Genomic DNA, 68,431 nt, shown 5'->3' with positions numbered 1-68,431 from the left:
AAGGTATAGGTGTGAACTCAGGATTTCTAAGATAGAGAAATAGATATTGTGCGTGTGTGTGTGCTGTAAAGATGACGTGAGTGGAGCCATATTAAAACAGAGCCGGAGCCGTTTCAGAGGAATTGCCTTGCAAGTCTTGTTTTCTTTATCTTCCAAACTGGACCAAACCGCCAACACTCCAAGAAGGCAGTAAGGACGAGAATAGCCTGTTTGTAAGGACGGATGAAACTGGACTTGGCCGATGACTGAATCGCTAACCAATAAATGAAGGACAAGTCTAGCCTCACCCCATCTAGCACCAACGAACTCTTCTTAAATATGACTTACCTCATCTTCCTCCCTTTCTCCCACTAAAACCCTGAGCCCCTCTCCTGTAATCAGGACATAATTTGGGTTTCTGTCTGAATCTGTGCTCCCTTAATTGCAATTCTCTGATCCCAAATAAACACTTTGCCTCTTAAACTGGTTTCTGTTTTTGTGGGTTGACAGTACACATGCACGCATGTTTCCTACCTCTAGCTCGGTTCCCTGAGGCCTGGAAGGAACGATACCCTAGTGCAGTGAACCTACCTAGGGCTCAGGTCTTGGCTCTGAATACCATTATCCATCAAAAGGAACTGAGCTGCAGGGACCAGGAAAGTACCACGTGAGCCTGGATCATTTTGCTGGGCCAGACACTAAGGAAGTGCTCCAAGAGTGATGGGGACGTATCAAAGGGATACAGGAGCCAGGGGAGGGAGGAATGGGAAGTTATTATTTGATGGATACAGATTTCAGTTTTCAAGATGAAAAGGGATGGCGGTGATGGTTGCACAGCAATGTGAACGCACTTAATGCCACTGAACTGTACACTTAAAATGGTTAAGATGGTATAGAGGAAAATCTTGTCCTCTACTCTCTTAGGTTTGTGCTTGGAGGCCTGTGAATTAAACTGACAAAAAACAGATTAGCAAAAGAAAAGACAGATTTTAATCACATACATACCTACAGGAATTCACAAAGAAATGTGACTCAAGGAGGGAATTTGGGGCTTATACTCCATCTTACTAAGGGAAAGGGAGGGGGAGAGGGGCACTTAGAGGAAAACAAATGACTTCTTAATAGGGGAAGGGAGAAGGCGCACTTATGGGAAAACGTATTACTTTTAGGAAAGATAAATGGATCCTTAGGAGAATAGATTGGAGATGTGATAGTTTTGTGACAATGTCTGTTTAGGTGTGGTGTGGACTTCCAGTCTCCAGCGGTAAGAGTCAGTCTTCCCTGCTTGCTCCTGGAGAGGGTACTTATGACAATTAAGTTCTTTTCAGTACTTTTAAGAGTCGCTGCTCTTAGGCTGATAAAGGAGTTCGGAAAAAAGCCTATTCTCAAATGCCTTCGGCTCAAAATACTTCTGATGCCACAGTGGCGTATTCTGGACCTCTTCAATGGTAACTTTTATGTTAAGTGTATTTTACCACAATTTTAAAAAAAGATGAAGTGTTTTTATTTAAGAACCTGTTTTAAAAAAGGGATACGGGAGCCAGCTTGGAGGGGTTTCCCATTGACCAAATCTTAGACAACTTGAGCAATAAAATACATAATAATAGTAACAGATTATAACCCGTAGAATAAAATAAGAATCCAAGAGTTCATTCTGATATAAATGAATGAATGAATGAGGGAGAAGGGAAATATCTCCCTTACAAGAGAATGCCACCTAATAAATGTAGAGGGGATGATGGAATTAGAAGCATCACGATTTGGCAATCATCATAGTTATAATTATAGCAAGAATCATCAATGAATACTAAAATGAGTGATGAGATAAATTAATTGGATGGAAAACGGGATATTGACCTAGTCTCAGTGTATCTCCCCCCAAGATACTGATTAATTCAAAGGGACGAAGAGTACAGATCAGCTGACACCACCCTAACAAAACGATCCAAGTTAACCTCCAGTGATGGCAGAAACTGACACGTGCACCTCCTGATTAGGATGCCCCGGGAAGAACAGCATCACTGCTGGGAATTCCTGCCCAAAATGCACTCAGTGAATCTAATCATGAGGAAAAATCGGACAAATCCAAATTGAGAGCCGTTCTACAAAATAAACAGACTATACTCTTCAAAAATGGAAGACAAAGACAGAGGAGCTGTTCCACGTTAGAAGGAGACTAAAGAGACACAATAAGTGAATGCAATGCATTCCGGATTGGATTTTAATTTTTTTTCTTTTGCTATAAAGGAAATTAGTGGGACAAATGGAGATTTGAAGAAATCTGTAGAGAAGTTAATGGTATTGTGTCAATGTTAATTTCCTGACTTTGATCATTGGACTGCGGTTGTGTAAAAGAACCTCCTTACTTTTAGACCACACTAAAGAGTTTAGGAGTGAAAGGTCATTAACTCTGCAATTTACTCTCAAAGGGTTCAGAAAAACAAGGAAGGAGTTAGAGAGAGAATGAAAAAGCAAATGTAGTAAAATGTTAACATTCGGTGAATCTGGGTAAAGGCTCTACCAGAATTCTTTGTATTATTTTTTGCACCTTTTCTCTAAGTCTGAAATTACTTCAAAATAAAAAGCTATTTTTGAAACGCAGGTTTTCCTGATTCCGTTTCAGCCAGGGCTGCTAGCTGCACCCACGTTCTAAAACAACGTGCTAGACCATCTAAAGCAGTTCTTTCAACCCAGATGGTTGAGAACTGGTTTGAGAAACCTTAGGAGACCCCACCTCCTGCCTACAGCAGAGAGAGGAGAGATGCCAGCGGGAGCGGGTGGAAGGCAGAGGGAGGCTTTCTCCAGAGGCAGATGCTGGGGTGTCTGCTCCACATTACTTCTCCTACCCCTCCGGGGGAGGTGTATGGGGCACCTCCCCTCTCTGCAGGCTGAGTGAGAGGGCCTTGGAGGAGGCCATTTGCAGAGTTGGACCTGTGTGTCCTGCATCCTGGGGGCGGGACCCATGCCTGGAAAAGCCTGTAGGCGAGATGCTGGCCTGGCTGGCTGCTTGGTTCTGGAATCAGGAGATGCAGCTGTGCAGGGTGAGCCTTGTCAGGGCAGAGCATGGCTGTGGCTTCCCAGGGACCAGCTGAGGACCTGGGTGAAGAGAGATGGCTTGGAGCTGTCCAGAAGGGACTTTGTGGGAGGAGGCCCTGCCCAGGAAGGAAACAGCAGTGTGAGCCACTTCTAAAAACGGGGGTGCCAAAGAACCCCCAGAACAATCCACCAGAAAGAAACAAGCCACCTTGAATCATTGCTCTGGCCAGAGCAAAGCCACACCAGAGGACATGGGGGCCAGGCAAGGAAAATCTCCTTTCTTTTCCCACTCCACCCTACGCTGGCTGTGGAAGAGGCGAGATGGTGGGGAGTGGAGGAGCAGGAGGAGAATCGGGGGGGCCTGGACGGCGCACAGAACACCTCTAGGGTCCCTCCTCTGTAAAAGGCCATTAAAGTCACATTTCCCTGTTGGGTTAGGATTTAAAGAGATAATCCACTCAAGTGGCTGGCGCAGAGCTGGGCCCAGGGAAGTGCTCATAAATGTCCCTCTGGCCGCAGGGTCGGGGGTCCAAGGGGCCCAGAGGGATGGGCAGTAGATTGCTGGTTCTGTGCAATTCCTGATTCCAGCTTTATCACCAGATTCCGGACTCAAGCTGTGGAATGACATCCACAGGAGCCCGAGGGACGTCTGCGGGGAAGAGTCGGGTCCCTGGAGGAGGCTGGTGAGAGTGAGCCACCGTCAGGGCCTCAGTCCCCAGCAGCTTAGCTTCTGAGAAGGGACCGATAGGAGCAGACGGACCGCGTGGGCGGGGTGAGCAGGGCACCACGCAGGAGGCTCTCCGAGGCCGCGGGCAGGCTGGTGCGCCCCCTGCTGGTGAGGCCGAATCGCCGGCCACACTCCCGCCGGGTCAGGACAGGCCGGGGGCCCGCTGTCGAGGAGCAGCGCCCAGGCTGAGCTGGTCCAGCAGGGCCCGGACCGGGCAGCGTCACGGCCAGCCCCAGCTGGACTTCTGTGCAAGCTGGAGAAAGGCACCCTCCCTCCAGACACTTGCCTGCCCTTTCGCAATGCGAATGGCGCCCCCTGGAGTCTGAAAACAGTACGAGCTCTGTCTGTGAGCTCTTCAAGAGGAGGGGCCGCCATCTCCATTTCTTAAACTGTAAAGCCCAGTAATTGGGGGAGGCTTGGTGAATGCCTGTTGACAATTACAGCAAGTTCTAGGTAAAAGCATCACAGCGTTATCTTATAAATATTCCAGTCTGTGGCTCTCTCTGAGCCCCATCTGTAAAATGGGCATAGTAATACTGAAGGATACTTCTAGTGTGGCTTGGCACACAGTAGGTGCTCAGTTATAATAGCTAACATTTACTGCACGTAATAACACTAAGAAGTACGAATAACACTACGATGTAAATATTGCAAACGGTGTGAAGTGAGGGTTGAAGAGGTTACGTAACTCACCAGCCACAGGTCTCACAGCCAGGGAGCCAGAGATTCAAAGCCTGGACCCTGGGCCTCTGAAAGCCTGTTCGAATATTTCTGGCTGGTCAGGACACAGTCTCTTTGACTGGACATGCCTGTTTCTCTCCTCAAGTGACCCGAAAAGGTGCCAACTCAGAACCAACAACCAAGGTAAGAGGCGGAACCACCAACCAGGCAGTGATAGGACTGGATTTGATATAAAGAGCAACAACCGAAAGAAAGTGTCGAGACTCATCAGATGTCAGAACATTCTGAACTTGGGGAGGAGGAGGACTGGATCCAAAACCCCCAGCAGGGAGGAATGACATCTTAGTCAGGGGACTGACAGCGGATGTGAAATGAGCCACTCAGATGTGGGGGATGCTGCTGAGAAGACAGGAAGGTTCAAAACAGGACGCACCGAGGAGCTCGGGCGAGAACTCCGGGACGCGTTTATGCTCCTTCAGCTGTGTCTGGTGTAGAGAGACTCCGGGTCACTTTTGGTCTTGGGGGTTTACGTGAGGACATGGCAGCCGCTTGGCTCTGGAGCCTGCATCATCTGGGGTGGCCTTTCTCTCTGCCTGTTCTCCAAGCCCAGCAGGGATGAGCTGGTCAGGCTAGTTCATCCCTGGTCCGTGGGAACGGACCCTCAGGGGCAGCCTTTGGCTCAGGCACAGATCTGGGGTCCAGACAACAATAGACAAGGTGGCCGTTTTCAGGAAAGCCAATATCCACTGACGCCTGGCTCAGGTGGTGTGCTGAGTGCTCTTCGCGTGTTAGCTCACTGACTCCTCACAACAACTGCCTGAGCTAGATGCTATTATTATTCCCAATTTAGAAATGGGGAAACTGAGGTTCAGAGAGGTTAAGTGACTTTCCCAAGGTCACCCAGCTAGCAAGCTGAAAAGCTTGGGCTGGCATCCTTGTCTGGGAGCCTGTGCCCCTTAACCACCTCTGTCCTGTCTCCCTTAGAGGTTAAATTCAGAGCCATATTAAAGGACACCTGAAAGCTGCTCTTCCCAGAAGGGGACAGCAGGGGGCAGTGTAACCAGCAGGCATTTGAAGCTTGGCCCTCCCCCAGGGTAACCATCACCCCAGAAAACATCCAAGGAATGTTCGGTTTTATCCTCTAAACGGGGAAGACATGTGAAAACCTATGAAGAGTGCCAGTCCGTGGTTACACACAGGACTGTCTGGGATTCTATGTTTAGTTAAAGCCTCTTGCACCCAGCTCCCCACACGGAAGCCCCGTCTAGGCCAGGGACCACCTCTGACGTCTTCATCACTGTGTTTCAATATCAGCCGCATAGTTGGCGCTCAACAAATAGTGATGGCGCTGAATGATGGTTGGTGGGAGGGAGGGGCTAAGAGTCACTTTCCAGGGGTGGGAGTACCCTCCCCACCCATCAGTGCTCTGCCACCCAAACATGGCCTCCTCCAGACAAAGCCCAGACGCGGGCGGGGATGTGGTAGCATCTATCAGCTCTATTTAAGGGCCTCGGGTCCTGCCACCTGGTTCTTGGCTGTGTCCCTCATCGGTGAGGTTGTTGCTTCAGGTGGGGACATTTTACGTGCTCACTGACGAGATGCTGGTTTCCAGGGACAGGTGGGGCCCTCTGAGGAAGGAGGTGGTGAGACTGGCTCAGTCAAAGCCTCTCCCTCCCCTCTGGGACCAAAAGTGCTGGCCCAGCCTCCCCCACACTTCCAGGGCCCCGGCCCCTGGGACCCCTCCTGTGGCACCACAGTGACGAGCCCCCCGCACTGGGCTCAGACCCCAGAGTGACCTAAATTGCAGTCTGACCAGTCACTCCCTGCCTACAACCCTTCAGTGGATAAAGAATTATTCCCTGCTCTAGTTCTGTTTTAGCAAACAATGGCTGAGGGCTCCCTAAGTTCCTGGAGTGCAGCTGATCTTTCAAGACCAGTTCACATCCCACTTCATTCATTCATTCATTCATTCATTCAATATCTTAAATGCCAGGGACTATACTGGGTGTTCCACAGACGTTATGGAATTTAATCTTCCCAACAACGCTCTCGAGTAGCATTCTATTATAATTCCCATTTTGCAAAAGAGAACACTGAGGCTCAGAGAGGAAGTGGCTCCAGATCACACTGGTGAGTTCTCAGCTGCAGGGTTCTAGCAGCTTCCACCCATTCCCTGTCAAGGGGCAAGGCTTCATGCAGAAAGCAAAGCTTTAGGAGGTCACAGAACTTCCCCCCAGCACAGGGCCAGGCTGCGCAGTGTGCAGGGCCTGTGTGTGTGACACTGGGATCCATGAGGGGAGCCTCAGACCCCTCCCCCTTAATCCAGGCCCAGGACTGCAACATGGGGAGGAAGTTAAGGAGGACAGCTTCCCTTCAGCCCTTGTCCCTCCCTCCCCCCTCCTACAGTACCTAGGACAGGGTCAGTCCCACCTCCCAGGTATCTGGCTTAGAAGGGGACCCAATCCCTCCTCACCCTGCCGAATTATGGATGGAAAACTGAGACCTATCCCAACACCTCAGCCTCCAAAAGCTGGGTTGAAAACCCAGTTCTCCTGACTTTGAGCCAGTGCCCTCTCCACTCTGTCTCCCTAGAAATCTCTCCCAGGGAGTGCTGACAATGGTAGGGGAGCAGGGAAGGGGCTTGGTGGTGCAAATGCACTGGGAACCCACCTGGGTTCGTGCCGGTCACTTCACTGCTACGTCCCCATCTGTAAAATGGGTACAGTAACACCAACCTCACAGGGCTGCTGAGAGCTTCAGTGAATAATATAGACCCACAGAGCATCTGGAATAGAGAAGGTGCTCAGCCAGCCTTAAGCCCAACTGTGTTGTCAGAAAGAACTTATGTGGGGAAAGGACCAGCTCCCCTTCCCCACTCCCTCCCACACTAAGGGCAGAATGAAAGAATACTGGAAGACAGACACGGATAAACAGCATGGCAATTCCAGGAGGGAAAAGTCTCTTCCCATATCGCCTGTTTGATAACCCAGACCGGACAAAGGGAGAACAATCATGTGGAGAACAAATCGGAGGATGGCTCATTTGGGGCATCACTCACTATCTTCCCAGTGACCGCGAACTTGACCTTCCCCAAACACACAGTCATTTGGCCAAAGGGCTTCTTCAAGAAACCAGGGTTTGTGGGCCTCCCGGGAAGGGCAAAGCGGGTGGGGCTGGAGAAGGCAGGCTGCGGGCACCCGCGGACCCTCGCCCCCGGCCGCACGAGCCCGGGCGGCGCGGACTACAGCTCCCGGCATGCCCGGCGCGCGGTACCTGCCCGCCCCCCGCCGCCTGGAGCGCGAGGATGCAGACGGCGGGGCGAGCGCTGAGGATGGAGGCCGCAGAGGCAGCACCGCCGGCGGGGGCGGGCGGCTGGGGCAAGTGGGTGCGGCTCAACGTGGGGGGCACGGTGTTCCTCACCACCCGGCAGACGCTGTGCCGGGAGCAGAAGTCCTTCCTCAGCCGCCTGTGCCGGGGGGAGGAGCTGCAGTCGGACCGGGTGAGGCCCGCGGGGTGGGCGGCGGGGGTCCTCTGCGCGCGGGATCGGGGCCGTCCGGCCTGGCCTGCCCGCCGGGCTGGGAACCCGGCTGGGTTTTCCCAAGAGCGGGAGACGGGAAGAACTGGCCGGAGGAGAGGGGAGGAAGCGGATCCGAGTGAGGGATGTGCCCATTGCCCTGGCAACGGGACAACGCCAGGCCGCGGCCATTTGGAGCTTCTGAGCTCTGCCCTGGGCGCCCACCCTAGGAAGCTAGTGGATGGGGACTTTCCTCTTCTTTGGGACCGTGGAGACGGACGGACAGACACGTAGGGCCTCGCCTCCTTCCCAAATGGGACTCCCGCACTGGGGAAGGAGTTGCTGAGGCTGCTTCTCCCTGCCCTCTGGGGTGTGGGTGGCCTAGGGGTGCAGGGAGCTGGCTGAAGTCCTGGGGTGCCTTCTGAGCTGGGCTTCATCAGGGAGGAGCGTTGGCCTGGTGGGCACCATTTCTGATTTCCCATCCTGGCTCTGCTGCAGACTGCCTGCATGGCCTTGGTGGCGACCCTTCCCTGCTCCAGGCGCAGCCTCCTGTCTGTAACCAGAGGAGGCTGCACCTGGAGATGACCTCTAAGGCCCCCTGTCTCCTGTTTCCTGACCCTCTGATGCTGTGACCTTGGACAAGTCCCCTCACCTCTTGCTGTCTCCTGTCTCTGTGTAGAGTTGCACTGATGTCTGCCCTGCCTCCCTGCAGGCTGAGGGTGTCCAATGAGATAGCGGCTCCTTTGGAAACTTGTAAACATCCCCAGAATGACTGGGGATCTGGCGGAGACCGTGTAAGGCTGGCTTCAGGGGAACAACCTCTAAGAGGGAAAATCACTGAGTCCTGCTCTGGGTCAGGTGCCACTCAGACCTCCCTGGTTGCTCACAACCACCCCTAGTTATGGGGGAGAGGAGTGAGGGTCAGAGAGGCCGGATCACTGGCCCAAGGTCACACAGTCGGGAAAAGGCAGAGGCAGGATTTGGACCTAGGTGTATCTGACCCCAAAGCCTTTTTGCTCCATCATGCCACTTGGTTTCAGGGAAGAGCAGACTCTACGCTTGCTCCCTCCGTCCCTCCAGTCCTTTATGGGCCTGAAGTGGGGGGGTATGTGCGGGTCGGGCAGGGGGAGGCCTCACTCGTCTCTCACTGCCCGTGCCCCTCACCTCCGCAGGATGAGACCGGGGCCTACCTCATTGACCGTGACCCCACCTACTTCGGGCCCATCCTGAACTTCCTCCGTCACGGCAAGCTGGTGTTGGACAAGGACATGGCTGAGGAGGGTGAGTTGGTCCCGGGACTGGCCAGGGCTCGCTTCCTAGCCCTGCCCTCTGCAGCCTGCCAGGGCCTTCTGAGGAGGCCCAAGATGTGTCTCCCAGCAGGGAGGAACATCTCCTTTCTTCCGTGTTTCCCACGTCTTCTCACCCCTGACAGGGCTGAATCCCAGAGCCTCTGCTGGGGCTGGGCCCAGGGGCTCTGCCAAGCTGACTCCCCAGCTTTCTCTGGGTGCTGCTGGGGAGGTGATGGAACACACAGGCAGAGCATAGAGGGAGCCAGTGAGGCCGGCAGCCTCCCTTGCGGGCAGGGATGCTCTTTCTCCCGGCCTCCCGGGAAGCCAGGTGGGAAGCCAAGTGTGAACGGGGTGGAGATGGGAAGAGGTGTGACAGTCTTTCTCTGGGTGATCCAGTAGCTCAGATGCCTGGTGAGGGCTTGCAGTCTGCAGGTGGGTGGAGCTGGTGACTTCCCCAAATCTGGCGGCCTCTGCAGCACAGTGCTGGTTGTGGGTGGAGGCGGGGGAGGAGGGAGCCTGCTCCCCAGTTGGAGTTTGGTGTCCAAACTCAGGCCTGGGTGGCTGAGGCCCTGCAGATGCCCACTGCTGGGCCCAGCAGCGAGTGGGGAAGCTGTGCCTGGGAGGAGGGCCTCTTGGCAGAGTCCCAGCCAGAGGCAGGGACTACAGTGGGTGCCAGGTCAACTCTTCCTTGGGGCACAGGGTGTGGCTGACCCGGCCAGGCCGGCTTGGACGTGTCATTTCTCCTTTCTGAGACTCCACTCGTTTATATAAAGTGGTGGCGAGGATCTACACTGGGGAGAGCGTGTTTTGGGACAACAGATGTCATGAGTCTGGGCGCTTGTACCCTGTGGGTGTGTAGCACAGCCCATCCCAACTCACTCGGTCCCACGGTCGCCCCTCCTGACCCCTGTAGGACACAGTGACCTAGAAGCCCAGTGGCTCCCCAGGGGCCAGGGCTGCTGTAGGCACCGGCTCTGCAGAGCCCATGGCTCCCCTGGCAGCCCCTCGGGAGCACAGATGCCATGGGTGTGGCCCGGGCCCGGGAGCAGGTTCCTCGGGGAGGGACAGTGAACACTCCAGCTGCGTCACAGCCAACACCTGGTTACAGGTTTTGGGTCCTCAAAGTCCTGCCACTCCCGGCACCTTCAAACGGGGCTGGGCACCACCCAGGGGGCGGGGGCACCTGGGGGAGAGACTTCCTAGCCGTGTGACACTGGGAAAGCCACTTACCCCTCTGTGCCTCCGTGCCCACATCTGTGAAATGGGGTGACAGTAGCACCTGCCTTGCTGAGCTGCTGTGAGGATACGAGGAGCTGACACAAGCATGTCACTTGGCGCAGTGCCCAGCACCGGGGACCAGTGACAAGAGGTCAGTTGTCTGTCTTCTGCAGGGCCCCATGAGGGGCGCTCAGACAACAGCACTCACTGACCGGCTACTCTGTGTTAGGGGCTGTGTGGGCACTGGGGACACCAGGGTAGATCAGACATGGGCCCTGTCCCCAGGGAGCCCAGAGGCCAGACATGGAAAGGACCAGAAGGATTCTTGCCCTGCAGGAGCCCAGGGGAGTCCAGGCCTAGGGCCATTCCACCTCACTGGAGCAGTGACTCAGTCTCTCAGCCTCTCAGTTCCCTTAACTGTATGGGGACAGTAATGCCTGCTTCCCCCATGTCCCCGAGGCTTGTGATGAGCACATGAGGGGCTTTACAAACTGTAATGTGCGGCAGGTGGGGAGATGCACGTGCACAAGGATTATGCATTTGTAGTGGGCTCTTAAGTCAGGGGAGCTTGAGTTTGAATGTCAGCTGTGCTGCGTACTGGCTGTGTGGGCTCGGACAAGCTGCTTCTCTTTCCGGCCCTCAGTTTCCCCGTTTGTTCACTTGGGGCGATGAAAGTACGTACTTCTAGTTCTGAGAATTAACTGCAGTAAAGAATGTGAAATGCCTGGCACTTAGCATGTGCCTCCTAAATGGGAGCACCTGATGGGGCAAGCTGAGGCCCTTCTCATTGTGGCGTTCTAGGGTCCAGTGCCAACGCGCCTGCTGCCTCTTGAGAGAGCAGCCCCCCGATTAGGGGACTGGGTCACCACGCTCAGCACAGCACAGACGTAGGGCCGGCCGAGTGGCTGCACCTCGCCCCTTCCACAGAGAGTGTGGGATCCAGGGAAGGAAATGTTCCCTCTTGCTTGACCCCTGAACTCGGAGATGCTCGTCACCCTTGAGTGACTGGAGCGGGAGGTGGGTTTGGAGGCGGAGGGGACAAGGGGAGAACGGGGCATGGGGCAGTGGGAGTGACCTGGGGGCTGCTCTCTCTGCACCAGGGGTCCTGGAGGAGGCGGAGTTCTACAACATCGGCCCGCTGATCCGCATCATCAAAGACCGGATGGAGGAGAAGGACTATACCGTCACGCAGGTCGGGAGCAGCGGAGCGGCATCCGTGGCCAGGGCAGGGGGTGGTGGGGAGAGGGAGGTGGGGAGAGAGAGAGGGAGGCGGGGGAGGGGGAACTAGTGTTTTCCTTGGGGAGGCCGAGCTAGCCTGTAAGGGGAGGGGCGGCTGTCTAGCTCCCAGACTGCCAGCAAAGCCCCAGACTGGGAGACGGACGCTGGGTTCTGTCCCTGTCTCGGCTCTGTTTGCTGTGTGACCTTGGGCCAATCATACCCCTCTCTGGACCTTGATTTCCTCTTGTGGAGTACAGAGGTGCTGAGAACTGCCCACCCTTCCCTTCCTCACAGGCAAAATGAGGTCGTAGTGGAGATACAGGGGCCCTCGGGGGGGCAGTGCAGGATTAGTAAACTGTCCATGTCGAGGGATCAGGCAGTCCCCTGGTGGGCACGGGACAAGCGGCAGGAGCTGGCATTTCTGAGCCTGGACCCTGGGCCTAAGGGACCAGTCGCTGGGAGGAGCTGGAGAGATTCTCTGCCTGCCTGGGGGAGACGTGGGGGGTGGGGGCCAGGTAGTGAGGTACCGTCTCCCAGCCCAGGAGATCGAAGGGGGAGACTCCATGTCTCCTGGGGGGCCTGCCTCAGTTAGTGACCCAGAACGTCCCCCCAGCCCCTCCTGCCTTCCCTCTTGTATCACCCGTGTTCCCGTTCTGGCTCTGCCACTCTTTAGCTGGGTGACCTGGGGCAAGCAGCTGAGCTTCTGCCCCTGAGCTTCTGTGAAAATCCCACAACTCATAGGGAAGGATTAAGTGAGAGCATGCGTGTCGAGCACCTGGCACATAGTAGGTACTCAGAACGTGGCTCCGACTTCCCTCCCTGCTCCCTGCCCTCCCCTCCTTCTAGGGGTACGTGGTGGGGAGGAGAAGAAGCTGGGGGCCGACAGGTGCCCGCCACGTCACCCTCTGCCCGCAGGTCCCGCCTAAGCACGTGTACCGCGTGCTACAGTGCCAGGAGGAGGAGCTCACGCAGATGGTCTCCACTATGTCCGACGGCTGGCGCTTCGAGCAGGTAGCCCGGGACCTGGGGCCACAGCTGGGACGCGCCAGCCTCCAGGCAGAGCAGGCCCTCCCTTCTGGCAGCCCCCACCCGGGGGTCTTCTCAAGTCCAACTAAACAAGACTAGGAGAGGCCACGCTGCCAGCAGAGTGACCAGGAAGGAGAGAGGCTGGAGGCCGCGCTTGCCACAGGATGTTCCAGGCATCCTCTTGGGTGGGAGTTCTCCCAGCAACCGGGCAGTGGTCTACACAGCAGTGTGAGCGAGTCTCTGGCCCCCAGGAAGCTCAGGGGCAAGGAGACGAGATCCACATAGGGGAGCGCACCGCCCACCGTGGGTCAACACTTCTTGTAACAATTCCACTGGCACAGCTTCCAGGGTCCCCGCAAGGGACGCGCCCAGTTACAATGTTGCCACATTCCAGGAAGGCCAGAGCAGTGACTTCCCGTGAGGTATTTATAGTGACCGCAACTTCCTCCCAATCAGGAGCACTTTTTCTCGGAAGCAGGGTTGCCCCAGTCATACAGCTGAGGTCCCACCTCTCTCAGGTGCCCAGAGGACACGAGCCAGCAGGTTCACTCGAGGTCAGATTGCCCTTAGAGGAGACAGGTTTGGCTAACCCTTTATCCGCACCCACCCACAAGCTCCCTTGCACGTGGAGGTCCAGAAGGGAGAAGGCCGGGGCCCCCAGGACGGCCAGGCAGTACGGACGAAGCTCACCACTGACGTGCCGGGAGACCTGGGGCAAGTCACGTCTCCTCTCTGGGCCTCAGTCTACTAATCTGTGTTGTGGGCCAATAGTGCTTCCTTTGCAGGACTGTTGTGAAGATGAGAAGGACCACCGATAACGTCCCTAGCCCAGGGTAGGACTCTAGACATTGGAGCTGGCTAGCATCATGCAAATTACTAGAAGGATTTAAGTCGACAAGACCCCTGAGAGGACTCGAGATCCCGGATTCTAATCCCCACTCCCCTCTTCCTGGCTGTGGGACTTCAGCAAGTCACCACCTCGCCAAGCCTTGTCCACCCAAGGGGCTGATGTTTCTCTCTGCCTGCTGGATGAGGGCCCCTGAGGGCTGAGGGGACCCGTCATGTGCACGGCCTTTATCCATCAGAAGGGGCCTTGTGGCTGTGGTTATTTCTAGGGACCCCAGAACCCAGGTGGGGCCACTCTTGAGAGCCTACAGGGGTCTCTGGCAATTGCACGGGTTGTCAGGGGCCAAACAGGCAGGTCGGGGGCCGCTGGTCATTTGCCCTCTGGCCTAAGAAATGGACAACCTATTCTACCTCTGCTTCCAAGAGTGAACAGAATATTCTGTGAGGCTCCACCATGCCAACCCCCGCCCTGCAACCTGGTTCTGGGGCTGCTTCAGCCGCATCTGAGACAGCGGGGGCAGCCTGCTCATTACAGGTCTCTGCCTGGCTTCAGAAGGTGGCCTGTGGGATCCGGGGCTGGAGCAGCAGTGATACTGCCACCCTCCTCTGGGGATCAGGCCCAGCCAGGTGGGGAGGCTGGTCCTGCAGACAGACCAGATGCATAGGTGGGGGTGGGGGAGGAGACTGACTTCCGGCCCAAAGTGTCCTCTGGAAACCCAGGGATGGGCCTGAAGGGAAGTCCAAGATCAGGACATGTTGGTATCGCGCCAGTGCCGCTGTCCACCCCCCTCCCCACTGCCCCCCATCCCGACCTGTCGTCCTTCTCCCCACGCTCTTCCCCTCCAGCTGGTGAACATCGGCTCCTCCTATAACTACGGCAGCGAGGACCAGGCCGAGTTCCTGTGCGTCGTGTCCAAGGAGCTGTACAGCTCCCCGCACGGGCTGAGCTCCGAGTCCAGCCGCAAGACCAAGGTGAGCCCCCCAACCTCCTCCTCCCCCTCCCCCTCCCGCCCTCCACCTAGCCATCCCTGCTGCTGCTCTCTCCCTCCTGCTGCACACGCATAACCCCCATCACAGCCACGCCATCCATCCCACGCCCCCCAGGGTCCTGTCTGCTCATGCCGGTGCCCAGGCCCAGGCTGGGGACCATCCCGAGGGCGCGGCAGAGGGGACGTAGATGCCACTTGAATTGTGGCCACATGGTGGCCACAGGGTGGCGTGGCATGAGGGAGAGTGCACTGAACTAGGGGTCTGGGCATGATGGGCCCTGCTCTGTGTCCCCTCTGGGCACCTTGGTTGTGTTCTCTGAGAAGGGAGAGGGGTGGACCATGTCCCCTCTGTGGTGTCATCAAGCTTGGAACTTCTGGGATCCAAATGGCCAGTTTACTTGCCGGGGGCAGGTAGATGTCCCCTGCTGGCCTGTTAATCCTGCCCCTGTCCCATGCTCCCTTCTCAGGCACTCTGCAGGAGAGGGGTCGGGAACCCTGTGGGGTTGGCCCTGTGTTTCTGCCCTGGCCTTTGAGGCAGCACCAGCCAGCTGTGGGGTGGGGCCCGAGCGGAGGTCCTGCCACCCTGGACCCAGAGCTGGTCGGACGCCTCGAGGGCCTTTGGTAGGGCCAGTGGGGCAGGCAGCAAGCTTCCCAGCCGGGCTGGGAAGAAGGGAGACCACTCCTTCTGGGGGCCTGCCCCTGTGTGATGGAGACTCATGAACTGCAGCTTCCTGTCCGGCTGTCTGCCTCCCCGTCCTGTGACTTGCCCTGCCCACCCCACCCCCATCGGGGCCAGTGGCTGGTGCTGCCTCTAAGGATGCCGAATGAGCCTGCTTTTCCTGCCTCTCTGGGCCAAAGCCTCAGGACCTGGGCGGCCAGAGCCTGTTGCTGGCATCCCAGATCTGGGTGCTGTCTGCCCTGGGCCCTCCCTGGCTTCCTGTCTGCTCTGGATCAGCCCTCCTAAAATGAAGCCTTCCCAGGCGCCCCTCACGGATACCCCAGCCACACACACCCTGTCCCTCTTCCTCTTCCACTCGTCCCTCAGCCCTGCTGCACGTCACAGCAGCCACACTGCTCCAGGAGCCTCCCCTGCAGGGCCCCGTCCTCTCCTGGTTTCTCCAGTCCCTTCCCAGGGGACTGGACAAGACGCCCCAGACTCTTTGGCTGTAGCCCTCCCCCTCCTTGAGGTCCCCCTTCATCTTGCCTACCCGCCCTCCCTGAGACGGGGGCCGGAGGGGACAGCCGCCAGCAGGCCCTGCCCTGGCGTTAGTTCTCCACTCTTTCTTCCCTGGGTCCGCCGGCTGGTCCACAGAGCACGGAGGAGCAGCGGGAGGAGCAGCGGCAGGAGGAGGAGGTGCAGGTGCAGGTGGAGGCAGGTACACAGGAGAAAGGTGCAGCCAACCCCCGAGGAGAGTGATTGCTAACCAGCCGGAGCCTCCTGCCCGCCCCCTGCTGGAGCCAGCTGCAGAACCCGGGGGGCCGGGCCTGCGGGGGGCGGGCCCACCAGGGTAGCTCAGCCGGTGCCTGGCGCCTCACCTACATAACCGTCCCTTCTCTCACTTTCTCTCTGCAGCCCGGTCATCTCAGGATCCCGCTAACCCTTCCTCCCTCCCACCACCGCCTCCTCCTCCGCTTCCCGCTGGAGGGCCTGCCTCATCTTCATCCTCCTCCTCCTCCTCCTGGATCTCATCTGCACCCTGCCTCTTCCCTCTCTGCTCCTGCCCCGGTCTCCTCTCCGCCTGCTCCCACCTCCATCCCGGGGCTGCCCTGGTCCCAGCCTCCCGCGCCCTCCACCCAGGTGCCCTGGTCCTGCACCCCAGAGCATCCTGCCTGCTGCCTCCCGCACCCCCTCTGGCACCTCCCGCCTCCCAGCCTGGGGAGGAAGGGCGCAGCTGCACCTCCTCTGTGCCTGCCCACCCCGCCGGGCGCCTCTGAGGCCGGGCCGCTCTGCCCTGGTGGGCGCCTCACCTCCTCGCCGCCTCCTCACGTTTCCTCCTTACAGGCTCCTGTCTGCACCCCCTCAGACCTGAGGCTGCACTTGCAGGGGGTGCTTCTCCTGGCCCCTCGCCCGCCCCCAGAGCTGCCGTCCCTGGTTTGTAGCCGAGTGGAGCTGGAGGGAGGGCTGGAAGCCAGGAGGGTGCTCATCTCCCGTTCCTTGGACTCAGCCCAACTTCCGGCAGCTCCTGCATCGCAGCCTCATGGCACTGGGTTCCCTGCTTCTGGGGGTGGGAAGGACAGGCCACACTTGGACTCCCTTGGCCTACGAGGAGTCAGCCAGAGCCGGCTGAGGATCGGGGTGTGGCAGAAAAAGGCCTGGCCAGTTGCCCACAAGCCCCCACTCAATCTTATCCACGTGCTGTGTGACCTTGGGCAAGTCACTGTCCCTCTCTGGGCCATAGTTGCCTCTAAAGTGAGAACAGACAGCTGCTCTCTCTGACCTTTCACCTGAGACAGCAGCGGTGACCTGCCTCTCTTGGCTTTGACCCCCTGGCCAGAGTCTTGGCAGGATCTGGCCTCCTAGTTGGCCACCACCCAGCGCAGGCATGGGGCTCCCAGATGGGCGAGCTGGGTCCCCTTCCTGCTCCCCCTCTTCCTTAGCTCTGAATCCACCTGCTCTGGGCCTCAGCCCCACTCCCGCCTCCCAGAAGGGACCCTGTGACTCACCTACCTCTTTCTCTCTCCCTCTCTCTCCCCCCCCATTTCAATCTCCTCTCTGCCCCCCTCTTGGCTCTGCACCACCCCCTCCTCACTGGCCCCACCCTCTCACCCCCTCCCTGTGTTCTGACCACCCCACCCCGACCCCCTGCCCCTCCCCTCTTATTTTCTAGCTGTTACAAACCAGAGGCGCCCGGATGTGAGGCCCCAGATCACCTCCAGGGACTTGGGGTTCCGATCTGAAATCCTCTATTTTTGTACCGCGGGGTGGGCCCCCAGCCCGAGGCGGAGGAAGCGCTCTCCCCGCTGCCACCTCTGTCTGCACCTGCGGGGCTGTGATGTCCCCCTGAGGTGGGCCCTAGGACCCCTGGGCAGAGCCGCCTGCCTGTGGCCAAAGTGTGGCGCTGTCTAGCTGTGTCTCCCAGGCCCCTGTGTCCCTCCCCCGGTTCCCCAGTTGCATGGTAGATACACTCCCTCCAGGGCCAATCACCTCACCTCCTGAGCCTTAGTCTCCCCGTCTGTCAAATGGGTTCACTCTTCCACCCCACCTACCTCGCAGGGTTGTTGTGAGGCTACAAAGAGGACCAAGGTCCCCGAAAGCCCTTGGGGAGCCTATAAAGGGCCAGACACAGGGCAGGCCCCCTCACCGTTCCCTGGGAGGGGGAAGGCCCTGCTTAGCCCTCAATGGCGATTGAGGTATTGGTGGGAGATGGAGGCCGTGCGGCTTGGCCCTGTCGGAAGGAGGGGTGGTGACTTGGCCTTCCCCTTGACTGCTCCCACCCCCATTGTCTTCTGGGGTGCGGAGTGCCCTGGCCAGGAGGGGCAGGCAGTGGCTCAGCAGGGGCAGTGGGGCCACCCAGGAACTTATGATCAGGGAAAGGGCGACACTCCTCCCTCTGCCCAGGGGACAGTCGGGCGGCAGGGGCTGAGCGCGGGGCCCTCCTGCGCTTATGACTCCCCGGGCTCGGTTCTTTCTTCTCAGCTGTGTCCGACCCGCCGTGTAATAAAACCTGGAGACTCGGCCGCCCTGGCTGCCTCCCTCTCTTTCTCTGGGCCACTTCTGGGGACAGGGCTGAACTCAAGGTGGGGTAGACAACCCAGAGGTAATGGGGCTTTCTCCTAAAGCCGGGGGCCCTGCCCCGTTGTCACTCTCCTGTGTATGTCGGGGGCAGGTTACCATGGCTGGATCCGCTGCCTAGTGGCTGAACATGGGCACCAACTCCGCCTTGCTAGGGGAACTTGGGCAAGTGCCTGCCCCTCTCTGGGCCTCAGTTTCCTCATCTGTAAAGTGGGAGGTTGGACCAGATAACTTCTAAGGCCCAGCCCCCTGCAGTCAGGCAGGTCCCTTCCTCCAGGCAGCCCTAGGCCAGTTGAGGGCACTGAGGGAGTAGGGAATTGGGCTCCTGGAATCAGGAGTCCAGGTCCTCCAAGCCAGGCTCCCTGTCCCCCCACTTCCCAGCCTCACCCCATGCCCGATGGCTCTCTGCTCACTGGCTTCACTCTGCACTGCCCGAGGCTGCCTGTGCTCCATCCTAGCCTCCCAGGATGCCCCCTCTTCCTGCCATGACTCCTGTTCCTCACCTCCACCCCTCCCTACCCCACCCTCTGCCCCAAGGCCTAGGAAATACAACACCCAGGCCCTGGCTCCAGCCAGGCCCCCCCCACGGCCCCCAACACGTCCCTCACCTCCTTCCTCCTGCTGGTCCCCACCTTGCTCCCTCTGCCCCCAGCAACTCAGCGCTGCTGGGACATCCCTGCAGAGCAGCGGTCCCCCAGGATGAGGTCCTCCTCAGGGCCGGGTGAGGCTCCTCCCGCCCCCCTCAGAGTCTGGGGGCCTCGCCGCCTCCCCGTGGACACTGTGCTCGCTGAAGCTGACCTCACTTTTTGTGTCCACCTTCAGAGAGTGTCCAGCCTGCAGAGAGTCACCAGGAGGCTTGTTATAGGAACAGGTTACCCGCCCCCGCCCCCAACTCTAATTAAGACTGGGGTGGGGCCATGAATTTGCATTTTAGCAAGGCCCCCAATGCTGTGTTCTGCTGCCCCTCTGAGAACCCCCTCTGAGGACCGTGAAAGGCTACTGGGGTGGAACTTTAACATCCCGTCCCCACCCCAAAGGCATCCCCCACAGCGGCGGCTCCCTCTGCTCCGTCTCCCGCAGGCGGGACCCAGCAGGCGGGGGAGCTTGAAGCCCAGCAGGCTCGGCTCCCCTCTGCCAGCCCCAGGCCTGCTCATCCACCCAAGGACTCGTAGCTGCTCCCTGTCTTTGAAATCCCCTCGAGTCTAGGTCCCCTCTGAGGCTCCCCCTTCCTTCTCCCGGCTGGGCTTCAAGAAAGTCTTGTCCACACCTGACTCCCCCATTCCTCACCTCCACCGCTGTGCCGAGAGGGCACCAGCCACCCCAGGGCCGGCCCAGCGGCCCTCCCTGACCACCCCCACTCGGCCACAGCCTTGGTTGCTAAGACTCCTCTCAGATCCCCTCCAGCCTCTGGCCACACCCTTCAGCTCCCACTCAGGGCCCCCATGTCTGCAGTCTGAGTCCCCCACTCCTCAGTCTTCCCTGGACCACCTTCCATGGTTGGTGGCTCTGAAATCCCCCCTCCAGACCTCTCCCTCAAACTCCACCTGCCTCCTGGACATCTCCCTCCCAGAGGCACCCCGAGTTCATGACACCTTCCCAGAGCCTTTCCCTCCCCAGTGCCCCAGGGCAGGCAGTGGGTCCTCCACTGGCCCAGCTGCTCAGGCCAGACCCCTGGGAGTGGACCCGGGTGACTCCTTCCTCAGCCCAGCCTCATCTACTGAGGTGACCCTAAACAACCCCCCAGTCCATCCCTACTGCCCCGCTCGGTCCAGGCCCCATCCTCTCCTTCCTGGAGTTCTGCAGTGGCCTCCTCCCCAGGCTGCTGCCCCCTCCACACTGGTGCCAGTGGTGGCTCTAAAATGTGAGTCCCCTCATGTGTCACTCCTCTGCTATAGAGCCTTCCATGGCTCCCCAGAGCACTCAGGGTCAAGTCCTTAGCTCAACTCCAAGCTCTTTGTCATCTAGATCTCAGTTCGCCCCTCCAAATTCCTCTTCAGTCCTCCCCCTCTGAACTTCTGTTCTAACTAATGGCTTCCTGTTCCCTCATATGCCACGTTCTTTGGGGACTTTATGCCTTTGCACATGCTGTTCTCCTTCCCGGAATGCCCTTCCCCATCTTGGCCACCTTTGAGCCCCAACTCAAGACTCACCTCCACCAGGCAGCCTTCCCTGACTTCCCGAGTTACAGGCTGCCCCAAAGCCCCTTCATGCTGGATCGTCATCCCCACCCCTCCTGAGATCGGGAGCCAGGTTCTGTGCATCCCTGTGGCCCCAGCACAGTACTCAGCACACAGCAGGAGCCTGTGAGCTGCCTGCTGACTAAATGACTCAGAGAATCAAAGGGAGTGTGGTGCTGGAGGGAAGTGGTGGACTGGGAACCAGGGGCAGGGCTTCCAACCGGACTCCACTCCCAACCCCTCGTGCGATCTGGAGGCCGTCTCTGCCTCTCTCTCAGCCTCAGTTTCCTCCCAGGGTTCCAGAAAGAGCCCATCACTTGTCCCATCCCTCACTCTGACGTGAGGGCCACCAAACCATTGCCTTCCCAGGGTTGCTCCTGGGACCTGGGCAGCTGCCCTGGAGGCCACGGCTGCCCCCGCTGACCCCACCTTGGCCTTCTGGACACTTGGCCAAGAGGCTGCGCAGGAAGCAGAATCTGCTTGGTCAAGGGCGTGAGGCTGGTGCCCGGGCCCCATTCACACCCCCGACAGGGCCTTGGGTCAGACGGCTTTATTCCACAGGGCAGCTGAGCTCACCGCCAGCTGAGAGCCGGCAGTGAAGGCAGGAGCAGGGCGGGGCAGGTGGGGGTGGGCGAGGACCCTGGACCCTGGACCGGGGCCCCCCACCCTTTGGCTTACGGTGGCAGCTGGCCCACTTGGCTGTCTCCAGGGCTCTGAGGGCCCCTCCTCGGGGGCTCCTTCCATCCCCACCCCTCCAGTGAGGCCAGGGCTTCACAGGATGGAATAGAGCGGATGCTGCCCTGGGAGGCAGGTGTGATCAGCCACTCCTACCGGGACCTGGAAGCCGCATTATCACCACTGAACTGTTTCCCCCCAAAGTCAGCGGTGGAGGATGGGGAAGGGAGAGAGAGAATTGGGAGGCGACAGGCCTGGATGTGAAGCCCCCCGCCGGGCCTGGTGTCTTGATGGCCAGCTGATGGCCCTCCCCGCTCCTCTGCCCTCCCTGGGGCAGATGCCAGGGAGCAGGCTGGGCGGGGGGGGGGGGGATACTCCTTCCTGCCCCCGCAGGGCCCTGCCGTCCCCAGAACACTCACCCCCCCACCTAGCTGGTGCCGTGGGCCCTCTGAGTTCCAGAGGTGGGCCCCAGCTCTGCCGCGGGCAGCACCTCACGTCAGCACCTGCTGGATCCAGCCAATTACGCCCGTGATGCGGGTGTAGACGCCGAAGTAGTTGGGCCGGCCGCAGCCCAGGCCCCAGCTGACCAGCCCCGCCAGGAACCAGCGACCACTGGGCTCCCTGCACACCAGCGGACCGCCTGAGTCGCCCTGAAGCGGGGAGAGGAGAGACAGGGCCTCATCAGGGTAAGGGCAACCCCCTCCAGGCGAGTGTCCTCACGGCGGGAATTTTCTGAGCGACAGCAAGAAAGTCACATCCCCTTTTGAGGCGTCTGCTTCCCCCACACCTGAGAAATGGAGAGAGCCCAAACCAGCCCAGCCTGGCCTCTAGCGGGTCCTGGCTGCCGTGGAACTGTGGATAGGTGTCCCCACGCCCCACGCACCTCTGCCTGCCTCCTGTGGGCTCCTTCTAGTCCTCTCTACCACGTGGCCTTGCAAGGAGCAGAACTGGGTTTGAGAACGGGTCTCTTTCTGCAACCTGGGGTAAGTCCCTCCCCATCCCCGAGCCTCAGTGTCCTCATCTGTAAAGTGGGGAAAGCCATCCCCAGCTGGCTGGGAGGTGATGTGCAGACTGATGTGAGCAGAGGGCCAGGCCCTGGTGGTGTGAGCGTCGCCCGCCCGCCCTCCCCTCGCCCCCCGGGGACTCACCTGGCAGGCGTCCTTCTTGCCCTTGCGGTAGCCGGCACACAGCATGCGGGGCGTCACCCGGTAGCGATAGGCCTCGCTGCACAGGTCCTGCGGGATCAGCTGCACGTCCACCTTCTGCAGACCGTTGCTGGTGGGGCCTGCCCGGTGCGGGGAGAGGGCAGAGGTGAGAAGATCTGAGGGGCCCGGGGGCCCCCGCCCCCCATTCCCCTTGCATCTCAGGAGCCCCCCTCTACCTCTCCTGCTCTGCCCACCCTCTGCCCCTCCGCCTCACCGTCACTCTGTTCTGGCTCCTCCTCTGCTCCTGGGGACAAAGCCCCCACCCAAAGCCTATTGTGACTACTGTCCCCTCCAGCTTCTCTCCCCCTCCCTCCTCCTGCTTGAGGCCCCTTGGCCACCTCCCCTCTGCTGGGACAGCCCTGGGGGCATTTTTCCAGAGCACACGTCTGACCCCTCCACTCTCTGCCTAAAAGTCATCAGCATCTCCCCATTGTCCAGCCCAGTACTTCTCCACGGGGGCTGCGTGTTAGAACCCCGGGGAGCTTCAACATGTGCTGTGCCTGGTCCCATCCGGAGATCTAGTCTGTTCCGCTGGGGGCGGGCAGTGTTTTTCTCGAAGCCCCCCAAGGGGTTCTAAAGTGCAGGGCAAGAGGAGAACTCCTTGGCTCAAGATCCTCAGGGTGGCCTGCGAGGCCCTGCCTGTCCGTCCCGCCGATCCTCACCCAGATCCACCTGTTCTCGGGCTCCCTGGGTTGTCATCTGTGCCCTCACCAGGAACACCTTTCCCCTCCGCTGGACACTGCCCACATCCTCCAAGCCTCAGCTAGCCCGCCCCTCCTCTGGACACCTCCCAGATCCGTCTGTGTGGGTCCCTCCTCTGGGCTGCCACTGCCCCCTGTACCTCCCCATCTGTGTCGGCTCTTAGCACTGTCTGTCTTCCCCCAGAATGGTCTCTTTCCATCTCTGTATCCCCTTTGCCCAACTCTATGCCTGGTATAGAGTAGGTGCTCATAAATGTGTTGTTGAATGAATGAATGAATGAATGAATGAATGAACCAACCCTTGCTTTACCTCTATTCTCCACCCTTCTCTTGGACAAGTCGCTCTTCATCTGAGCCTCAGTTTCCCCAATCTTTAAACTATCTCCACGGCCCTGCCTGCCTCCAGATTGTAAATCACTGTACACAGTTTTAAAGCAGCCACCACGAGCGGTGCCAGGCATGGCTGAGGTTAGGCCAGCCCGGCCTGTGTTCACAGAACTGAGACGTGGCCTCAAGGGACAGTCAATTTAGGTGGGAAGGGGAGAAATTCCCTGTTTCTGAGAGGCAGGAACTGGAACAGCGGGGGTCTGGGGTCAGGCAGTCCTAGGTTCTAGTCTCTGCTCCCTCTCTCTCTGGCTGTGTGACTTTGAGCAGTTGCTACATGTCTCTGAACCTTGGTTTTCCCATCCATACAGTGGGGCCATAATGCCCACCAGTAGGGTTATTGGGTGGATTAAATGAAGTGATGTTCTCCTAAAATCCAACTTCGATATAGAAAGTATTAATAACTAAGAGCCACACACATACACACACACACTGAACAAGGAGCAGAGGGTTGGAGCTTTCCTGTGGGCTGTGGGGTCCCTGGCCTGACCCTTCATCCCACACATATCCCCCAAGATTACCTCCCATAACCTCTGTTCTCCTTAAATGCCCTTCCAGAAGGAACGGAAGGTCCAGGAGGGAGGGGCCCACAGCCGTAGTAAAAGGTGGTTTTCTTCTGTGACTTAGATCCGGCCCAATTTAACCCCAGGACCAGAGGGCCCGGGAGGTGGAGCCTGGGGCCCCCGTGCCCCGCCCTCTCCGGACCCGGATGTCCCGTAGTGCGGGCCGCACCCTTCTCCCCGCTCACCGCCCTCGCGCAGGGCGCCCCAGCCGGTGATCCAGCAGTGCAGGCCCGGCTCGAAGAAGTGGGAGCGCGCGGGCAGGCAGACGGGGTGCACGGCGGCCGAGCGCACCACCGGGTGGTCGAGCTGCAGCAGGGCGACATCGTAGTCGTGGCTGTCCTCCTCGTGGTACGGGTGCAGAAGCAGGCGGCTCACCTTGAAGGACACCTCGCCGGGCCAGCGCGAGCTCTGCCACACCTTGCCCAGGAACACGGTCCACAGCGCCGGGGAGGCCATGCTGGGGGCGGGGAGGGTGAACTCGCTCAGCGGCTGCCTCTCCTGCCCCAGACCCTTAGGAGAACCAGCTTCCCACCTGGGACAGCATCCTCCACACCCATCCCTTCCCTGCTCTGGAAGGCCGCGTAGCTGGTTGGTGGTACAGTGTTCAGTGTCCACCCTGGAGTCGGCCTGCCTGGGTTCCAGCCCAAGCTTCATCCCTCCCCAGATATGAGTGCACCTCTCCAGGCCTCAGTCTCCTCATCTGTGAAATGAGCAGAGACTGGGCAGCGTAAACCCCTGGATGCCAGATCAGCGTCCAGGTCTTTCTTTACCTCGTGGGCAGTGGGGAGCCAGGGATGGAGTGAAAGGGTGAGGTGGTCAGACGGCACCCAGAGAGAGCACCCCGGAACCAGAGCAGAGGCTACAAAAGGGAGCTGAGCTCTGGGCTGCCCCGGGGGGCCCAGGGGTGATGGGGGCAGTGTGGACGGGCAGTGGCTGAGGGCTCGTCTGGAGCACTGAGAGGACTTGCTGCCTGGCTCTGGATGTAAGGGGAGGAGGGGATGCCCTGGTGGCTCCTTCGGCTGGGGACCGTGTAGACCCGGGATGGAGGAAGAGGTGAGAGGAGAGGAGTCCAGAGCAGGCTGTGCTGGGGTGGGGTCTGGGGCCCCAGAAGGTGGGGCTGGGGGTGGAGAGCGGATGTTATCAGCCCACCGTGCAGATGGGCAGGATGTCTTTGGGGCTGGGCAAGATGTCCCCTCTTGGAGGCTCCTCAGGCCCCACCCACCAGGTCACAGGCACACCTGGGGAGGGGTCATGGCCTGTGACAAGATCGGGCAGTTCTCTGCTCTGTCATACCCCCTGGCATGTAGCAGGAACACAACAAATATTGCTGAATGGATGAATGAGTGAGTGAATGAATGAGTAAATGAATGAATGAATGACCCAGCTTAAAGCAACATATCAAAAGTAAAGCACAGAGAAGTTGAGCAACCTGTCCCTGGGCACAGAGTATGTTCATGGAGGAGCCAGGACTGAACCCAAGTGTTGGAACAGCCAGTCTGGGGGCCTCTCCCACCCTTCCCTCTGTCTGCTTAGATCTCAGACACACGGCCTTCCCTCCCCCATCTCCCAGGGTCTCCGTCCCCACGCCCTCCCCCTCACCTGTCCTCCTGGAAGCAGTGGGCAGCTGTTATCACCCAGCGGTCAGCGATGAGGGCCCCCCCACAGATGTGTCGGCCCCGAACCTGGAGGCTGGCCTGCCACGGCCACTCCCCCTCCGAGGACACTGCCCCGCCCACGATGCGGCCGGAGGGGCCCTGGAGGCCACAGTCTGGGGTTGGGGAGGCAGGGATGAACAGAGGGAGGGGGGCAGGGGCAAGGCCAGTGAGAACCAGAGACAGAGGGAGACAGAGAAGGGGGAGGGGGCATAGAGGAAGAGCAAAGGAAAGAGACGGTGAGACAGGGAAAGAGAGTGAAGGAGAGAGGGAGGAAGAGAGGCAGCATCATCGAGATGAGGGGGCAGAGGCGGGATAGAGACAGACAGAGGGACAAACGGTGAGATCTCCCTCCAGCTGCCTGGTGTGGGCACCTCCCTCCCTCCCACGCTCTGGGGACCAGCAGGTGGAGAGGGTCTTCTGCCCACCGCACTCTGTCAGAGACCCCTGGGCAGCTGGACAGGGCAGGCTCACCACAGTGCTGCTCGTCTGAGCCGTCCCTGCAGTCGGGCAGCCCGTCACACTGCGGGTTGGGCTTCTTCACGCAGCTGCGGTCCTCACACTGGAAGGTGAATGTCCCACAAGGCACCCCTGGGATAGAGGGGGTGAGGGCGGGGCACAGAGGGTGAGTCTCTGAGCCCAAGGGAGCCTCCAAAACAAGACTCAGGGAACACGGAGCCTGGAGGAGGCCAGGAGGTGGCAGGGGAGGGGTCTCTTGATCACACTGAAGGGTCCCCTGGGCCTCCTTTAGGGTCTTCTAAAGGCAGGCCATGCCCCTCCCCACCCCCCGGCCCCCCACAGACTGGTCTGTTGAGAGCAAGGCTGTGTCTCCCCTCTCAGACTGGGGCTCCCGATCACAGGGTCATGCCACCCCCACAGGTGTGGTATCTGAAGGCAGAACTGTGCCTCCGTTTTCAGACTAGGCTCCTCACCTAGCCTGGCAGTCCTCCAGGCCCTGCTCCCCCCAGCCGCCCGGCTGCTCCTCACTGTCTTCACCATGAAGAACTTTCTCTTCCACCTCCCAGTCTTCGCCTGGTCTCCTTTCCTCCTGCCTATTTAAATTTTACCTCTTCAAGGCCCTGTTCCAAGCCTGCCTCCTCTAGGAAGCTTTCCCTGCCTGATCTCCTCCCTGCCGTCCAGTCTTCCCATGCTACTGGGCATGATGTCCAGAAGGCGTTGGGCCAGAGAGTTGCCCATCCATGTCTTTCTGCTAACAGATAATCCCCGGAGGGCAGGGACCACATCTCTCGTGTCTTTTATTCCCACTTCCTCACTCTGCATCACCTATCACTGGGCAGTCTGCAAGTGCTGGTTGGTTGGTCATTTGGAAGGATGATGGAGGGATGGATGGATAAAACAATGGACACAGGCAGGAGATTGGGTGGATTGATGGTCCCCTAGGGAGACTGACAAACAGCTAGAATGATGGATAAATGAGTGGATGTAAGGACCAATGGACTAACAGGTAGTTAGAGAGGTCAGTGGATGGATGCACGTGTACCCGCATTCATGGGTGCATGAATGGAGGATGGAACAATGGACACACAGACAGGTAGTTGGGTAAACCAATAAATGGGTAGATGGACAGTTCAGTGGATAGGGAGATGGGTGATTGGACAGGCTGATGGATGGATGAATGAGTGGATGTATGAATCAATGGACAGACAGGCTGGTTGGGGAGACAAGAAGATGGATGGATGGGTGGGTGGGTGGGTGGACGGACGGACGGACATATAGTCGTACATACAAATGGGTTGGTGTTTGAACAAGATGGCAGAAACCTTTGCCAAAGAAGCATGCAGAAGAGCTGGGCTGTCTGGCTAAACCCATTCTTAGGTTTCCCTCTAGATACCTGGTCTGACCCCGTCCTACCTTCCTGGCACTGCTCTTCGTCACTCCCGTTGAGACAGTCAGGTTGCCGATCACAGACCCGGGACAGGGAGATGCATGTGCTGTCCTCTTGGCACTGGAATGTGGCTCTGCACACTGTGTGGGGACACAGAGAGGGGACAGGTAGGAGGAAGGCAGAGGAACCAGGCTGGGACTTGGCGCTGCCTGTAGAACATGCATTGTATTGCATGTCACGGTCACAGATCTCTTTCTCAGCTGTTTTACACCTGAGTTTCACAGCAACCCTATGAGACACCCCATTTCATTGGTGGAGACAGGAATGAAGTGACTTATCCAAGGTCACCTGGCTGGGCCAGAACTTGAAGCCAGATGTTCTGGTTCCAAATATGAGGCACCTTCCCCAGCGCGAGGGCAGGATCATCACAGAGGCAGACACATCTCCCTTCCCTCCTGCTTCTCTCCCCACATGTTTAAAACTGATGGGATGGGAGAGGGGAGAGGGCTGGGGAGATCAGACTGGAACAGCCTGCCCTGATGGCGACTTAGGGGCCAGAAGCCAGGATGCAGAGGAAGAGGTATTATTCCGAGAGATCCCTGGCCTGGGGACCACCAGCTCCCTGAGCCCATTCTGCCAGGGCTGGGCAGTGGTGGGCACAACTCCAGTAAGAGTTGACAGCTCCAGTCTGAACTCCTGAAGTGGAGGGGTGAGGACCCCACCCAAGGGAGGGACACAAAGGATTCTCTCCTTGACCACCCAGGGCCTGCCTGTCCCTGCTTAACAGCTCCCCTTCCTGGTGCTACCCTCAGCCTTCTTGGATGTTCCTCCTTGGGTGGCTGGCCAGGACAGATGGCTGGGAGTGATGGCCTGATGGGGAGAAGCCCTGAGCTGGGAGTCCAGAGACCTGGGTCCCAGCTTGTCCCTGCCACTGCCCCACGGGGTGGCCCTAGGAGGCCAGTTTCCCACTCTGGGCTTCCATCTCACCATCTCAGCACAGCGAGAGAGCCCTACTTCCTGGATGCTGATAACGGGAACCGCTTGTGGGGGGCCTCTACTTGAAAGGGTGGGCCCAGCACAGCGCAGGGAAGGAGAGGAGAGAGGAGGGACCAGACAGGCAGGCTGCTCACCGCAGTTTCTCTCATCCAGGCCGTTGGGGCAGTCCTTGACACCGTCGCACACGGGCACGCAGAGTCCGTTCACAGAGCAGAGGAACTCTCCAGGGCAGGCTGGACGGGGAGGGCGCCGTTAGGACACGCATCATCATGGAGGCACATGCAGACGCACCCCACCTGTGCTCACACGTGGACCCCCATGTACATGTGCCTGTATACATGGTCCACAGGGACATACATGTCTAGGCACATGTGCAGCACACATGCAGCTATGTATGAGTATGTATACCCAGTAACACATGTGACTGCCTTGCACATGTGGACACACACAAAGCTGCATACGTTTGTGCCCATGTGTGCATACACACATGCACACACATGTACACACACATTCCTTTTGTCCAGCCTCTTGGTGCTTCCAGGGTTGGCAAAGAGACAGGGAGGGGCTGCGGGGGCTCCGGGGGCGCCGCCCTGCCTCCCCACCTGCCCATACTCACGGTCCGACTGGTTGTACAGGCTGTAGTGCACCTGCACGCCGGGGCCGGTGAGGGAGATCTGGGAGGTGAAGTTGATCGTGATGCCAGCGGTGGCCACCACCGGGATCCTCTCGGCGTAGGGCTGCAGCGTGCGCAGGCCACACAACCTGGGGGAGAGCAGAGACAGACTCAGGGCCACATGGGCTGGTCCGGGGGAAGGGACAGCCTGGGTCCTCGTGCACGGACAGGGCAGCTGGAGAGGAAGGGGGAGACGCACCCCTACCCGCACCTGCTCTGTCTTGATTTCTCCCTTAGGTGACCGCTCACCCCCAGAGTCATCTTCTAGAAAGCAGCCTGGCTGTGTCACTCCCCTACCCCAAAACCTTCAATGGCTCCCCATTGCCTCCAACATAAAATTCAAAGTCTGGATTCTCGTTGCAGTCACCCAGGAGCTGTGAGATTCTAGCTAGTCAGGGTCTTCCTCTGAGCCTCACTTTCCTCCCTTATAAAAGAAGGGAAATTATCATTTCTGTTGACCTGAGATCTGACAAAAGGCTTTCATGTGTCAGTAGAGGCAAAAATCCTTGACTGGCCTCCTCTCTGTAGCCAGGAGAAGACGATCCCCTTGTGCTCCGTATGGGGTGAGAAGGCAGCCGTGCGCCCCGTCCAGGCACGGTCCCTCCCATGGAGAAGCCTCCACAGCCCTGTTTGTCCCTGTGACTCTCTGCGCAAGATGGAGGCCCCAGTCCTGCTCCCAGGACCAGTAGTGTAGTACGGATGGGCAGCACCTTCTCCATGTGTGGCCACAGTGGGCGGACCATCCCCCAACCATAGGAGGACCCTCACATCCCTGGTGGACCCCGCCTCCCCCATGATGATGCAGAGCAGGTGGAAAAGCCTCCACAGAGAGGCAGAGTTCTCCCCAGAGAGCAGGTGGGAATCTTCCCATTCCCAGGGTTGGGGGCACAGGGGGCTCCTCCCACAGGGTGTCTGGGCATCCCTCAGCTCACAGAGCAAGTGGGCGTGATTCCACGGAGCGGGAGCAACCGCTCCCTTAGAGTGGCAGGACCCTCCCCAGAGAGCAGCTGGGGCCCCCTCCCTTCCCAGGTGGGACACCCTCACAGAACCCATCAGCTCGTAGGAATGTCCCACACAGGAAAGGGCGTACCCCCACAGAACAAATAGGAATGCCTGTACAGATGAGGGAAACACACCCAGAACATGGGTTGAAAGATCTCCAGAGAGAGGCGAAAATGCCCCAGCAGAGAAGGTAGAAGGAAACAGATGGGGATGCCCCAAAGCACGATAGGAACAGCCCACAGAGCAAGTCGCCTAATTCCCAGGGACCAGGTCCTTCCTCAGAACTTCTAGAACATGGCAAGCACTTATACTTCAATTAATTAATCAAAGAGTTAATCAATGAACATCTAAGGAAGAGCATCGGAGTTGTTTTAACATCTCACGGTGTGGGGCTGGGGCTGGGCACAGCTGGACATTCCCGTCCGGCCCCTCCCTCATCGGCATCGGCAGCAGCATCATCGCAAGGCCTCGTTGTACAGGGGTTTCGAGGTTCTCACAGCAGCTCCACTCCGCGAGGGAGGAATGGTTCTCATCCCATTTTCCAGATGAGGCTTCTGAAGGCAAGTGCCACGCTGGGCCAGAATCCAGCCTCCTCAGGACCCAGGGGAACCCACCCAGCCTGCTCTGGGGGGAGGTGGGCCCCTGACTCTCACTGCAACATGAGCTCCAGGGGCTGAGCCCTCACGTCCCCCATGTCCCCCACAGACCTGGCCTACGGTACAGCCTCCCTATAGGTACTGTCTGGCCACAATGACCGTGTTCTTGCCCACTTACCCATGAACAGTTCTCAAAGCGCGGTCTGGAGACCCTGGGGTCCAAAGTAAAAATCACGTTCATAATAATGCTCAGATCTCATTTGCCCTTTTCACTCTCATTCTCTCATAAAGGTACAGTGGAATTTTCCAGAGACTGTGGTATGTGCTATATAACTGACTGAATGCGGAAGCAGATGGGGCATCTGGTTGTGGTCTATTAATCCAGTTATTAAATAAAATTGAAAAAATGTGAAATTATTTCTCACCAAATCTTTTTAGTTTGGAAAATATAATTAATTTTTCATAAAATGGAATAGGTTTATTATTATTTTAAATGAATTCATATATATTTTTAAATTTTCTTTAATTACTAGTGCTTTAAATATAGATTATATAACCTGTATAAAAACTCTTTGGGATGCTTGATAATTTTAAAGGTGTCCCGAGATGGAAAATTCTGAGAACCACTGCTGTGCACCACGATTCCCACAGCCCAGGGGGCCCAGAAGGGGACAAGGCGCCACCAGGGGGCGCCCCCGAGCAAGCCTGGCCCTTCTTGTCCTTTCACACCTAAGGAAACAAGGGGGTTTTGTGGTTTGTTTGTTTTTGAAGTGCATAAATAAATGTTATCATGGATTTTCATCCCCAGAGAATTGCCCTGGGGAGCAGACAGGACAGCCAGGGGCTGGGAAATACTGCAGGCAAATGAAGAGTCAAATACATCCCGGAATATACTGAAGATTCAGGGGTACGGGGCGCTGTCTCCACACAGTCCCAGGGAGATGTGGAGACAGGGAAGGAGCCAGAGCCAGGATGGAGAGGAGCAGAACATTTCAATCTAGAAGAATTCGAGGGCTGCGTGGTCACCCCCAGCCTTGGCCAGGGACTCTAAGGTACCAGCACCTGCTGACAGGGCGTTTTCTCTGCTGGTGTCTGAGAGAGAATTCCAGAATCAGCCCGTGGCTCAGCCTGGTGCCCCAGGAGCCTGCCCAGCCTGGGCAGCATTTGGTTCTCGCCTGGAGGCCTGGGGCAGGCGTGGGGTGGCAGAATCCCGGGGGCGAGGCTGTCTGTTCTTAGGGACCAGACAAGAATTCACGGCAGAGGCTGCAATCTGGTGACTCAGGCTGAGTCACTCAACTTAAAGATGCTCTGTTTAGTCTGTGCAATGTTAAAACATTTTTTTCAAATTTAGTTGCCAGCTAATTTCACATAATAATCTAGATTCTTGCTTCTCCTGAAAAATAAGCCCTAGAAACACTGACTGGAAGTAATCAGAGGCCACCTGAATTAGGCAGGGCACATGCGGCCATGCTAACCAGGTCCCTACCACTCCCACTCTCCCCTACGCAGCCTGCTTTGTGGAACGACGCACCAGCCTGGCTGCCTCACACCTCTGCATTTCGGGTTCCTGCTGCAGAGCCTTCTGGGGGAGGGTATGCACGCTCTGGCTCTCTAGTTCCTTCCCATTCACCAAATGCCACCCTCTCCCCGACAGGCCCCCTCCGAGAAGCACCAGAAGTCTGAAGGCTGTGGAGCCCACCTCTCATCACAGCTACAAAGTGTGGGAGTCTGAAAGTACATTTTTGCACTGTGGCCTGCCTTCCTTTCTCACCTCTCTGGATTTGGGGATTTTTCCCTCTTGCCTCACCCAGACGGTAAGCAGGGACAATGTCAACCTTCTTGCATATCAGCAACTCCACACAGGGAAGAATTCAAGAAAGATTAGATGGGGGGATGTTGGTGGGTGGATGGATGGAAGGGTGGGTGGAGGGTGAGTGGATAGATGGATAGATGCATGAGCAGGCAGAAGGAAGGAAAGGTGGGCAGATGGATGGATAGATAGAAGGATGGATGGATGGAAGGGTGGATGGATGGAAGGAAGGAAGGAAGGATGGTGGGTGGATGGATGGATGGATGGATGGATGGATGAACAGGTGGAAGGAAGGAAGGGTGAGTGGGTAGATGGATGGATGGATAGATGAATAGATGGATGGAAAGGTGGGTGGATGGAAGGAAGGGTGAGTGGATGGATAGATGGATGGATGGACGGATGGAAGGATGGATAGATGGACGGATGGAAGGATGGATAGATGGAAGGAAGGAAGGATGGGTGGGTGGATTGATGGGTGGATGGAAGGGTGGATGGATGGATGGATGCACACATGCATTCCCTTCCCTAAGGACAGGTTAAATGGGAAGAAGGGTCAGAGAAGCCAAGCACTAATAAGGGAGGACACCATTTGACGTGGTGGCCAGAGTGCTGGACCTGGAGCTGCAGAGCTGAGTCTGAGGCCCAGCTTTGCCATATGAACCAGCTGTGTCACCTTGGGCCTATGACCCAACCTCAGCAAACAGATGGTTTTCACGTCTATAAAATGGGGGCGATAACATCTCCCTCGTAGGACGTTTTAAGGAGTGCATGAGGCAATGACTTTCCTGAAAGCAAGCTGCTGACACTGTCAGGCTGTGAGCTCATCTAGGGCACACTGGAGCTCCGCCTCCCGCATCACCAGCACCCAGCACCAGGTCTGACACTCAGCCGTGCCGTGCCCGGGGGGCCTCTGTGGCTGCAGGCAGTGCTGGCCGCCCAGGGGCTCAGGGGAGCAGAAGGGCCGCCCCATAGTCAGGCCAGGCCAGAGGGGGCTCCAGCAGGCTAAGAGCCAGTAGTTCTGCCTGTCCCCATGGGCGGGAGGGAGGTGGAAATGGTTGGGCAGATGACAAGAAAAGTGACATCACAGGAGAGGAAGCTGGCGGGAGGCAGGTTCCCAGAAAGGGGGAAGCCTGAGCTGCGGTGACGCCCAGCCAGAGTGGTTCTGCGAAACCAGGCAGCTGGTGGCCAGATCTCACAGGGCCAAGTCCCTCCCCGCCTCCAGGCCACTCAAAGGGCAAGAGGCCTCGGCCAGGGTCAGGTGGGCACCAGGAGAAGCTGGGTAGAAACAGGGAGGTGGGAGAAGGCAGAAAGGGCTCAGAGGAGGGAGGCGACGTGCCCAAGGACGCCCAGCCAGTGGAGGGAGCCCCGGCCAGCCTTTCCTCATTGCTCCACTGGCACCTGAGGTGTAAGACGCCCTCTCCCTCCGGCCCAGCATCTGTTGCTCCTCGTCAATGGCCATTCTGGGCCCAAGGACTGTACCTCCCCCTCCCTACAAACCCGGTGCCTGGAAATCTACACCCTTCCCCAGACCTCTCATGTCTCTGCCACCCACGCAGCAGATTTTCCAACAAATGCTCATTCAAAGAATTTCCCAGCATCTACATAGGATGATCATTATCAAAAAAGATCGTAACTAGAGGAAACGGTTTGTCCCATGCTTGTAGCTTGGAGGTACACCTCTGCCTTCCCTTCCACACTCAGACACTCAGGAGTCTGGGGGCAGGGGGACATGAGTCTCCACCTGGAAACCCTGGACCCTTAACAAAGGTCTGAGAAGATAGAAATGGGACTTCCCAGCTGCTCTTGGAAGTGGTGAGAGCCACAGAAACTGTTGGTCCTCACCAAGATGCCAAGGGATGGGTGGGGAAGGCCTTGGCCAAGAGAGTGAACAGCTGGCACGGCGGCTCAGAGGCTCTGCACGAAAGAATCTGCCCGAGTGTGAACATTTACGTGTGCATGCATACATGCAGGGACACACACACAGGCACGTGTCTGCGCAACCACACACGCTCTGGATCAGACCGCCTTGCTCAACTCTAACTTTTCCAGTTACCAGCTGGGTGACTTTTTACAAGTGACTTCACCTCTCTGTGCCTGAGGCTCCTCGTTGGTCTATGAAGGTAGTATGGGGCCTGCTTCCTCACCAGGCTGTTGAGGATGAAGGAAACGGCACCGTGAACCACAGAGCTCGGTGCCTGCTGGCCACAGAGTCGAGAGCCAGCTTTCGTTCACGGTCGGTGCCTTCTGGAGCTGTGCGTTATCCCGGCCTGCAGAGCCAGTGTCCCCTACTTGTTCTCTCACTGAGTCTGCCTGGAGGGGGGTTCTGTCTCATGCCCATTTCCAGATGATTTACCTGAGGCTGGGAGAGGTGAGTCCTTGCTGAGAAGGAAGGAGAGGAGCCAGGATTTGAAGCCTCTCTGTCTGGTTTCGACACCTAAGCTCTTCCCACCTCACCAGCCTGCTCTGGAATGACGTGTCGTTAGGAATAATAAACACAACTGACTGGGAGACGTCTTTCTGGTGGGCAAATAATAAAAAGTTGGGGCCCTGGGCTGGCCTAACCCCCTTGTTGTACAGATGAGGAAGGGGGTGTACCCAGAGTCACATGCAGAAACCAGGTGGCCAGACTCCCCTGAGCACAGCCTCAACCCCCGTGAGGCGGGGGGAGGCTTGGGAAGAGAAAGGAGAGGGGATGGAGGGCCGGGCTCCGTCAGGCCTCACCCTCCCCACCCACCTACCAGCTGGCTGCACCCTGAAGTTCGTCCCCGCCGCTTTAAGGCAAAAAGACAAGGACAGAGGGCAAGTCCTTTGTCCTCGCTAGCCTCAATTTCCCCACCTGCATAGTGGGTGAGGGTTGGGCTCGAAGGCCAGTCCAGCCCACACTTCCCATAGCTCACTGGTGCTTTGAGACCTGAGAGGGAAAGCCCCCTCCAGCCCCGGTGGAATCCGTCACGGTGCCTGGAATTCCACCATCGCTGCAGCCTTCTTTTGGTTAAGACTCCCCAGCCGAGGTCCTCACTTAAAACCCAAGGGTAGCTCATGATGTCACTAGGACCCAGTGCCCATACCTCTGCCCGATCCCGCCTGGCTGCGTCAGGGAGGGAGGAAGAAGGCTCTCCCTGGGAGCGTGGTGTGGACCGTCGTGTGTCCTACCATTCACGGCTGATGTGGGCACGGGAGACGCCCTGGCTGGGGCCCATCTGGGCACCACCTGATCCTGCTGAGCCTTGATGCCCTTCTCTGGGAGATGGAATGATGATACCATTGGCCAATGACCTGAATGCTCCATGCTGAGCCCCCAGCTTGGTGCCCGGCTCCTGGCTAATGGAATAGCCATGGGGTGGGGGTAAGGGCAGGAGTGTCAGACCCAGGGCCCCTCTAACTCCTTCCTAGCCCCTCTCAAAGATATCAGATTTAGCTCTGGGGTTAGATGGTGGCAGGAAAACACGTTATCATCATTCAAAGAACTGTGAATCATGGGCCACTCCTAGGGTCACTCTGCGGGCTTGTGATGCTGCAGGGTGAGCCCAGCCATCCTCAGTCTGGGCAGACCCCAGGCAGGTGGAGAGGGGCCCCGAGGGAGCTCCGTGAAGGATCACAGCAGACATGCCCAGAAATGCCACCACGTGCTGGAGACGTGGGACAAGACGCCTTCCGCTCCCCAAACAGCACAGGCCAGAGTCACACCACCTGATGTCACCCCCCAGACAGCACGGGCCTGCACTCACACCATCAGCATTTCTTCTTTTTCCTTTTAATCACAGTCCCTGATCGGTCGCAAAAGCCCTGGAAAGGATGATGAGTCAACGAGCATGATCCATCCCCCTCACCTTTTGTCTGGCTGGTGCCTTTGAATAGGATCAACCCATAAGCAAAGTTCAAGGGTTGGTGGATGTGGACACCAACCCCAGAATCCTAGAATTCCAGAGTCCTAGAACCTTCCAATTGCAGTGTATTGGAATCTTGGTTACTCAAAATAGCCAAGAAATCAAGAACTTTGCCTATTAGGATCCCAGCCTCTTAGACCCCCAGAACCCCAGGGTTGGAAGGGAGGGCAGAGGCCCAACCTGCTGTTAGGTGTAGAATCTTCTCTTCAATGTCCTGGGACCCCAGGTGGAGAGGGGTCTCCCTGGCTCTACAAGGCTACTTCAAGATCCCTTCTCTCTCCCAAAAGTGGAGCCACGGGAGGGCCTCCTCTGCTCCCCTCCATACCTCCCACTCCCCTCCCGGCCCTCCACCTCTAACCATTATCATTCGCACTTGAACATCCTCTGTGTCCCTACAGGATGCCCCGCGAAGCATTTAGACATGGACCCCTCCCGTCATAAATACCCCCTCCCTTGAATGTCCTGGTTCTCTCCTCCTCTTCCCAGACAAGGGAAAGCGCGTCTGCCTTGTCTCTGTTCCCGCCTCCCTGCCCAGCCCACTCCTTTGCAGCCGTCAGGACCACCAGCGGCCCCAGGGTGCCAGCCCCACCGGGCCTTCACCAGTCCTGATCCTGTTGATCAAACTGCAGCCACAGCTGACCTGAGGATGGCCCCTCGTGTGGCCTGGCCCACTGTGTCCTACCCACCTCACTTCTTCCTCAGAAACTTCATCACCAGGGAGGCAGAGGGCAGGACAGATAGCAGGGTGGGTGCCCCGCGGGGGATGCGGGAATACAGGGTAACCCTGGTTACCGTGCATCCCCATGGGAGCGGTTGGGTTAACAAGAGCGGCGTTGGCCCTGGCTGTGCGGAAGCCACTTGACTGTGGCCACCAGCAGGGAGCGGGTATGGGAAGAGGGGCCTCCGTTTGCATGCAGGTGGGTTATGGAAAGGCGCTCTAATGCTGCTGAGTCCTGTGGCTCTCACATCATCTCATTTAAGGATTCAGGGTGCCAGACAGTGGGGTGACAGCACCCAAGGAAATGAAACCGTTTCACTCGAATAGGGTCAACATCCAAGGTGTCTGATGACACATGTGTGTCTGACACCTTTGGGTGGCAGGAGGAGAGGCTGGGGCCGGAGTGGGGGGCCAGGATAGGGACTGGGTCGAGGGGTGGGGCAACAGGCCTGACCGGCCCGCCTCTGCTCTCTTCCTGTGCTGCACTCTGAGGTCCGGGACTGGGGCTCCAAGGCGGGTACCTGTGTGGAGAGGAAGGGGCCCCAGGGATGGGTACCTCCGGTTCTGGATCGTCCACTGGCCCTGCGTGCACGGCAGGTCATACTTCTGCCTCCGCAGTGCATAGGCATCAAACCAGAGGGCCAAGCCGTAGTCCAGCGAGGGCACCTGTGATGGAGGAGCTGGTCACCAGGTGGCCCGTGGGCTGTGGCCGGGCTGGTCGCCCTACCTCCCAGGACAACAAAGGGAGAAGGAGGCCTGCTAACTCAGAGTGCCAGCTGGGCTAAAGTCTGTCAGTCACTCAACAAACATGCATTGTCGTGGCCAAAGAGCCAGACCTGGCCCCACCTGCCATCTCCCGCTCCTGGAGGGCTTTGCACCCAGGGTTCAGCCTGTGGGGCTTCAGCAGGGGCAGGACATTGCTCCCCTCCCAGCCGGGGTCCCCGGAGGTCCAAGGGATGCTCTGGGTAAAGGGCAGGTGGGTGGACGGGGTGCGGGGCTCACCGTGAAGTGCCAGGAGCAGTGGGTGCTGGGCGAGTAGTAGCTGGGGAAATAGGGCGTACGGAGGGCACCCTGAGGCTCCAGCCGGCCCTCCAGGGTCAGGTTCACCTCGCAGGCTGGGCCCCGAGAACAGCCGTTACACAGGGCCCTCAGCCCCACCCCGCTGCACCTCCCAGCTGCTGGGGGACAGCCATAACCCCACCACCCCCACTGCCACCAAACAGTAAAGCCCCATGGTTGAGTGTGCCTGTGTGACCTCGGGCCTCAGTTTCCTCATCTGTAAAATGGGGACAATAACAGCCCACACCTCATAGGGTAGTTGAGCAGATGAAACAGACACAAAGGGCTCCAACATCCTGGCAAGTAGTAAGCGCTCAGTCAATGTTGGCTATGACATTAACCGGGCAGCGCCTGACTCTTACTGAATGCGTTCACTACTGTGCGAGCCCACACTTACAGGGATTGGGGGAGGGAGAGTCATCCCCTTTTCAAAGATGAGTTTCGGGGAAGAGGAGTGACTTGGCTGAGGTCACACAGTGGGAGGGCGAGGGACGGGGAGCAGGAGTGTCCCCTGCTGCCCGCCACCTCTCCACGGGGTCCAGGTCCCTCAAGCCCCTCATTCCCTTCACCCAGAGCTGTGTCAGAGACCCCCAGCGGGGCCAGCTGGGGACCTGGGCCACTGCCAGGAGACCTTGGGGGGGACCCTGGGAGAGTGGGGGGAGACTGAGTGGGAAGAGGCAGATTGGGGGAGGGGTAGGGGGCAGCAGCTTGTGTGTGGTCTCCTGTTTGCACCCCTCCCTTCCAGAGCTCTGGAAACGGAAGGTTTGCTTTGCCTAATCCAGGCCTAGGACAGCCAGCGGGGGTGAAGGGGGGGGTGTGTTCTTCCTGAGAAAGGAGGTGGGGAGGGGGATCTGGGAGCAGGAGGAGAGTGGGGGCTGGGGAAGGGTGGGTGGGCAGCGGGGGCTGGGGGGTGGGGGGAGCCTTTGCCATGAAATGCTGTGAATGGCCCTCTGCTGAGCGCCCCCTGCCGCCTCCGGGGGTCTGCGCCATTCGCCTTCTGTGTGCGAGGATGGTCTGGGGGTGAATCTGATGCTCTCAGGCCTCTGACCACAGACCCCTCCCTCCAGGCTCAGCCACAGTGGGGTGCAGAGGAAGAGAGCAGGGGAGGGGGAGAAAACAAGAGAGGAGGGAGACAGTAAACTCAGGAACGAAATCGGAAAGCAGGCAGGAGAAAGAACGAAGGAGAAAGAGGAGTAGGATTGAAGGGGAGATGACAGAACCTTCCCTCTCACCCATCCCATCCCCAGCTAGAGCTAAGAAGGTGAAGGGCACGCCCAGGGGAGTGCCTCCCTTCCCGAGGCACCCCTGACTCTCACCCTGGAAGGCCACGGACTGCACGGAGAGCACGAAGGGGTCCTGGTAGCTGTGCAGACCCTTCTTCCAGACCACTGCCAGGACGGCGCCCGATGCCAGGACCTCCACCACGGGCTCCTGGCGGCTGCAGCCATAGACCCTAGGGGGATAGGGAAAGGTGCGAGGGCAGGCCGGCGTCCGGGAAGCGCATCTGGGAAGGCAGCGGGCTGCTGGGAGGGGCAGAGGAGGGTGGCCTGGGAGTCTACATCCAGGTCTGTGGCCAGACTGCTGTGTATCCACGGGCAGGTTTGATGCCTGGGAGGCGCAGAATAAATAACAGCATCTTACAATTCTATACTCTTAGAGGTCTGGAATATCAACCCTGCAAAAGGGTCTTAGGAGATTGTCAAAGTCAACTGCTTGGTTTCCAGGTGGGGAAACTGAGGCTCAGGACCATCCATGGCTGAGATAGACATGCAAAGGGCTGGAGGCACCTGGTGCCCCCCTGCTGTGTAGGTGCCCCCCACCCCAGTCTGCCCCTCTCAGGCAGGGGTGCTCCCGGCTTCCCATTTGCCCTCTCACCAGCCTCGTCAAACTGCCCCTTGTATCCCACAGAATTCTCCGGAGCCCTTGCTAATCAGTAGACCAAAGCCCAGGAAGCCAACAACCCTGCCTGCCCAAGAGGGGGCACACCAGCATCCAGCCCAAGCTGCTGCCTGCCTGCCCACTCTGTGCAGCTACAGACTCGACGGCGGGGAGTGGGGGGCAATGGGGGGCCGCAGGCCCCATGGAAGTACGTGCGTGAGATCCAAACACAGCCTCAACAACCGTCACACGTGGCACTGCAGTGGAGTGAGTAATCCCAAGGAGCTCCCCAGAAGGGTCCTGGAGCCCAGGGGTCCTGGGAAGGGGCGTTTCCCCTGGCTCTCCCATGCCGGGCACCCTGTCCCTCCTTCTCTTCTTGCTTTGATCATGGCTGGTTTGTTCTCCCTGCTGGAGCCCCCGCCCTCCCACACACATCGCCCTTCTCGGCCTCTGCTGCTCATCGGCCCCGGGAGGCGGGAGAGAAGGTATTAGGGTTACGAGGGACCTGAGGTGACCTTTAATGGGGCTTCAGTGTTTCATGTTGCGGGGTTTATTTTCTTTTATTTACTTAGCAGCAGAGCCCTTGCTGTAACTAAAATGTCTAACCACGAGGTTAAAGTTGACTGAGGTCCCCCCATCTGTCTTCCGGTCACCACTGAAGTCCCCCCTCACAGCTCTGGGGTGCAAGTTTGAGGACCCCCTCAGTCTGTCTCACTCGTCATTTTAGACCTTCTCTGAGGGTCTGAGACGGAGTGAGCCGCCCGGGTGCCACAGTGAGTAAGGACAGAGCTGAGCCCGGCAGCCAGGTGCCCTCCCCTACAACAGGCTGGGGGCCACTCGGAGCAGCCCCAGGGGAAGCCCATGAGCCTCCCCACCCTGATGGGGCCTGGAAATCAGATAGTGTCTGGCTTCTCTGCGCTTCCCTCCGGGAACCCAGCCCACGCACACCCAGATTGAGGTCACCACGTGGCAGGGCAGCAGCGTGGGGGTGTAAATGAGTGTGCAGCCTCGGAGCCAGAGACTCAGAAAGGTCTGGGGTGGGGGCTGGGAGAGCCTTCGCTCAGCTCATCCTCAGACACTGGCCTCGGTCTGAACATGCAGGTCCCACCCCACCCCCGCCTGGAAGCTGGACTGGCCCCAGCAAGACAGAGAAGGCAGCAGCCCGGTGCCCCCGAGTGTCTGCCCCCACCTCCTGCAGAGCCTCACCAACCCCTCACCCTGTGGGGAGGGGACCAGGTTCCTGGAGGCCAAGGCCATTTCCAGCCCCTGTATGGTCTCCCCACCCCCAACTACCTGCCCTCTGACCCCGTCACTTCTGCACCCCACGTCATACCCCATGTCCTAAAGTGGATAACTTTCAATTCATTCCCCACTTACCAAGTGTTACAGTTCAAATTGCTCCTGGCACTCAATGCCCTCTGTGACCCAGCCCCAACTAGACTATAGACAATGAGAGTAATAATGGGTAGTATTACTGTGCATGAGGATCTTGGCACAGACAGGCTGATTCAAATCCTCAGAATAACCCTGCAAGGTAAGCATGATTGTGCACCCATTTCACAGGTGAGGAAACTGAGGCTCAGAGAGGCAAAGTAACTTGCCTTAGAGCACACAGCTCTCCAAGGTCACGCAGCCTCTGGTCTCAGAATACTGGACGTCACCTTTGATCCCACACTGCCACCCCCTTCCCAACTCTCCCCCCACCCCGACCTTCAGCTAGGAAGGAGCAGAGCGGAGTTTAGAAGTCGGGGCTGCCAGACTCTGACACATTCTTCTAACAAGCCATGTTGCCTCCCAGAGCTGACTTTAGGGGTCACCTACTACAACTGTTTTGTTACAAATGGGGAAACGGAGGCTCAGGGAGCGGGAGGGGACTGCCCATAGCACATAGCCATTTCCAGCCTCCTCTCCTCTTCTCCCTCTGGGCTAGCCTCACTGTCTCCCAGATTACCGGGCCCGAGGTCACGCAGCCTCTGGTCTCAGAATACTGGACGTGACCTTTGACCCCACACTGCCACCCCCTTCCCAACTCTCCCCCCACCCCGACCTTCCCCGGGACTCACGAGGTGATGAGCCTCCTCTCTAGGGGTCCAGCCGCGTCGTACATGGCCAGCCGGTCCCGGCAGTCGGCCAGCCTCCACTCGAGCCGGAGTTTGAGCATCAGATCCTCGGGGCCCTGCAGGTGCCACAGGCAGCTGGAGGCCAGCTGGTCGGGCCCCTTCAGCCGGAGGACCTGGCCCTGGCCCACGTAGCTGTAGCGGTAGCAGCCTGGAGGGAGGAGAGGGACAGGCCCCCTGCCCCCTGTTAGCCAGGAGGAGAGACTCGGGGTGGGGCGCCAGCCCCGCCAGGTCCTCGCCAGGCAGGGGTGGGGCGGGGAGAGCAGCTGGGTGGGGATCAGCCCAGACGTGCTACGTCCCATCTTTCTGTTTCCCTGCTGCTTCTGTCTCCAGTGTCCTCATGTATACATGCATTCACTGGTTCATTCATTCATTCACTTAGCACTCACTGAGCTCTCCCCGCCAGGCGAGCGCCAGAGCAAGTCCAGTCACTGCCTGGGAGCGCCGAGAACAGCGGCGACAGATACGGAGGCCCGGGCAATAGCTCAGGAGGCGAGGGCCCCAGGCCCAGCCGTGGGGCAGGGAAGTCCTGGGGAGCCACAGTGTGAGCAAAGGGCTGGAGGCCAGGGCGGGCGGGGACTTTGAGGCAGGAGGCAAGCTGGAGAAGGGAGGCACGCCCAGATCACACGCAGGAGAGCAGCCATGGGAGCGCTGGAAGGTTAGGCAGGGCTGGGACGTGGTCTGGCGTGGATCACAGACTTCCCTGGCCGCTGGGAGCGACGCTGAGCAGGCTGGGAGACGGCAGGCGGCTATGCCATAGGGGAGCAGGGTGAGGGCCTCATTTCAGGTGGAGAGAAAGGAGTGGTTCCAGGGGCTGGGAAGCAGCCCTGGGAGAGGAGGTGAGCTTTGAGCGAATGACAGTGAAGCAAGGAGAGCGAAACAGACTGCACTCGCCAAGTGCTGGGTCATGCTGGAACTGAGCTAAAGGCTGCACACCGACCATCTCACTGAACAGCTCCGTGAAACAGTTTCTATCACCGTCCCTGTTTTACAGACCTGGGCCAGACACACCTGGGTTCACCTAATCTCCACCTAATCTGTCCTCGGTCTTCTCCTCTGTGGAATGGGGCCGATGACACCGCCCTTGCAGGGTCGCCACAAAGCTTAGGGACGATGCACGTCTGAGTGCTTGGCATAGAGCCCTGCACACAGTAGGTGCTCAATAAATGTAGTGACTGTTCTTCTTTAGGTGGGTGTGGGGGAGAGGGAGAAGGTGGAGCTGGGGAGAAAGCCCTGCGACACGTCACCCTTCAGCTGGCCCCGCTTGAGGCTCAGATGTGGCCAATCTCACTGGCTGCCTTCACTTCACACCTCCTTCTCCATCACACAGACATGCCCGCCCGCGTCCGCACCCACACCCGCTGTGGCTCCTCTCTCACGTTTAATCCACGAGCTTTGTATACAGGGCTAGAGTTTGCAAAGCAGCACCGCCTGCACCATTCATTCACTCATTTGTTCATTCATTCGTTCAGCATGGTTATTGATCACCTATTATGTGTTTGATGTAGGCAAACAAGTCTCTCCCATGGAGCATAAATATCTCATTTAAACCTCACCGTAAGCCTGTAAAGCAGGGAGCATGGGTATCCTGCCAGGAAGCAGTAAGGATGTGGGGATGTGCCCCCGGTGTGGGAGGCAGCCAGTGTGTGGGGAGTCCACACTTGGCATTACAGTCCCAGCGCCACCTCTTATCAGCTGTGTGACTCTGGGCCAGTTGCTTAGCCACTCTGAGTTCTGTCAAATGAACACAATAATAACATCCCACCTCTTTCTCTGGGTGGTTCTGAGGACCAAGAAGGGAATGGAGGTGAACAGGCTTTGCTCTGATACTGCTGCCTGTTGCTCAGCTCTCTTCTCCTGACCCCTCCATCCTGACCCCAGTGGGGAGCTGACATTTGACAGCTGCAGGGGGAAGGGACAGGCCTCTGATATCTGCCTCTGCTAGCACTGGGGAAAGGCTCCTGGCTGTTCCCAGGTGTTTGTATCCTTTAGATCTTGCTCCAAGCTGATGTTTTGCTTTTGCCACTTAATCATTACTTTTTTTTTTTTTTTTTTTTGAGGCTAAGTGGAGAGGTATGTGCTTGTCTCTGCTGATAATCAGAAACACCTTTGGGGAGCCTGGCACCTCTGGTTGCTGGGAGAAGGTAAGTGAACCTGCCTTGTGCGTTCCCCTCACCCGGCCTTTGCTCATGCTGTTCCCCCTGCCAGAGAGCCCTTTCCCCTTCTCCACCTGGCACATTCCTACCTATTCCCATGCCTGAGTCTGCCACCTCCTCCTCCTCCATGAGGGCTTCCAGGACCCCCAGTCAGGAGCAACTCCTTCCTCCCTGTAGAGGCACGTCCCTTCCTCTGCTTTGGATCGTGGCTCCTGGTGTCAGTCTCTGTCTCTGGGGCAGAATGGTTCCCTCTTTCCGCTGCCTCTGGGGCCTCTATTCCAGCACTGGCATTTGGTGTTGTGAAATTCTGTTTACGTGTCTGTCTCCCCCATGGGGCTCAGAGCTCCTCCAAGGGCTGGGGTGAGGACATGGTCATCTGGTGTCCCCAGTGCAGGCAGAGGACCTGGCAGAGAGGAAGTGCTCAAAAAGCCTGTTTAGAGGATTTGAATTGTCATCCTCACCCCATTAAACGCTGTGCTCCTGGAGGGCAGGGGCTCTGGACGTGCGCTGAACCAAATAAGGATAATTACAAAGCAACTGCCAGAAACCTGGGGACATGAGGACACCCCACACAGGCAACGGCAATGGAAAGGCCCGTCCCAGACCAAGGGCCAGGGCCATGCGCATACTGAGGCAGTGTAAGGTGCTGGATAGATGATTGATGGATAGATACATAGAAAGATGATTGATAGATAGATGATTAATAATAGATAAAGGGTGGATAGATAGATAGATAGATAGATAGATAGATAGATAGATAGATAGATAGATGACTGATAGATACGTAAATGATTGATAGATACATAGACAGATGATTGATATAGATAGATAGATAGACAGATGGATAGATGACAGATAGATAGGTAGATAGATAGCCGATAGATGATTGATATAGATAGAAAGATAGAACGATTTCTCATGTTCTCCTTTGAACCAACTTTACCATCCTACTGGTTCCCTCATTAATGAGTTAAATAAATCTTTGACATGTGCTCATAATACCTTTTATGAGAATCATGATTTTAACTATTTGAAAATTGTACTTTGACCCCATCACTTCCGTCTACCAAGGAAGTAAGCATTTGACCAGCCAGATGGGAGGAGAAGAAGCTCAGAGAAAGAATAACCAGGATTTAAACTCTGCCTTCCTCACTGAGAGGCAGCTGAGGCCGTCAACCTTGACTCAGCTCTCAGTAGAAACTCTAGGTGGTATAGGAAGAATCTGAGAATGTAGGAGCTTGTGCTCAGAACCACAGGGTACAGTAGCCCAGGTGGCACACTGCACAACTCCAAGAGTCTCCTGTCACACAGACTACAATGTGGACAGCGCTCCCAGGTGTTGTGCAGCATGGCGGCCCTGCTGGTGCTTTGCTCCCCAGGGCTCAGCAGGAAGACTGTGGAGCCTCTTGGAGAAAAGCAAGCCGACTCTAGCAACATGGCACGGGGGTGGGGTGGGAGGAGAGGGGAGACTAGCCCGGCTGGCTGAGGAAAGGAAGGAAAAGGTGGAGGGAGTATCCTTGAATGTGACAAAAATATCTCCAAAAGACCAAGTTTTAAACCCAAAATGACTGATGCACTTTGAATTGGCAAGATTCTTTTCTACCATCGGTGGACGGGGTGGCTTGTGGGCACATCGGATTCAATGACAGAGAAGCAGAGTCACATTTATGCACAACTAAACCTGCTTCTCACTCTCACACCCCACACAGGAAACACACACACACTCCTGTGCAACACACACACACACACACACACACGTGCGCACAGGCCCCAAGCCTTGCTCAGGACCCATCAGCGAGTCCACCGCGGCGGCCCCTGGTGACTCTAAGCCAGCGCACCCTGCACCCACCAGAGAAGCCACATGGCCCCTGACACTCGACCAAGCCAAGAAAAGCACCAACTCAAGAGGAAACGAGGGAACACAAAAGCGGCATACCCAGCGTGGAATTCAGGGCAACTATGTCTTTCACGCTGGCTTCTGTCAAAAGGAAACGAACAAACAAAGGAACAAAGACAAAACAATAAATAAATAAAATGAAATAAAAAATTAAAATAAAAATAGAAGAGCCCATCAGAGCCAGCCTGTCTGAGATTGACCCCGCATGCTGACTCTCTGCCCTTGCCTGTCCCTCAGTCCTGGGGGCCTCCCGGGTCACTCGGGGGCCCCCCCCGGGAGCATCCCAGCTCTGCATCCCTAGCAGCCGTCTCGGGCCTCGCCAGACCGTCCCATGTCCCTGTCCCCCAGTACTGACCTAGGATCACGAGGCCCTCGGGGTCCAGCTCATACTCGGCCCTGTAGGGAGCAGGGGCTGAGCTGTTGGCCGTGGAGAGCAGCTCCTCCACCAGCAGTGCCCGCACCACCTCGGGGCTCAGCATCGGCCGGCGGTGCTCCGGGATTTGGAGGATGAACCAGAAGAAGCAGGTGAAAGGTCCCTCCCTAAGGCGGGCAGAAGTGAGAGGGGCTGGGGGTGGAGCCCGAAGTCTGGCCCCTGCCCCGCCCCTGGCTCCTGGGGGAGAAAACCAATCGTGGCTCATGCACGTGGAGTGCTTACTACCCCCCCCCCCAGGGGAATGTTCTCCACCTTCATGGAGGCCTCCTAACGACCTCTGAGGGAGGCGCTCTCAACATGCCCATTTTACAGGTGGGGACACTGAGGCACAGGAGGTTAGGTTGACGCCACAGACCATGTCGTAAGTGTCAGAACCAGACGTGAATGGGACAGCTGGGCCACCCCCCTCTACGACCTCTGTGGCCTCACCTAACTCATGCCGGGCCCTTGAAAAGCACGTCACAGCCATGGTCTAGTGGAATCCCTACCCCACCACTGTGCCCGTTCTATAGACGAGGGAACCAAACCCAGTGAAGGGAGGCCACACACAGGAGCCGAGTTTCCACTCCATGCCTCAGTTTCCCCATTTATCAAAACAAGGGCATTGCATCAGAAGCCTGCAGCGTCCCCTCCTGTTCTTCGAGTCTCGGGTTCTAGCAGGGGCTGTCGGGGGCCGGGCGACTCACCCGAAGGAGTAGACGGAGCTGGAGTTGTAGAAAGTGCCCAGGCGAGTGCTGGCGATGAGCTCCTTGAGCTAAAAGGAGGGGAGACAACAGCGCCCTCGTGACCCCTCCAACCTTGGGGTGCCCTTGCCCCTCGCGGCAGCCCTGCTTGACAGAGTCTTGCCCCTGCCCACACGGCCACACCAGGAAACAAACCTCGCACCTGTTCCGCCTTTACCCGCCCCCTCCACCCAGGCCCTGCCCCCACACCCCCTCCAGCTCTGGCCTCCGCCAGACCACCAACGGCCTCTCTCCCCCTCGCCACACGCCACCCCTCAACTCTCACGAGCCCCACTCGGCTCCCCAGTGCCCTCCTGCCGCCCAGCCGCCAGCCGCGGGAGCTCAGCTGGTCGCTGTTGGCACGTGGTCAGCCACAGTGCCCACGCGGCCGGAACGGCGGGATCGCATGCTCGGAAAGCACGCTGAAGGGCACACGGAGAACGTCCACGTCGTCTCACGTCAACCCCACGCCAACCCTGTGGGACAGGCACTATGATTGTCACCCCACTGCACAGAGGAGGAAAGAGAGCCTTGGGTGCATCTGCCACAAGCCGGTCCTGAGTGAGGGGCGCGAGGCAGGCAGCTTATTTCGAGGTGATTCTGGGGAACACAGTGGGGCGTGGCGCAGAGAGACTGGTAGGGACAGCCCACCGGCTGTGAAGGAGCAGGGAGAGCAGCGGGAAGCCGAGGCCAGTCCAGCAGGGAGACGGTGGGGGCGCCCTCAGAACTGCGCCCCACCGAGGGCCGGGGAGCTGGGGCGTTTATCCGCTGGCCCCATCTCTCACGGCTGAGGGCTGCTCCTGGGGGTAACTCCTCAGCACTTCCGGCCTGCGCTGCCGGGCGAGAGGGGAAGATGCTGGTGGTGGGAGACCGTCCCCAGTGCAGTAAGCCATTGCCCTGGAGGGCAGCCGAGGAGGGTGGCCCTAACTTTCCTAAGGTCACGCTCCTGCTAAGCGGCAGTCAGGATTTAATCCAAGAGCATGGACCCCAGAGTCCACTAACTTTCCCACCATCCTCTACCAGTCCCCTCCCATCGTGCCCAGAACGGGGCTCTGCTCCCGGTGAGTGCTCTGGATGGACTGACCAAGCGGCTTGACCCGATCAGGCCCCGTCCCTCTCCCTCCCCACCCCCATGTTCTTTCCTTCCCTCCCATCCCCACAGTCCTTCCCTACCATCTTCTGGGCTTTGGCAGTTTCACTGCGGAAGGCACTGGACTCCCGGCGGGCAAGGTCCTGGGAGAAGTGGCGATTGAGCACGCGGAGGCTGCCCGAGTACACCTGGCTGACCGTCACCTCCGCCCTGTACCCTGCCCAGGGAGAAAGCGGCCAGGTTAACCAAGGGCACAGACAGGGAGGGCTCCTGTCTCCCCCACTGCCTTCTCCTGCCCCCCGAACCCTCAGCTCAGCCTCCAGCGTCTTGGGCCTCAATGCACCAGCAGCATCATCATCTTTGTCATTGTCATCATCCTCATCCAAAGTTTATTTAGTGACACACTGGCCCCAGTGTGCCAGGGAGGAGAGAGGCCCACAGACGGATGGTGTCCCAGAGGCTCCCAGGCAGAGACTGACGCAGTGACCAGTCCAGGACATGGATGACATGAGGCCCAGGAAACCCACATCGCCCAGAAGGTCAAGTTCATGGGTTAGCACCTCTACGCATCCTTGCATTCACCAGGTTGTCCAGGCTGCACTTACTACATGGGGTACACTGGTAAATCAAGGCAGATGTGTCTCTCCGTGTGGAGCTGACGGTGGTGGGTAAGACAGATGTGACCCCAGTAACCACACAACATGCAGGATCCATCTGGGGGGAGCGCCTTCAAGGAGATGCACAAGGTGCTATTGAGGGGATGTGACAAAGAAACTGTACCTGGGCCAGGGTGACACTCCAGCTGAGATGGGAAGACTGGAGCATAAATGGGGAAGAGGGGAGGGAGGGAAGTACCTTCAGAGCAGAAGGAATAGCATATGCAAAGGCCCTGAGGCAGAGGGATCATGGTACAGACCAGGGCTAAAACCTGTTTGGCTGGAGAAATCAGATAGGGGAGGGGCAACAAGAGGCTGGGACATCAGCAGGGCAGGAGTTTGGTCTTTACTGATGAACAAGGGAAATCATGAAAGGTTCAAAATCAGGGACGACATCATCACATTTCCAAATAGATTCATAGCCCTGGGTTTAGACTCTTATTCATTCACTTATTCATTCATTCAACAAATATTTGTTGAGAACCTGCCATGTGTAGGGACTGGGCTAAAGCACTTGGGAATATATGAATATAACAATGAACAAAACAATAAGGAAAAAAATACCCTGTCCTTAAGAGCTTGTAGTCCAGCAAGAAAGACAGACAATAAATAGCAAACAGTGTACAATGTGTTAGAGGTGTAAACACTGTGGAAATCAGGGGCTGGGGGTGGGCTGCAGCATGGAGGCCAGAGAAGGTGGTGGCGTCAGCCTCGTGGATGTAAATCTATGGAAAGAGCATTCCAGGCAGTGGGACCAGCAAGTGCAAAGGCCCTGAGGCAGGAGCTTGTCTGGTGTGTTTGAGGAATAGCAAAGAGTGCCAGGTAGGGCCTTGGAACCCCCAGGAGGGCTGGGGTTTTGCTCTGAGTGAGATGGGAGCTGTGAGGGTTTAAGCAGAGAAGTTAGACGATTTGATTGCTTTATGAAACAATCCCTCTGCTATTGTGTTGAGAACAGGCTCTCAGGAGGCAAGGGCAGAAGCAGGGAGACCAGAGGGGAGCTCCGTCCAGGTAAGAGTGGTCCAGGAGAGAGGCGACGGAGCCTGGACCAGGCTGCGCAGTGGAGGGGGCGAGAAGTGGCTGGAGTCAGGATGTATTCCGGAGTTAGAGGTGGCCAGGTTTGCTGGCGAATTGGGGCAGGGGTGTACAAGAAAGAGAGGAGCAAGAGGGGGCAACTGGAAGGATGAAATGGGTGCCGACTGGGAGCTGGGGGGCGCACATTTGGAGGAAATGACGGCAAGCTGCATTCTGAACCGGGGGTGAGATGGCCCTTGGACATCCCAGTGGAGGGGCCCAGCGACAGGGTGGAGCTCGGGGGAGGGGCCCAGGCTGGAAACGCAAAACTGGGGGTCGTCAGGGTCTACAAGCATTTAAAGCCGAGGGCACGGCTGAGACCCTGAAGGAAGCGGGTGGAGGAGAGAGCTCCTCCCCCAGCACAGGACACGGAGGAGAAGCAACTGTGAGCTGGGGGGAGAAAATATGGGGCGCCCCAGGAGCCAACGAGGAAAGGGCTGCAAGCAGAAGGGGGTGAGGTGCCTGGTCGAGTGTTGCCAATGGGTCAGTGGGTCAAAGGCAATGAGGACTGAGGACTGGCCGTTGGGTTTAACAACGTGACAATTGGTCACCTTGACAGGCGCTGTTGGAGTTGTGGGGGGGCGGGGGCGGGGAGCGGGGTTGGAAAGGGTGCCGGAGAGGCTGGGGGTGCAGAGTCGGAGACAGTGGCACTTCGAGACTTCTCTTTCAAAGAGTTTGCTGCAAAGCGAGCAGGGAAGCGGAGGAGGCGCAGAGGATGTGCTGCAGCAGCAGTGGGCGCGCGCTTGTACGCTGACGATGGAGGAGGGGGGGACATCGCCGGAGCCCGGCCACCGCGTGGGTAAAGGGGGTGGGATCCTGGGAGGACAGCTGGCTTTAGACGGGCTGGGGATGGCTCACCCAAGGGGACGTGGGTGCAGCTGGGAGGGCATGGTGGCCGGCATCTAGGGGCTTCTCCTCCGAGTGGTTCCATTTTCTCATTGAAGCAGGAGGCAAAGTGGATGAGGGTGTGGGAGCTTCGGGAAGAACCATAAAACTGTCGCCCAGGAGAGCAGAAGAGGGAAAGGAGCAGGGAAATACAGGTGGGCAGCTTTCACGGCCAGGGGAACCAGCCCCCGCCCTCTCCTCCCCTGGGCCCCTTCCTGGGCCAGGCTGCCACTCAGACATTCACTCCTCACTTGGAGCTTATCCTGCTCCAGTGTCACAGGTCCCTCGTCCGTCCCCTTTCCAGGGTGGGCAGGGCCCATCTCTGATCATCTCCTCGCCCAACGCCCACTGCCTGGAGCGCGGCCTGGCCCGGGGCGGGAGGAACTGTTCAAACATCTCCTGAAGTGCCTCCTCCGCCCTTAATCCCTTTGGGGGGCAGGGGTTGGGTTCCCCAGCTCAGGCTTTGGAGCGTTCACCCCTGGGTCCTCAGCCCCATGGAGCACCCACCCCCTGGGGTGATTTACTGCGGGAGCTTAATCAGGGGAAATTAGACTCTGCAGAGAGAGACGAGTGGCAGGTGAGTTCCTGGCCCTCCAGCCCGACGCGCTGCGGTTCACCCTGAAGACTAATTATCCCGCAGCCTAAGGAGGCCCCGCAGCCCCGCGCTATTTGGGGCGCTGGCTTCCTGCCGGTGGTGAAATGCACACAGCTTCCACTCCCTGCCCGTGTTGCTCAGCTCTGAGCAGAATCACGATCCACTCCGAGTCATGGCAGGCGGCCCGCGGCAGACCCGGGCTTCCCAACGGCATCAGCGGGGGCTGTTCCAGACGACCCTTCCCTCCACCCCTCTGGAGCTGGGCCTCGGCTGACCTCCCTAAGGACTGCTCCAAAGTGGGCCCCCGTTCCTTTCCGTGGGCCTGAATTCCACCAGGAGATGTAGCCAGTAAGAACACCATCTAACGCCCGCAGAGTGTTGAATGGGAAGTCTCTGATCTCCTGAGCAGGGTGGGCTGTCCCTGCTCTGGCTCCCCGGCCCCTCAGCTCCTCTGTCCTCGCACATGCTGTGCTTTGCGGGGGCAGCAGGGGCCCTCTGCAGAGCCTGGCCCAGAGCTGGCGTATAGGAGGTGCTTAGTACCGAATGAATGAATGAATGAATGAGTCTTCCACAGTGTAGGGGGAGCGTTCTCACAGGCCCTATCTAATTTGGTTTATCCATTATTTCCCATGGCTAAAGAGCTGAAGGAGTGAGGTTTGGTCTCCACTGGTTTTACAGAAAGACATAGTAGGTGCCCAAAAGTGTTTATTGAGTGAATGAATGAATGAATGAACGAAAGGAAGGATGGAGGAACGGACCCAGAACATGGGCCTGTTGCTCCCAGGGCTCCAGGGGACTGAGTGAGGCTGTGACACCAGAGAGGGAGGCCAAAATCCAGGACACGGGGGAGGCCCTGGGCTCTGGACCCTCGAGGCCCCCTGTCACTCTGTGTTGAATTCCACATGTGCTGAGCTGGGTGTGAAGGCCGTCTGTGTGCATGGACACCCCCTGGGTGCCTGAGTCCTGTGTCCCCTCCCCTTCACCCCACTCGTGCTGGGCCCTGGAGACCCAGAGGTACTGAAGCTGTGGTCTCCCCCCGAGACGAGCTCCCAAGTTGAGCTTAAGTGAGCAGAGGCACTAATTGGTTCCAGGCACCACCCCACCCCTGGGCCTCCTCCTGCAGGGCCAGCTGGCTCTGAACCAGGGGCAACCCAGGAGGGCTGCAGGCAAGGGGAGGCAATGTTGACACTCCTTCACAAGGGTGCGGGGAGAGCACTCCTTCCCCAGCTGGTGGGAGCTGGGGGCGCTTGGCCTGAGCCCCAGGACCCGGCAGGAAGGTGCAGCAGCACTTGCATCTCATGGGACAGGAGGGGAGACTCAGAGAGAGGAAGTGCTTGCCCAAGGCCGCACAGTGAGTTGTAGGCATTGCTGAGCCTGGAATCCTGGTCTGTCCCGCTGTGCCCCCCACAGCCACCCCGAGTCCTCCCCACATGCCTCTCCCAGGTGGGCCCACGCGGTTACCTAGGAAATACCAGAGCAGGACCCCCACTGACGCCAGCACGACCAGGGCCAGCCACAGGGGCGCCAGGCAGAGGTAGTCCCGGGCTTTTCTCTTGGGGTCCTCAGGGGCCTTGAACATCCCTTCTGGCTCTGCCTCCTCGCCATCACCTCCGTCGCCCTGCCCGCCAGCCGCCTGGGGGGCCTCGGCCATGGGCATCCTGGCGGGGAAACAGACCAGGGTTGGAAACAGCCTGGCATTTGCAAGGGAGCCTTTGCTGAACACCAGCGATGCCCAGAGGAAGACAGCACCCCCGCCTTTTGGATCGGAGGATGCTAACACCAGGTGGCAGTGACTGAAAGTGGGCACGGAGCCAGCTCCTGGAGGAGGAAAGTGGGTCCCAGGGCAGCTCGCCCCAGAGGGCAAGCGGCAGAGCTGGACTCAGGCCGGCTCTGGAGTCCCCACCTTTGCACCCGCGTTACCCTTTCGGGGGTTAGAGGACGGATGGAGGTGTCAGTGCCTGAAGCCCACCCCCTCCAGGGGTTGTGCCCACAGAGGGAGCTGCAGTACACGGGGTGCAAATTTCTATAACCCAGCTCCTCGTGCCCTTGTCTTCCGTTCCACAGGGGGTTGCTTTTCCTTCCTCCTCGTTCTCCGTAGCAGAGCTTCCGACAACACAGATGCCGTCCATTCACTTAGCCCCGCCCCCAGAAGCCCCCGAGCCGCCGCTGCTCTGGGCCAGGGGCCTGCCCTTCAGGGAGTGCCGTCCCTCTTGTCTCCCCACCCACCCAAAGCCTCCTAGGGGCAGAGGCAGGAAACAGAAACTAATATTCATTTAGTGTCTACGCAAGACGTTTCACAGTATCACCCCATTCAATCCTCTGGTCACCCAGGGACATGGGGACCATTGTCGCCATGCGTTCTTCTTCCTCAGGCCCACCCTGTGTGGACACTTTACATGTATTATCTTGCTTAAACCTCCAAACACCTTTCAAGATTCTGCACCCATTGGACAGATGAGGAAACTGAGGCCCTGAGTGTTTTAGCAACAACTCAGTCCAGGGTTTTGCTGGCCTCATTTTCCCAATGTGAGTTAAATGTCTGGCACTCCCCAGAGAGGCTAAGCCACTCGCCCAGGGTCACAGAGCAGGTGAGTGGGGGCGAGCCCAAGTGTCTGACTCCCTGCTCCTTCCACTACTCTGGGCTGCTTCCTGTAAATGAGCTGTCAATGAACAAATCATGATTTAACAATAACTGAATGTCACCCCCCTCGGTGCCCCGCGCCTGCAGCTCTGCGGACGGACCCCACATGCAAACTTCTGAGTGATATTCGGCTTCTCAGGCAGGTTTCCCCACAGCACAGAGAAGGCCCTTCGCCCACTCGCCCACAAGCAGAGCAAGGATTCCAGACCCCTGAAAAGTGAGTCTCCTCTTAGCACATCCATAAATGCCCCTGGGGTGTTAACATGCATCCCCAGATGTGGGGGGAGGGGATTTCCTTCGGGCTGTGTCTTGGGATTTCACACAGCGGGCTTTCTGAAAATGGGGCTCCTCAGTGATGCTCAGAGTCCTCCCGGCTGGATTCCAAGGCCCCCGGCCCTCCTCCCTGCTCCCCTGCTCCCCTGCTCCCTGCCGTTGTTCCCAGTCAAGGGTCTCCAGCGTCCAGCCACAGTGACCCTCTTGAGTGGCCCCCATCTGATGTAAGGAAGGGAGGGCCTGCCGGTGATTCTCAACTGGGCACGGACTCCCTCCACGCCCTGACCAGAGGACACCTGTACATGTGGGGCAGGCCCTGCTGGCCAAGGGTGGTAAATATCCTGCCACGCGTGGGACACCCCTGCCCGCTGCCCAGAGTGCCCACAGCACCCCTGCTGAGAAACCAGCTGTCCCCGGAAGCTGAGAGGGGCGGCTGGATGGGGGAGAGCCCAGGTGGTGGGCCGGCTCCTCGCCCTCTCAGCCCCGGGTCCACTCCCTCTGCTGGAGGTGGCCGCACCCCTCTTTTACTCCTGAGTCTGGATCACCAAGGAGCTCTTTTGGGATGACTCACAGAGCTGTGGGACTCGGGGGCACAGAGGCGACAAAAGTTGACATTTATACGCACTGTCTCATGTAAGCCTTACACAGACCCTGTTGGGGTAGGTTCTTTTATTATCCCCATTTTACAGATAAGAAAGTTGAGGCACAGAGAGGTTGAGCAGCTTGGCCAAGGTCACACAGTTAGCTGCAAATCCAAGTCAGCCAGGCTGCAAACTCAAGCCATTTGTCTTCAGAGGAACGCCCTGACCCCTGTGCTCCACTGCCTCACACATCCTCAGGGTGCTGAGGGGGAAACTGAGGCTCGGAGAAGGTCATGGGTCCATTAGAGGAGGCACCGAGAGGAGCGGTCCAGGGTAGGACGCTCTGTAGGCCTCCCCCTTCCTCTCCCGTCCCTCAGGCCAGGCCTTCACTCCACGGATTTTGCCTCCCTCATGAACGCCCCTCGCGTCTGTCTGGGAAGAGCTTGAGCATCACAGAGGAGCCCGTTTTCAGCAAACACACTGTGTAAAAATCCAAGATTAGATGCAGCCCAAATGGGGCGCCCCATCGCCTCCCACCCGGACCCCTGGGGCAGCCTCCCAGCTGGGCTCCCTGCATCCCACCTCCTTCTATGGCTCATCCTCCACGTTGTCACCCGACAGCTCTGCCTGCCCACCTCCAACCGTTCGCCGGCTCAGAACCCTCTCATGGCTCTCAGCCACCCCCAAACCCCTTGCCGTGGTCCCCAGGACCCTCCATGGCCAGGCCACTGCCCGCGCCTCCTGTAGCCCTAACTTCCATCGTGCACATCACCCTGCAGGCCCATGAGACCCCAGCTTTGTGCAGCCACACCCTCTGCCTGAAGGACTGCGGGGACTCTTAGAGGCCGGCTCCAAGGCCACCTGCCCGCTGATGGGTCCCCGGGCCCTGGGTAGTAAGCTGCCACCTTCCCCAGGCAGCCCCTGGTCAGATCCACAATATGCCTGGCTTTTGGCCCTGTTCCTCTCCCCTACAAGAAAGGTGGGCCTGTGTCTTGTTCACCCCAGCTCCCCCTAGAACCCAGCACAGGGCCTGCCACCTGATGAATGAATGAGCCCCCAGACTCCAGGTGCAGTGCTCTCTCCCACATCTTGCTGCCTCCAGGAAGAAGGACTCACGGGGCTTGGAGCTAGGGCATGGATGATGGGGTCGGCCTATGTGGTCCTCAATTCAGTTACTGAGCTGCCCCATTTCTGTCCGGCGCCTGCTTGGTGGCAGGCTCTGTGCTGGGCATGGGGGCACATTGGTGAATATAACAGACCTCATACCCATTCTCCTGGGGCCAATAGCCCAGCAGGAGAAGGACAATTGTGACAATTGACAGTTGTGAAGATGACCCCACCACTCCTGTCTTTTGCCATTACACAGTGGCTCCTCTGTTGTTTCAAGAGTCCAGTCCATTAGAAAAGTCTGTGGCTCTACCTTCTAACTGTGCCCAGAACCCAACCCCTTCTTAGCACATCTCTGACTCCCACCATCACCCCGGTCAACATCATCTGTCATCTTCACTCCTGTAATAGCCAGTGGTCCAGCCACCCTCACTAGTGAATTCCCATACAACCACCAGGGTGGTCCCTTCACCATGTGCCCTGCTCACAAGCCTCACATGGCTCCCATCCACCTAGACCAGAGCCCAAAGCTCTTATCACAGCCCACAAGGGCCTACGTGTACGGCCCTTGCACGTCCTTCTGTCCTCTCCCTCCCTCTGCTGCAGCCACACCAGCTCCCTGCCAGACCTTCAACATAGCAAGTACATGCCACCTCAGGGCCTTTGCACCTGCAGTTCCCTCTGCCGGGAACGCTTTCCTTCGGTTTGCCTCATGGCCTGCTCCTTTACTCCTTCAAATCTTTGCTCAAATGTTCCCTCTTCAGTGAGGCCTTCCCTGACCACTCTCCTCCCTCTGCTGCATTTTTCTTCACGCACTTCTGGAGATCTTGATATACTTATGTGTCCTTTGTCTGTCTCCTCCCTGGCTGTAAGCTGCACAGGAGCGGGGGCTTCATTCTGGTCACCGCTGTGTGCCCTGCTCCAAGAGCAGAGCCTGGCACTCAGCACAGTCTCGCACCACACAGACCGCATATACGACGGTGGTGCCACAAGGCCAGTAGCACAGCGCCTAGGTGCGTAGTAGGCTCTACCATGTAGGTTTGTGTAAGTGCACTCTGTGATGTTCACACAACGACAACATCGCCTAGCGACACATTTCTCAGAACGTGTCCCCGTCGTTAAGCAATGCATGACTGTAATTGTTGTTGAACAAATGAGCGCTCAGACCCCGGTTCCGGCCCGCAGAGCTGGAAGGCATGCATGCACGTGTGGCCTGGCCAACTTCTCCTGCCTCCCTTCTCCCCGCTCCCTCCTTTCCCTCGTCGCACCCCAGTGACTATGGACTTCTGGGTTATTGATTCTAATAAGGACGATGGCAGAAAACTTCCGCAGATCGAGGGCTCTTCGCCAGCTCTGGGGGAAGAGCATGGTGCGGATTGTTCCCTGCGCCCTGCCAGCTCTTGCTCACGGCCTGCTTTCTGCTCCCTCTTCCTTCTGCCTGCGCTGCCCACCTCCTGACCTGGCCAGCTCTTAGCTGGCCCCTTCACACCTCAGCTCAGCTCTCACGCCCTCCCGGCGTGTCTCCCAGAGCACCCCGGGAGGGGCGGCTGCCCCTCTGAAGCGTCCTGGGCCTCCCTCCTCAGTGCAGAGTTCACCTGGGGGCATTCTGCGTCCCCGATGGTGAGCCCCTGGAGGGAGGGACTGGGCGCGCTGCGATTGCCATGGGGGCCTGGGCCCACCCTGGCACCTGCTCCTCACTGCCTCCTGCCCTCTGACACTGGAGGGTCCTGGGTCTGCCCGCTGGAGGCTGAGCTCGCCGGGGCAGGGCCACACCTTCTCTGGCGCGCCAGCCCTGTGCCGGGCAACTCTGCAAACCACACCGCAGCTCAGCCCCCAGCAGCCTGGGGTGTCTGCTTTGCTGTCTCTAACGGTTGGGGAAACTGAGATACAGAGAGATGAAACAACGTACACGAGGTCACTGAGCGCAGGGCCGAGCCGGGGTTCTTTTTGTGTGTGTGTGAGGAAGACTGGCCCTGAGCTAACATCCGTGCCCATCTTCCTCCACTTTATATGGGATGCCGCCACAGCATGGCCTGACAAGCGGTGCGTCGGTGCGCGCCCGGGGTCCAAACCCAGGCCGCCAGCAGTGGAGCGCACGCACTTAACGGCTACACCAGGGGGCGGCCCCATGGGATTCTGATCTAGGACCTTCAACTGAGGCCACTAGGGCCTCGAGTAAATCCTCTCTACAGCCACTTTGTGTGTCCCCGAGTGTGGGGACAGTGGGTGAAAGTCCCTGCCACACACACAGTCACGCTCATAAATACACACGGGTGTACACACACAGAGACACACTGTGGTACACACACACATCTGTGACACACATGCTCATAGATGCGTGCTTGCACTTCATACACACTTGCACACTCTCATGCACACACACACACACACACGGCCCTCCATCTTCAGCTCTGAGCCTGCGAGCTAAGGGCCCCATGTTTAGCACTGTGTGGGGCTCTGGGCCTGTCTCCTACACAGGAAGCCCGGGTGGGGTATGGAGGGGGCGGCATGTCCAGTCCTGAAGAGTGAAGGTGGGGTGATCAGCAAAGCAAATCGGGCCTCTCCCCTGCCCTGTCCCTGCCCCAGAGGCCACCAGTGCCACCTGAACCCCAGGCCTCCCAGCAACTGGAACCTGCAGCTCCTCCCCTGCCCCTGTGCCTGTCCATGCACCCGGCCTCGCTCCGCCCCGTCCTGCCCCAACCCCAGCTCCGTGGACCCCTCGCCTTCTGCTCACGCGCTCGCTCTCTGGCCGATGAGGCCCTGCAGACCTGGCCTCAGAGCGGGACAGATAGCTCAAGCCCCAGGGAGCCGGGCCCGGCTCTCAGAATGGACACCGTCACCGGGTCATTCATAGATCCTAGTCCCCTGTCCCAGAGGCCCCCGCTTACCTTTGGGAGTGGCAGGTGGGTGCCAGGCCTGCACGTAGGCCTCAGAGCCTCTGTTTGTCCAGGCCAAGGTCTCCCCACCCCCACCCGGCCGGCCTGGGCTGGATCAATGGCCCAGAGCCATGGCCGGGGTGTCTGGCCCTTGTCCCCTGTGGCCTGTGGCCTCAGGCTCCATGGGCCTCCTGCTGGGTCGGGACGGCACTGTGAATGAGCCAGGTAAACAGGCCAGAGGCAGGGGACAGGCAGAGCCCGCCCCGCCCGGCCCCGCCCCATGGGCACCGGGGAGGCTGGCGGGCAGGTGCGTGAGACCTGAGCTCTCCCCTGAGGCCCGTTGCCTGGTGACATTTCTGCCTGGTTACAGCCCCTGGTCCCCTAGAGCATGAGCTGGGGGCGGCCGAGGACTGGGGGACTGTGCAGTGTGGGCAGGGGCTCACGCATGTCTCCTTACCTGGACAGGTGAGACCAGCAGGGCCACTGGCCTGAAAGAGAAAAGGAGACTGGGCCCGCCTTCTCGGGGACAGGAGCCGGGAGCGTGGAGTGGGGGGGTCGATTCTCTTTTCTGTTCCACTGGAAATTATTTCCATTGCTACCTGATTCTGTAGAGTTGTGCTGTCCACTTTGGTGGCCGCCGACCACACGGGGCTCTGGAGCATCTGGGATGCAGCTGTGGGAGTAAGGCACACAGTGGGTTTCCAGGACTCAATATGAACAAAGAAAGTAAAATTTCTCAACAAGAATTTTCTACATTGGTTACTTGTTGAAATGATAACATGTTGCTCTATGGGTTAAATAAAATATGTTATTATAACTCATTCCACCTGCTTCTCTTTACATTTTTTCATGTGACTCCTAGAACACTGAGCTCACGCATGAGGCTCACGCTAGAGTGCTAGTGGACACGGCTGCAAGAGAGGTGGCGGGTCCAACCCGAGTGTGCTCCAGAGCACGTGCCGGGAACCAGGGTTTTCTGGGTGTGTGCAGGCTGATCTGCGTTTGTCCCAATCAGGGGGTTGCATACCTGAGACCCTGTGCACTGTGACACGTGGGTCCCAGGATGTGTGTGTGTGTGTGTACGAGGAGTGTGAAGAGTGTGTGTGTGGGGAGTGTGAGGTGTGTGTATGGAGTGCAAGGGGTGTGTGTGGAGTGTGAGGTGTGCGTGGAGTATGAGGTGTGTACGTGGAGTGCGAGGTGTGTACACGGGGTGTGAGGTGTGTGCGTGGGGTGTGAGTGCATGTGTGGAGTGTGAGTGCGTGTGTAGCGTGTGAGTGTGTGTGTGGAGTGTGAGGTGTGTATGTGGAGTGTGAGGTGTGTGTGGAGTGTGAGTGTGTGTGTGGAGTGTGAGGTGTGTGTGTGTGGAGTGTGAGTGTGTGTGGAGTGTGAGGTGTGTGTGGAGTGTGAGGGGTGTGTGTGTGGAGTGTGAGGTGTGTGTGTGGAGTGTGAGGTGTGTGCGTGGAGTGTGAGGTGTGTATGTGTGGAGTGCGAGGTGTGTGCGTGGAGTGTGAGGTGTGTGTGTGGAGTGTGAGGCGTGTGTGTGTGGAGTGTGAGTGTGTGTGGAGGGTGAGGTGTGTGTGTGGAGTGAGAGGGGTGTGTGTGTGGAGTGTGATGTGTGTATGTGGGGGGTGCGAGGTGTGATTGTGTGGAGAGCGAGGTGTGTGCTTCGAGTGTGAGGTGTGTGCGTGGAGTGTGAGGTGTGTATGTGTGGAGTGCGAGGTGTGTGCGTGGAGTGTGAGGTGTGTGTGGAGTGTGAGGGGTGTGTGCGTGGAGTGTGAGGTGTGTGTGTGTGGAGTGTGAGGGGTGTGCGTGGAGTGTGAGGTGTGTGGAGTGTGAGGTGTGTATGTGTGGAGTGCGAGGTGTGTGCGTGGAGTGCGAGGTGTGTGCGTGGAGTGTGAGGTGTGTGTGTGGAGTGTGAGGTGTGTGGAATGTGAAGTGTGTATGTGTGGAGTGCGAGGTGTGTGCGTGGAGTGTGAGGTGTGTGCGTGGAGTGCGAGGTGTGTGCGTGGAGTGTAAGGTGCGTGTGTGGAGTGTGAGGTGTGTATATGTGGAGTGTGAGGTGTGTGTGGAGTGTGAGGGGTGTGTGAGGGGTGTGTGTGTGGACTGTGAGGGGTGTGTGTGGAGTGTGAGGTGTGTATGTGTGGAGTGCGAGGTGTGTGCATGGCCAGTGTGTCTGGGCGGCTGCACTGAGGAGGGGGTGAAGGTAAGGAAGCCTCCTTGTGTGGTACCTACCGTGTGGCACCTCACGTGTCACACACACACGCGCGTGGGCTCCTTGAGCTCTGTAAGGGGCCTGCTCAGGCATGTGTGTCCCTGCTGTGTGCAATCGTGGGGGTGCGGGGTCCACGTGTGTCCGTCAGGAGCGAGTGTCGGTGCACAGGGCCCTCTGGGCACGAGCCCTGTGCAGCCCAGGCCGTCTCCAGGCAGGGAAAGGGCAGGAGGGCTTCCGGCGGAGGGGACGCCTTCCTCACTCCTCCTGCCCCTCAGCCCCGCCCAGGGCCTAACCAGACTTGGGATCTAGGACCCAACCCGGCCCCACTCTCCACGGCCCCGCCCCCGAGCAATTTTTCCTCCACCCTCAACCTCCCCTCCTCCCAGGCCCTGGCCCCCTGCTGCGAACTTTACAAGGGAGAGGTGCTTAGGGAAGGGGCAGGGACTGCGTGCGGGTGGGGGCAAAGACCCCCGGGCCCTCTGTACCCCACCCTGTCCTTGGGAAGGCGAAGCGGCCAGGCCCCCCGACCAGGCAGGCAGTAGCTGGGCAGTCTGAAAAGCAGGAGATCTTGCACAATCAGCGTCCTCTGTACCTGTCGGCGCCCAGCCATCGATCAGCCACAGCCTGGGGGAGGGGCTGGCACGGGGGGCAGCAAAATGCGGAGGAGGCGTTGAAGGCATGGGCAACGGTGCCAAGTGCCCGAGAGCTCAGAGAGCCGTGGGTGGGGGCAGGCTACCACGGAGACAGGGCTTCCCTCTGTCAACAGGGCAACCGTGTGGCCTGGATACCCTCGTCCCACGGCAGAGGGACACATTCACACACAGACGGGAATGAAGGCCTCACTGCTCCCTGGGAATCTGCATTTCACACTGACGCTGGGCCCCCTTGGTCTCCAGGGACAGAGAAGCCGCCTGGAGGCCCGGCTGCTGAGGCTTGGAGACCAGGGCGCACAGCGGGCTTGACTCAGCAGGACAGGGAGGGAGAGGCCTTGGAGGGCCCACCACACTCAGGTGACGAGGATCCAGCCTGGGGGTTGGAGAGTCAGAAGACTGTCCGAAATCCCAGTCCCTCCAGCTGCTGGTGACTCAGCAGGACATGTCACCTCCCCAAGCTGCCATCTCGTTGCCCATGGAATGGGAATGATAAAGCTGAGCTGCTGAGGACAGAAAGATAGAACCGGATATAAACTTCTGATACGGTGCACAGTACATGGGAGGTCCTTAAAACACATCGGCTGCCTCTTTCACTCCGAGGTTTGGGTGGAGCTGGAGGTGGGGGCGGGGGCGGGGGCGGGCAGCCGTGTCCTCCCTCCCGCTCCATGCAGCCTTCTGATGATGGTCATTCGGGTCCTGGCTGACGCGGCAGAGGGGACAGACTGTGCCCAGTGCTTCCCAGGTTATTTCATTTACTTCTCACAACCCTTTCGTCGATACCATTTTCAGCCCCAATTTGCGGAACGAAGCCCCTGATAAAATCTGAACTGGTGACTCCTGGTTGATTAAGTGCCTCCAACGTGCCATGCCTGTGTTGGGTGCTGGGGACAGGGTCATGAAGGAGACACGTCTGACTTCCACCCAACAGAGCTGGACAGTATGCAAAAGTCCTCAGTTTGAAAACAAAACAGTTGGACATGCAATGTCCCACTTCATAAGACGTTCTGAAGGTGAGCTAAACTCAGAGATGGAGGCCACCTGGCCAGTGAGTCACAGCCCTGCCCTCAGCCCTGGGCGCCTCCCAGTGGGACGGGGGCTGCCTGCCTTCCTGGGGCACAGAGAAGGTGCTAGTGAGGGCAGCACTGTGCCCCCCCAAATCCATACGTGGAAGTCCTGACCCCAGTCCCTCCGAAGGCGATCTGATTTGGAAGTGGGGTTGCTATAGATGTACCTAGTTAAGACGAGGTCACACTGGAGAAGTGTCGGCTCCTAATCTAACATGATTAATGTCCTCATAAAAAGGGGAAATTGCGAGACAGACACAGAGAACACCATGTGAAGATGACGGCAGAGATCAGGGTGATGTTTCTACATGCTAAGGAGAGCCAAAGACCGCCAGCAAGGCTCCAGAAGCTAGGAGAGAGGCCTGGAACAGATCTTTCCTCACAGCCTCACAGTTCAGCAAGAACCGACCGTGCCAACACCTTGATCTTGGACTTCTCGCCTCCAGGACTGTGAGAGAACAGAGTTCTGCTGTTTAAGCTGCTCGGTTTGCGGTGCTTTGTTAACACAATGCTCCATGACCTGGCGGTGGGTAGACGCCGGGGCAACGCCCGTCGTGTGTTGTGTTTTCGGCTCCCTCCCAGGGCCCTGCACACAGCAGGTGCTCCCCACCAGCCACCACAGCGGCTGGAAAGCCAAGACGTCTGCACTGTTATCAGGCCCTCAGACAACGTGCTGTTGTCAGCCTGGAAAGGAAGACTGGGGGGAGCCCGGGCCCAGCGGAGGGAGGCTGGGCAGCTGACCTCAGCTCAGCTCAGGAAAGAACTACAGCCGCCAGCCGTGAGGGACAACACCCTCGTCATGACACTTACTCTCTGGAATTAACCACGCCAGCGGTTTGTCTCTCTCTCTGCTCCCCATCCCCAGACTGTGAGCCCCACGTAGACAAAGGCCCCATCCGTCTTGTCCCCTGCTGGATCCCAGCCTAGAACAGTGCCTGGCACACAGGACAAGCAAACGTTTGTTGAGTGAATAAAGCACATTGCTGTCAACTCCATCACTGATAATACAGGAAGGCTTCTGAGCTCCGGGCCCCAAGCTGGGCCCTTCACAGTGATGCCTCAAGGCCAGGCTTGGGAGTGGGAATACGTGTCCCCACCAGCAGAAGAGGAGACCGAGGTTCTGAGAGGAGAGGTTGACCTGCCACCAATCCCACAGCCCATTGTGGATGGAATAGGAACTCCGACCTGGTCTCTTCGATGGGAGGTGTATCAGATTCCCAGGCTGTCATAACAAATTCCACAAACTGGGTGGCTAAAACAGCAGGAATTTATTCTCTCACAGTTCTGGAGGCCAAAATCAAATGTTGGCAGGTCCACTCTCTCCCTGAATGCTCGATGAAAGAATCCTTTGTTGCCTCTTCCTGGCTTCTAGTTGTTGCCAGCAATCCGTGGCATTTCTTGGCTCGTAGAAGTATCACTCCAGTCTCTGCCTCCATTGTCACATGATCTTTTTCCCATGCATCTGTGTCTCTGTGCCTAATCTCCCTCTTCTTCTAAGGACACCAGTCATATTGGATCAGGGCCCATCCTAAACCAGTACAATGTCATCCTAACTCGATTACGTCTGCAAAGACACGATTTCCAAATAATGCACTCACAGGTTCTGGGTGGACGTGAATTTGAGTGGGCAGACACCATTCAATTTAGTATAGGGAGTGACGGTACTATTCCGAGGGAGGGGGGTCAGGCTGGGAGACAGTGGGAGGGCCACCCCTCTAATCAGCCTCTCCTGGGGGTCAGCCAAGCCTCGAGCTCAAGAAGGCCACAGAGGAGGCAGAGGTGGGCGAGTCCAGCCCACTCTGGAGAAGCGACTCTGCTGGCTGAGCCTCTCTCTGAAACCCTCTGAGGAAGCACAGGGCTCACGGGCCCAGGGACTGCGGTGAGCAGGCGGGCTCCACGTGCCCCAGACAGACACCGTCTAGACAGGTGTGGCTTAAAACAACAGAAATATATTCTCTCACGGTTCTGGAGTCTAGAAGTCCGAGATCAAGGTGTACTCAGGACCATGCTCTCTCTGAAGGCCCTAAGGGAGGATCCTTCCTGCTGTGGGGGTTGCTGGCAATCCCTGCGTTCCTTGGGCTGTGGCAGCATAACTTCCTTCTCTGCCTCATCGTCACCTGGCCCTCCCCCGTGTGTCTTTCTCAGAGTCTCTTTCCTTCTTCTTACAAGGACGCCGGTCATATTGGGTTAGGCCTACCCTAATGACCTTGGCTTGTCTACATCCGCAAAGACCCCTATTTCCAAATAAGGTCACATTCATAGGGACCAGTGGTTGGGATTTGAACATATCTTTGGGGGATCCAGTTCAGCCCATCACAGGCAGGGCGAGGGGGCAGGAGCAGGATAGTTATGACTATGCCGTGGATGCTGTTCCAGAGTCCGTGTACCCCGAGTCCTCAAGTCCACACCCGCGCTCTCCTCCAGCACAGACGCAGGGGTAACCTGCCGCTCCCCCTCCCACAGCCTCTGGAGCCTGCGTGGGAGCCGCCCTGCGGCGGGAGGAAAGGAAACTCCACGGGCCGCTCGCTGCACACACCTTTCCCGTTGCCTTGATCTAGCCTTCAGAGAGTGTCTGGGCAGGGTCCCCAGAGGCCAGCTCTGCTGCCTGTGTCTAACACACCGTGTGCCTGCCGCAGCTCGCTCGCTCGTTCCTTAAACAGGTGTCGAGCTCCAGCACGGTGCTGGCCTGTGCTAGGCCCCAAGGCCACGGAAACAAACAAGGCTCAGTCCCTGACTGTGAAGGATGCAGCCCAGCCTTGGGGGACGGATGGTGGGACGCAGGCGCTCTGCTCTCGCAGCCTCTGACGGAGGGCAGGGCCCTCAGCAGTACTTAGGGACACTCCTTGTGGGCTTTGAAGAATAAGAATCCGTCACGGAGGGCGTGTCATGGATTCGAGTGTGAGACCTCACAAAGTCACCACCTCGGTGGCCTGTCTCCCCTCATCTGTAGAAGGATTTGGGGTCCCTCAGGGCCTCTAGAACCCATACAGAGGCCCTAAGGCTCTGCAACTTGATGATACGGTTAATCAGACACAGGACTGGCTTCATCCCCTAATCCCCTAGTAAGAAAAATGGCCATTTCACCCCATTTTAGGGGAGAAAGTGGAGTCTCAGAGTGTGGATGTGATTTTCCCAAGGCCACAGAGCCAGGAAGTCTGGATTCAGACCCAGGACCCCCTGACATCAGAGCTGGTGGTTCTTTCCCAGTGCCACCCTCATGTCACTGCCTCCTTCGTCTGTGTCCCTCCCTCCTTGACACTTCACCACTCCTGGGCCCCTCACCCCTCTGTCCCAGCCCTGGGTCCTGGCCTGTCGAATAATCAATAATCAATAACAAATAACCAATAATCAATCTGTAACAGAAGCCAAGCTGAGGACTAGCCCGGAAGTGCAGTCTTCACCGAGGAAGAAAGCACTTCAACATGGTTTATACCATTTCAGAACAAAGAACACGCACCAAGCATGACAGGGTACTTTTTTTTCTTCTCCAGGTTTCCAGGAGTATTTTGTTTACAGATGAGCACGTACGCAGCGGGTCGGCATGAGCCTGGTGCAGAGGGAAGGGAGATTCTTCTGGCATCCCAAGGAGGGAAGCATTAATTTTCATCTTCGAAGAGCCCCTTCTTTACTGGAGGGTAGTGACTGGCTGCATCATTTACTTTAAGGGTTAAAGCAGCCGTACAACGTGTGTCTGACAGGCCATGAGTCAGGCTTCTTGAGTTGACATAAATTTCAGGCTGAATCAGGTATAAACCAGAATGGCTTCCTCCTTTAATAAGTAAAAATTTCTCATCAGGCCTCTGGCCTCTGTCGCAGGCGCTGCTGGGGGAGAATTCTCCAGGCCCCTGGCCCCCCTCGCTGCTTTCCCAGCCGGGCGGTCAGGGGAGTGGCTTCTGATTAGCATTTGGGGTTTGAGAGTTGCTGCCTCAGGCCGCGTCGGGGACACAGAATGGAAACTCTGCATGTGTCACTCAGCGTGGCCTCCTGCCCTGTGGGGTGTCAGCAAGAGGGGTTCTCGGAACATGCCGGGAGACCGAGACCCGGCGGGGGGTGTGGGGCTCCCCCAGGTCACGGCAAGGCCGCAGCAGGGTTGAGACAGGGACCCAAGCCACCTGTTTCCTAGTCCCGTGCTCTTCCCAGTACTCTGTCCAAAAATAAATTTTTAAAAATCAAATAAAAGGGCAACATCATTACTAGACATGCAAGTCCTCAGGCAGAGAGTTAGTAAAAATTTCCAAGTCTCATAGAATTCCAATTTTCAACATATATACATAATTTTTTTTTTTTTTGGCCTCAAAATGTTGTTATAGCCATAGCTTCTTCCCACAGGCAGTTCAGTTTGAGGGTCCGGCTCTTGCCCCCAAGGGAGCCCCGTCCAAGGCCAGAGGCACAGAAGGCTCTCCAAGGAGCCACGTTCCCGCTGCCCTGCAGGGGAGGTGCTGGCTCAGGCCTCCCCGGGCACCTCTCTTCTCCTTGATAACTTGTGTCACCCTGGCAGCTGCTCATCCTGGTGGGGCTGTGAGAGGTCCTGGTGCCTGTGGGCTCTGTCCCTCTGCCGTCCATGTTGGTTTCCGATTTATATGTAAGTCCATGTTCCTGGAACCTCTATGTAACTGTCCCTCCCTCCCTCCCTTTCTTCTTTCCTCCCTCCCCTCACCCATTCACCAAGCTACACATTCCCTCAGTGAACCTCCGGTGGCAGGTACTGGAATGCAGCGATGGACCGGACATTCAGGATCAGGGCCGGGGAAGGGTCACAGCAGGGTGCAGAGAGCAGCAGGGGGCATGGAGCACACAGCCAGCTGAGATCAGGAAGTGCGACCTTTACAACAAATCTCATAGGACAGTTTTCCTTTCTTTCTTCCTAACTAGTGTGCAGAAACATTTTTCTTGGCCTGCTTATGTTTTAAATTTTAAAAAAATTAGTGGCCAATATTTAAAAATCGTGACACTTCACATAAAAAACTGAATTTCCAGCTCCTCTTAAATTTTAAAAGATCTGGCCTGCCTCCCTATGGGGCAACAATCAGCAGCGGCTGCCCTGAGCAATTTCAGCATGACACAGACCCCACCACTCCCACCTGCCTCACACTGTATGGGTTAAAAAGTCAGAAGCCTAGGTTGAAGTCCTGACTCTGACGCGTATTAGCCACATGAGCTACAAGTTATTTGATCTTATTGTGTCTCTGTTTCCTCACACAGAGAACGAGACAATAACCGTAAGTTGTGTTGTAAAAATGAAAAGAGATAACCTATATGAGGAACTTGGAGCAGCCATTATTTTCAACACTGTTGCTACTATCTGCCCATCTCCCCCACCCCAT

At 57.9% G+C, this 68,431-nt stretch overlaps 2 protein-coding genes across 5 annotated transcripts; one reads left to right on the top strand and one right to left on the bottom strand.

The window, feature by feature from the left end:
• Positions 1–7,727: 7,727 nt before the first annotated feature.
• On the top strand, positions 7,728–18,205 carry KCTD17 (potassium channel tetramerization domain containing 17). Of its 3 annotated transcripts, none has more exons than XM_014780972.2 (7): positions 7,728–7,922; positions 9,110–9,218; positions 11,545–11,636; positions 12,578–12,673; positions 14,381–14,506; positions 15,836–15,899; positions 17,352–18,205. In XM_014780972.2, exons 1-7 carry the CDS (start codon positions 7,728–7,730, stop codon positions 17,588–17,590), a joined length of 921 nt encoding a protein of 306 aa, XP_014636458.1. In that variant the 3' UTR covers positions 17,591–18,205. The 3 variants fall into 3 exon arrangements, with proteins under 3 accessions (XP_014636458.1, XP_014636452.1, XP_087305075.1); XM_014780966.2 differs by lacking the exon at positions 17,352–18,205 and adding an exon at positions 16,097–16,710; XM_087448949.1 differs by lacking the exon at positions 17,352–18,205 and adding an exon at positions 16,097–16,710 and having other exon boundaries at positions 15,836–15,914.
• Positions 18,206–21,509: 3,304 nt separating this feature from the next.
• TMPRSS6 (transmembrane serine protease 6) lies at positions 21,510–59,316 on the bottom strand. Of its 2 annotated transcripts, XM_014780954.2 has the most exons (18): positions 59,191–59,316; positions 53,162–53,358; positions 48,577–48,710; positions 47,368–47,435; positions 46,604–46,788; positions 46,288–46,329; positions 42,142–42,346; positions 39,517–39,653; positions 38,144–38,256; positions 37,698–37,807; positions 29,072–29,217; positions 28,590–28,688; positions 27,486–27,599; positions 26,088–26,204; positions 25,561–25,729; positions 24,147–24,418; positions 22,257–22,393; positions 21,510–21,758 (listed from the first exon to the last, which is right to left on the bottom strand). In XM_014780954.2, the coding sequence occupies exons 2-18, from the start codon at positions 53,355–53,357 to the stop codon at positions 21,600–21,602; spliced, it is 2,403 nt and encodes an 800-aa protein (XP_014636440.1). In that variant the 5' UTR covers position 53,358; positions 59,191–59,316; the 3' UTR covers positions 21,510–21,599. The 2 variants fall into 2 exon arrangements, with proteins under 2 accessions (XP_014636440.1, XP_087305074.1); XM_087448948.1 differs by lacking the exon at positions 59,191–59,316 and having other exon boundaries at positions 39,517–39,808; positions 42,142–42,254; positions 53,162–53,373.
• Between the last annotated feature and the right edge of the window lie 9,115 nt (positions 59,317–68,431).

The sequence above is a fragment of the Ceratotherium simum genome, chromosome 25 (assembly GCF_057802395.1).
Source record: "Ceratotherium simum simum isolate JZ-2026a chromosome 25, ASM5780239v1, whole genome shotgun sequence".
Classification (NCBI taxonomy): Eukaryota; Metazoa; Chordata; class Mammalia; order Perissodactyla; family Rhinocerotidae; genus Ceratotherium; species Ceratotherium simum.
This window is presented reverse-complemented; position numbering and strand designations above follow the sequence as displayed.

Bases quoted from the DNA above. Each gene is read 5' to 3' on its own strand.
- TMPRSS6 (XM_087448948.1), bottom strand. From the start codon at position 53,357: ATGCCCATGGCCGAGGCCCCCCAGGCGGCTGGCGGGCAGGGCGACGGA. The intron at 46,330-46,603 runs GTCAGTACTGGG...TCCTTTTGACAG, and splicing joins CGAGGGCCTCGTGATCCTAG to AAGCCAGCGTGAAAGACATA. The intron at 39,809-42,141 runs GTGAGTCCCGGG...TGCGCCTCCCAG, and splicing joins GAGAGGAGGCTCATCACCTC to GCATCAAACCTGCCCGTGGA.
- KCTD17 (XM_087448949.1), top strand. From the start codon at position 7,728: ATGCAGACGGCGGGGCGAGCGCTGAGGATGGAGGCCGCAGAGGCAGCA. The intron at 9,219-11,544 runs GTGAGTTGGTCC...TCTCTGCACCAG, and splicing joins CAAGGACATGGCTGAGGAGG to GGGTCCTGGAGGAGGCGGAG. The intron at 11,637-12,577 runs GTCGGGAGCAGC...CTCTGCCCGCAG, and splicing joins AGGACTATACCGTCACGCAG to GTCCCGCCTAAGCACGTGTA.